Here is a 72,089-nt window from a genome sequence, read left to right on the forward strand (position 1 = left end):
TTATAGAAGAAGTGATGTATTTGTATGATTGGCTTCAGACATATTTATATGATTTAATGTACAGATGTATTCATTTATTCAAAGTTCTGTTATTTATAAGTAATATCTGTTGATGAAAGAGACATCACAGCCAATACAGACTGACGCAAAGACAACAGCACGAGTTTGTGTCTTCATTTATTAATTTCTATTTCCCCCTTTATCTGGGTGTAACAAATGCAGTTTTTGTAACATGGGAAATATGATTTTCAAAAGACAAATTGCTGTCTAATATAACACCCAGATTTCTGACTGTAGAGGAAGTAACAGTGCATCCGTCTAGTTGCAGATTGTAATCTACAAGATTCTGTGTACTGTTTTGGGTCCAATAATTAATATCTCTGTCTTATCCAAATTTAATTGGAGAAAATGATTGGTCATCCAATCTTTTACATTTTTAACACACTCTGTTAGCTTAGATAATTTAGAAATTTCATCTGGTCTCGTTGAGATATATACCTGAGTATCTTCAGCATAACAGTGGAAGCTAATTCTGTATTTTCTAATAATATTACCAAGGGGCAACATGTATATTGAAAATAGAAGGGGACCTAGGACGGATCCTTGTGGCACTCCATATTTTACTGATGATAAATGAGATGATTCCCCATTTAAGTAAACAAAGTGGTAGCAATCAGTCAGGTAGGATCTATACCATCTTAGAGTCTGCCCTTGAATACCTGTATAGTTTTGTAATCGATCTATGAGTATCAGTTACAATAAAGTCTCAAATCCAAAGAGATATTCTTTATCAAAGTTAAGACTCTAAAAACACCTGATTTAATCACGCCTCCACATCTCTACATCACTATGTGGGAATATTTGCATAATGCCACCCAAATGTTGACGCAAAGAAAGAAGGCGTGGTTTCAGTAACACGGTTAGTGTTGAAGCAGTCATGTCAGGAGATGTGTGTGTGTATCGAGGTGAAAGCAAAAGCACTTTATTTGTTCTCCCGAATATAGAAGCATTTAGGAAGCTTTAACAGCAACACATTTTATGGACAACCGTTTCGTGAACCTAGGAGAAGAGGTCATTCTGACTTTACTACGATAATCTGCCGCTTATGAATCAGCTACTGTAAGTATGTTATTAGTTTAATATTTGCTATTGACTGTTCAAATATGGTGTGTGTGTGTGCGTGTGTGTATGTGTGAGAGAGAGGGGGTCACACAGTGGAGTCAGCTGTTTTAACCGTCCGTGTCTTGTGTTTTGTAAACACATACAAGCTTCATCACTGAGTCTGTCACACCACTCTGTTTCTCTTTTAGACTTGAACTGATGATAAAACTAAGGGGCATAGAGGACCTTGTATTTGAAAAATAATGTGTTTTTTGAACATTAAAGGATTTCAACATATTATGTTACACCAAATACCCAAAATAATTATCTTTTAAAAAGCATAATATATCCCCTTTAACATCCGAAGTATTTACATTCTGTTTCTATGCCAGCAAATCGTTTGTTTTTTGCAGAATTGGGGCAGGACTTGCTGTTTTAATTGTAATCTCAAAAGCCATTGGTTACTTCCCCTTTTCTGGAAGTCAGCTGTGATTGGATGTCTGTGAAAAGGCGGTGTATAATTCACACATTTATCAAAGGATCAGATGCATGTAAGGTGTCATTTATTTTTATAAATATAACCTTGCTGTTTAAATGAAAAACATTGCATGTATTGTCAGTAGAATATCTCCTTAGCAGAAACATTATTAACATAAATTCTTCTGTTCACTAGTGATTGTAAGCAGCTTACTCTCTAGTGCACTTCTGGTTAGATGCTAACAGAATTTTGTTGTCCTTTACCTTACATGTGTAATAACAATAAAGTTTATGTTATCTAATGAAGTTAAAACACCACATAAACCATTTTTATAGATTGCAATGGCACGTTTCCATGGTTATTAGCATGGTAAATATACCAAATGTTTTACATTAGAATTTTTTTACAACTTCACATAAATAAATATAAATAAAATAAACTTGTTGCTATAACTCAAATGAGCTGTAATCGGCCACTATATTACCACTATATGCTTGTCCATTAAATAACTGTGTTATAATAATTACAAGTGGTTTACTGTCAAGGTGTGCATTGTAACAAGAAAGAAATGAAAAACACAAATTATCTGTAAATAAATGTATTTTATTTATTTATTAATTTTTTTGGCATTTTCTATATTCAAGTACATGGCCTGAAAATACAAACCAAATTGGGATTTTCAATTAGGATTTACCATGCGCATAAGCTAGTGCACTTGACTCTTTTTGAATTAGATCATTATGAATAAAATCATTTGTTTAATGCAAAGCATCAGGCCTTTCCATCAAGCAAAAAGATCAATGCGATACTAGTTTAGTGACTCATGCTGGCTTCTGTATAATGCTATACATAAAACTGAATGATAACGATTTCATACAATAAAATGTAGGCTACACAAACCTGTATTTTACTGAAAAGAAATTCATAAATTCAATGGCGCTTGAACTTCTTTCACCTGAAGTGGACGCAAAATATATAACTCAACCATTATGTTTTACCAACCTGATCTCAGGGCTATTCGTACATATTTTACAAGGTGGCTAATTTGTATTAATTAATACGACCTCATTCGTACTCATACAATTTGTGCTAAATCATACGAATGAATTTGTACGAATGTCCTACACCTAACCCCGCCCCTAAACCTACCCATCACTTGGGTCTAGACCGAGCGGCAACCTCTCTCTCTCTCTCTCTCTCTCTCTCTCTCTCTCTCTCTCTCTCTCTCTCTCTCTCTCTCTCTCTCTCGTGAAGCCAAGAAGGAAGAGACTAAAACTGTAATTCTTCGACTGGCCGCTTGAGGCTGGCTGCAGAAGAGAGTCAGTCCCATAGACTCCCCATGTTAAAATGCCCAACTTTACAGCAGGAAAAAAACGTTTACAGCCTGGTTCAAAAATTATTTTGGTCTAAATAGCTAATTTTGCCCTTCATGACAACTGTGAGGGGGTGAATATTTTAATAACTCATCCAATGAAATTATATTAAGCCTTAAAGTTCTGTATAATTAAGGGCGAAGCCACTTGAGGGACAGGTGGGCAGGTTTTTTTTTTTTTATGACTAGATGCCGACTATGAAAACAGTTGTTTTCGTTTTTTTTTTTTTTTTTTTTTTTTTTTTTTCAAGTCCAAAAAAATAGTATATGAGCAATGCAGTGCTAACTGACATAGCATTTTTTACAGTATATAAACTACTCTGCCTCATTATGTGATAATATATATATATATATATATATATATATATATATATATATGTGCGTGTGTGTGTCTGTGTATGTGTGTAATTTCTGTCCCCTCACTTTTGAGATCACCTCTCAAAAAAAATAATACAAAAGGTATGTATGTGAACAAAACGCACGTTTTGACCATTTGCACCCACGGCAATATTTTAATCATTAAACTGCCACAAACATTGTAAAAGCACTTAAAGTGCCTTATAGGCTATTTAAAACAACAATATTAAAAGATCAAATTCAGTCATCAATATATTAATGATGCATATTCAGTTATAGTTTAGTTTAAGGCAAGCAGATGAGGTCAGTGTTTTCCTTATGGTTTTCTATGGGAAAACATTTAACGTGAAACTTTAAACATTGTGTTTGTATTCTGGGTTTATATGCTTGCCTGTACAAAATATATCTCATCAATAAGGTGTTTACTGAATTTCACCTTTTAATATTTACGTTTCACGACATTACTAATTAATGCAAACGGCGTAAAAATAACTGGTAGTCAGAGCAGAGCTTCGCTTTTGCCTTCCAGGTGGGCGTTCCTGTGAGTGTGTGACGTATGTAAATGTATTGTTTGTTTATTGGTAACCATCTGTGGTGGAACATGAGCCGATTCATTGTTTTACATCTGTTATAAACACATGTTCCCGAGCTCTGGCCGATTCTGGGCGTTAAACACAGTGGCTAGTAGCAAAAGCACATGGTTAATTTGGGTCACCATGACTTAACGATAACCATGCATTTGGATGTTTATTATTATTATTATTATTATTATTATTAGCAGGGCTAATTTTCGCAAGGTATTTATATATTTTTGTTTGATCTCTCGACATTTTACAACAGTAGCCAGGTGGTGAAGACAAGAAAAAAGAAACTAAATTACAATGTCACTTGCAATCGCTACTTGCACTCTCCGCTACCTGTGACGTCACTTGCAATCAACACAAATCGTGCGTGTTGCCAATGGAGACAAGACTGTGGTGGTGATTAAACGATTAAAACTAAATCAGTAGGCCTACTACTATACACAAAGTCTTTCTTTAAGCGTTTTCCTCCTGTAGAAAAAAAACAAACACTTAATATGGCATAATGTATTAGGATACGTTAGGTTCAATTAAAAGACCAAATTCGATATAGTTATTATTTAATGTACTGCAAGGCAAGCAGATGGCTATGAACACAATGTGAACACTTAATGTGGCCTAATAACAGACTAAGATGATAAAGACAATTCAGTAGGCCTAGGCTATATCTTGTTGACTCAATGTATATACAGACCAGCAAATATGAACGTGCATTATGAAATGCATTAAGTGATTTTAAAAGGATCAGCTCCATACAGACAAGCAGACGAGTACAGAACGCAGTGCGTTAAATTGTATACATTAAATGTTTTCCTCCTATAGAAAATAATTATAAATAAAACACATAATGGAGCTTAATGGACAAAGACAGTGATATAAACGAAAAATGCTTAAAACGTTTATTCACCACCACAGCTTCTTGTCTCCATTGGCAACACGAGTGCAAGTGACACTGTAATTTAGTTTATTATTTCATTTTCTTCTACACCTGGCTACTGTTATAAAATGTTGGGAAATTCAAACAAAAAGTAGAAAAAAATAAATAAATAAATAAAGTCTGCAAGTGATGTCACTAGCGGAAGTGCGAGTGTCTGAGAATGCACGTGCAAGTCTGCAGCCAGACCCTCTTGCTCGAAGCTACAGACTTCATTCAAGTCACAAAAAGACAAACGTCTGCAATATACAATCTTCCAGCTTAGGGTAAGATTATGTAGATTTGTGACAATTATTATATTATTTAGTGGGCTTTGAAAGCAGCGGCGCTTCTAGTCCGGTGAACCTCGTCAGAAGCCCGTACCCGCGCAAACGGGTACCGGACCGCAGGATCCGGAAGAAATAAGCCCCGGTGGAGGGGGACACAGAGACTGAAATGACCCCCCAACACTTTCTGTTCAGTGTTCTCTGAACCTTCTGAAATTGGTAACATTGAAACACCAGATAAGATTTGGACGGTCATTTAGAGTCATTAAAGTGAACCTGCCAGAACACGATCTCTGTGAGCTGGGGTAACAGCAGTGCATATTCTTTCAAGTTTGAGAGGAATATAATTCTACCTTTTGAAAATCCTCTCAAGCCTCGACATAGACAGTGACACTGGATGCCTGGCGTGTCGGTTTTTAATTCGGCTCCCATGTTAACAGGTTAGAGCTTGCTGACTGCCTGCGTGAGACGCGTGGAAAACGCGTGCATGCTAGAAATAGAACCGACGCCTTTTTTTCACGCGAGACGCGCGCGCGTGTTGGAAGCGTTTCCAGGCAAAATAGAATATGAAAATATGTCTATATGTCCTTTTGTACACAAATACATATTAATCATGACATTTTGATGTTTCAAAAGTCGATTGACATATATTCAGATATAAATGTAATTAAAAAAATAATAATAATTATCGATTTTCAAATATTGCACCTGTCCAACATAGTCTATTTTGCCGTTAATACTGTTGGAGGTGTCCTTTATCAGCAGGCTTTATATTTATGCTCAACGTGAAGTATAGATACTGTTGTCGTGAAGACAAGACCCTGGTCTGTCGGCGGTCTCCCTCTATGTCCCCTACAGCAGCAGCAGCGCGCCGCACCGCACCGCGTCAAGCACGCTTCTGCTAAAGATACAGAAAACGCGACGCAGCCGCCACGCTCCTGACACGCAGCAGAAACGTCACGCTCACGCCACGCAGCCAGTGTGTCACCGGCTTTATGATCGAGGGGCGCGGGTGGGGTTGGCACGACACGTCACAGGTGGCAGCAACACTAATACTTATGTTTCATTTATGTTTTCCTTTTTATTCGAAAAAATCTTGAATCTCGGTTCTCAAATATGTAGATGCATTTTACATCTTTATAGATTATGTTGATCTAGTGTGCGATGGCAAGAAGTATAATAATGTATCTATGTGTATAAAGAGCTGTCTAGTCACTTAAGTAACCGATATCAGTGTCATGCCATAAAATATTTTTAGTACGAATGACTGTGTGTTTAATGTGAATTTAATAAAAAACACTGTAAGACAGGTTAAAATCATTGTACAGAAAGACAGCACATTTTAATAATCAAAAAACATTTTCACTGACTTCAGTTTAGAGTTCAAGCACTCTCAAAAACTCCCCTAAAAATCACTGAAGCCGTTTACACTGTGAAATGAGTGTCTTACTTACAAATTCGTACACGTTGATTCTGACCAGAAAGCGGGATGCAGTGAGCGAGCGCATTCAGAGGTGACTCACGTGCACGCCTCTGTGACGTGATCGACGCACTGAACCATATAATCACTATCGGATGTTAAAAAATAATATTCGGCTATTTTTGTCTTTTGGAAGCTTCACTCAAATTCCACTTGAGCCAAAATCTGAGGGAGCGCGTGCTCCATCACGTTGGGCTCGACGCAGAGGAATAATTATGATTATTTTCAGGACGGGAACAAAATGTTCTAAATAAATGTTGCACAACATAATAATTCACCCTCAGGCGCTCTTATAGTCAGCTATATAAAGAATTATTGTTATTATCATTATTATTATTTTATTTATTTATTTTTACAACAGTCTTTTTTTATTTGCTCATCCGCGATATGTCTATAGTACACTTTCTATCAGACAGATGTTAGCTACATAAGGAAAATGATTTTCACTGACAAATTTGCCCAATGCAAATGACAAGGTATTCGTATAAACTGGTTTACAGGGCGAGTTTCGAGGGAGGCGGGGTTGTGCGTGCGTGTGGGGATGGGGGGGGACTTTAACCCCATCGAGCACACGCACACGCACACGCACACGCACACACACACGCACACACACACACGCACACACACACACACACTTGTTCATATGTCTCTCTGATGGCGTTGGCTTTTTTCGTGCGGGTCTCGAGGCTCCTGATGGTCATGATCCTCTTGCAGGGTGTGTGTGTGATGTTTTATTACACACGCAACACACACTCATCCAGGTGAACATTTTCAATATTTCTGAATATCTTATTAATTATCTCGAATTGAAATCATGCTGAGGGTTTTATTTAAGTCGGACTGTTATAAAGTCTGAGACTGATATAAGGTTGTAGTTTCTAAGTGATTGTTTATTCACTATGTGCGGGTTGAGGACATTTCCCCTTTCAGTGTGAAGCGCTTTGAGTCCCCAGAAAATGTATTATTATTATTATTATTATTATTATCATTATTCACTATAGTGTGATTGCTGTCATTAAGTTTTTTAAAGAGGTAGCCTATATTGTGGTTTAAATGTTAAAATTTTTAGGTAGAAATTTAATTGTAATTTTAATCAGGAAAGACATTTTTTAGATTTGCCATGTAGTTTTGATTTGTCCCGGACTCGATCTAATTAAGCGACTGTCATAAAAGTGCACGCAAATAATTTTAATAGATATGCGTTCGCACATTCGAAAACAGACAACGCATCATGCAAATAAACTATAATGATTTGAATTAAGTGTAAAAACATGAATACATAATGTTAAGCTGTGAATGTGAATATAATACAGTGGGTGTGGCAACATGAGCTCGTATTATCTGGAAGTTATCTAGTTCTGAATATTTGTAAAATTAAACAAAAACACGAAATCATATTTCCGAATCCAGTTTGTGTGTGATAGATCCAGACTCCTTCAGTCTTTCAGTCCAGATAAAGTGCCACATCCTTCAACAAAGCCATTGCCATTGTTCTTATTGCTGTTCAGTTTGTAGAGAACTTGCTAAATTCAAAACACATTTTGTTTGAATATGTGTGTGTGTGTGTGTGTGTGTGTGTGTGTGTGTGTGTGTGTGTGTGTGTGTGTGTGTATATATATATATATATATATATATATATATATATATATATATATATATATATAAGAAAATTTCAAGAACATTCATAACTTCATCAGGAAATCAGAGCACTGCTATAATAATATCCCACTTCTGTTTGTAAATGACACTGGTGATGTGCATTTATAAGAAATATTCAGCAGCTGTGATCTTTCTGCAGTGAGTTAAACCTCATTATTGTAATTTACAAAAGGAAGTGTTCCTGAATCAACATTCATATCAAGGGATCAGTTTAATAAGAGATTAGTACTTGACTTCCCTGTGGTGGATCCTGTTACTCCAGACGCTCTGCTCACGATACAAACAGAAGGGATTTAGATTCTTATCCTTTGGGGAAACATTAGACCATTTTTTTATTAAAACCATTCGAATCTTATTAGTTGGTAAAGAAACTAGAAACATTTTTTTATGAACCTGTATATCAGGAACAACAGGTACAGCTAGAAATCTTAAAGGGATGGTTCACATTTAATTGCTTGTCCTCGTTTGATATCCATAGCACGGAAAAAAAAACAAGTTCAAGTTCTTCTGCATTCATTTACAGTAATTGTATTGGATGTTTCTTTAATGTTATATTCCACTCAGGATGTGTTTCCTTCATAATTTGCTGGTCAGTTATATTTCAATAGATAACATCATCAAAGAGCAAAACTTAGTTTTTGCTTTATTATTAAGCTTAGTCATATGTGGATTTGAGTCTCTATTAGTTAATTCTTGTGGTCCAATCAAACACCATTGAGTTCCTCATAGACGTGTGCAGATTCTCCGGAGCTCAGACAATATTTGCAGAGTCAAATAAGGGAATCTGAGCTTCCAGGTGAAGTACCTTGGAAGTAGCTCTGAAACCTGTGACGTCTGACATTTCCTTCTGTCTTTTGGGTACAATGTTAGAATCTGGGGTGATGGCTTTTCTTACAATTCTCTTGGTTAACAAGTTAAAACACTCCATCAATTTGAAGAAATGTTTACTTTGTGAACATCCGGTTTTCAACCTCTGGGTTGAATATTTTCCAAACACATTTTCTCCTTTAATTCAGTAATAGCTTGTGCATTAACAACATAACAAACTCTAACACAAAAGCCCGAGTATAAATATTACATCACAAAACTCTACCTCTGATTAATTATATTACTTGCCATTTGTTCAATATTTAAAAAAAATATGCCAGTAATTAAACCTTTGTATCCTGAGGAGTCCTTAAGAATTTATGTTTGAACTTATAATCTCCCATGCTAACAAATATCCATCCTTTAAGTCTTTTGTACTTTAAATTCAAAAATTCAGGTTATATTTACATAACATTTAATCATTTAGCAGATGCATTTACCCAACTTACAAACAAGAACAATAGAAGCAATCAGACCAACGAGTGAAAAACTACAGTAGTTTCAGTTTGTCTATCACAGAACCCCTAGCAAGGTTTTTTTTTCTTTTTAAGAATAGGATAGACAAGAAAAGGTAAGTGCTAGTATTAGTTGGTCAAGTGCTGCCGAAAATATGTTTTTTTGATAATGAGCAAAACGGGAGGTCATTCCACCAGCTGGGCACAGTCCAGGAAAAGTTAGGGTTAGGGTTAGGGTTAGCCACTGATTCATTAGTCATTTGGTAAGCAACATGACCTGTTATTCCAGCCTGGCCTCATTGTTTAAACGTATTGTTTAGAGGTGTTAGTCTGTAACACTTACAAGCACAAAACTTGCATTTTTGTCAAGTTACCTTTATACAATACCGATTGTGTCAAAGCAGCTTTACTGCATCAAACAGGAAAATAGTTTGTCAATGATGCGAGAAGACAAAAACTGAGCAATTTTTCAGATAAAGTCACTTTTCTTTAATGATTCAGTGATTTCATCATTCAGATCAGTTCTCTTCCAATAGTGTCTATGCAATCAGTCAACTAAGCAAGCCAAAGGAACCAAAACTCCTTCGGTGACAGAAATGGAGAGAAACCCTGGGAGAAACCAGGATAACATTAAAAATATATTTTATAGTTGCTAATCTCACTCCTACCTTTAAACCTAACCATTACTATTTCTTAATAGGTAAAAGTGAAAGTGATGTGACATACAGCCAAGTCTGGTGACCTATACTCAGAATTCATGTACACACACACACACACACACAGCAGTGAACACACACACACACACACACACACAGCAGTGAACACACACACACACACACACACAGCAGTGAACACACACACACAGCAGTGAACACACACACACACAGCAGTGAACACACACACACACAGCAGTGAACACACACACACACACAGCAGTGAACACACACACACACACACACAGCAGTGAACACACACACACAGCAGTGAACACACACAGCAGTGAACACACACACACACACACACACACACACACACACACAGCAGTGAACACACACACAGCAGTGAACACACACACACACACAGCAGTGAACACACACACACACACACACAGCAGTGAACACACACACACACACACAGCAGTGAACACACACATACATTTATGCTGCGGCGCCCGGGAGCAGTTGGGGGTTCAGTGCCTTGCTTGAGGGCAGCTCAATTGTGGTATTGCTGGCCCGAGACTCAAACCCACAACCTTAGGGTTAGGAATCAAACTCTCTAACCACTAGGCCATGACCCCAGCTTTCCCCAGCAACACACCTTGCCAGAACATGGCATGCCACAATCAGTGATGAAACAGCTAAGAACCAAATGGTTAGAGACATGGACTAGTCACCCAAAAGATCGCCTGTTCAAGTCTTGGTGCTGGTAGGAGTTGTAGGTGGTAGGGAGAGAATTAACAGCACTCTCTTCCTCACTCAATACCCATGGCTGAAGTGCCCTTGAGCAATGCACTGAACACCCAATTGCTCCCCGGGCACTGGATATAGCTGCCCACTGCTCCGGGTGTGTGTTCACTTCTTACTGCTGTGTGTGTGCACTTGGATGGGTAAACCGCACAATAGACTTTTCCTCTGCATTGGCAGGAGTATTCTCTTTTCCCAGTTGACCCAAAGAACCAACTGGCTGAGGTGTCTGAGCACCAGGTGCCTGTTTGCACACAACTGATTGCGAGACTGTGCAAGTATGAGCCAGTCATCGAAAGTTGAGAATGTGCCAGGATCAGAGAGGCCGTGCCAGAGGAAACAACAGAGCCACTGAAATACCCACGGTGTGGCAGCATTGTTGAACACAGGGACTCGAGGCCTTCTGTGACAGCCCAACCTCCACCGAGAAACCACTCTTCCAGCCTCAAAAGATCTGGACATGGTGGAGGATTCTACACAAGCCTGACATTCTCGGCATCTCAGGAAAGCATAGCCATCATCTCTGGGTCTGGTTCAGACAACGCAGTCACACCTGAAGTGGGCAACACAGCGGAGCTCACCACTACCTCTCAGCATCGAAGCGAAAGGATGAAAGCAGTGCACCTGCTGCCTCTTATACTCACGCTGTGATCAGCAACCGCTGGGTGCAATAATCGTATGCCAATGTGCATTGGCTCATTTAGTTTACACTCACAGTGGATCGGTCTCTCTGGCGAGATCCCAATTCATCGAATATCACTGACATGAAGAGTGACTGACTGAAATCGAACTATATATTCTTTTACTGTATCCTTATTCCTCAACCATATATATTATTTTACCATTAACACCGGTTAAATTTCCTTCTTGACAATGCTAAAATACTCTCCCATATTCTTCTCAGTATTTAATAGTTATTGAAATTCCAGTATTACCAGATAAATATCATAAAAAAAGTTGTTTTGTGATCTTTATTCACAATGTTTCATAATATGTTTCTGTTTCATTTTCTAAAATTACATTCTCGCACAATTAAATAATATTTCTTCTATATTTATGTTCCTCTTCAACTTGGCTACTCTAACCACTATTTATATGGTGTTTACTTAAAAAGTGATTCCAGTTCTTATCAAAATTGCTTAATTTGCTATCTTCAGTGTGAAGTCCAGTAAAGGCGACCAAGATTGCGAAATCCTCTAAAGTTTCTAGCAGCAGAACCACAAACACATAAACGCACTTTCTTGTGTTTGTACTGGAAGTTGTCCGCATTTAAAGGAAACAAAAATAAAAAAAAATAACATTGTAAGAAATTCAATATATTATTGCAATATGTCAAGTCAAGACAAGTCACATTTATTTATATAGCACTTTAAACAAAAAGGATTGCGTCAAAGCAAATGAAAAACATTAATTAGGAAAACAGTGTGTCAATAATGCAAAATGATAGTTAAAGGCAGTTCATCATTGAATTCAGTGATGTCATCATCTCAGTTCAGTTTAAATAGTATCATTTGCAAATCAAGTCAACGATATCACTTTAGATGAAGTGACCCCAACTAAGCAAGCCAGAGGTGACAGCGGCAAGGAACCGAAACTCCATCGGTGACAGAATGGAGAAGAAACCTTGGGAGAAATCTGGGCCTGTATCTGGGGCTCTAGTTGTCCTGGTCTCCGCTGTCTTTCAGGGATGTAGAGGTCCTTTCTAGGTGCTGATCCACCATCTGGTCTGGATACGTACTGGATCCGGGTGACTGCAGTGACCCTCTGATCTGGACACAGACTGGATCTGGTGGCTACGGTGACCTCGGAACAAGAGAGAAACAGACAAATATTAGCGTAGATGCCATTCTTCTAATGATGTAGCAAGTACATCGGGTGTTATGGGAAGTGTTCCCGGTTCCGGTTTACCTAATTAATGCAGCCTAAAAATCCTTTAACGGATTTGGATATTAAAAGCATATTAGTATGTTATGTGTATGCCAGGTTAAAGAGATGGGTCTTTAATCTAGATTTAAACTGCAAGAGTGTGTCTGCCTCCCGAACAATGTTAGGTAGGTTATTCCAGAGTTTAGGCGCCAAATAGGAAAAGGATCTGCCGCCCACAGTTTATTTTGATATTCTAGGTATTATCAAATTGCCTGAGTTTTGAGAACGTAGCAGACGTAGAGGAGTATAATGTAAAAGGAGCTCATTCAAATACTGAGGTGCTAAACCATTCAGGGCTTTATAAGTAATAAGCAATATTTTAAAATCTATACGATGTTTGATAGGGAGCCAGTGCAGTGTGGACAGGACCGGGCTAATATGGTCATACTTCCTGGTTCTAGTAAGAACTCTTGCTGCTGCATTTTGGACTAGCTGTAGTTTGTTTACCAAGCGTGCAGAACAACCACCCAATAAAGCATTACAGTAGTCTAACCTTGAAGTCATAAATGCATGGATTAACATTTCTGCATTTGACATTGTGAGCATAAGCCGTAATTTAGATATATTTTTCTGATGGAAAAATGCAGTTTTACAAATGCTAGAAACGTGGCTTTCTAAGGAAAGATTGCGATCAAATAGCACACCTAGGTTCCTAACTGATGACGAAGAATTGACAGAGCAACCATCAAGTCTTAGACAGTGTTCTAGGTTATTACAAGCAGAGTTTTTAGGTCCTATAATTAACACCTGTTTTTTTTTTCAGATTTTAGCAGTAAGAAATTACTTGTCTTCCAGTTTTTTCTTTTATATCGACTATAAATTCTGTTCACCAGGCTGTGAAGAAGTATAGAGCTAAGTATCATCAGCATAACAGTGAAAGCTAACACCATGTTTCCTGATGTTATCTCCTACGTGTAACATGTAAAATGTGAAGAGTGGCGGCCCTAGTACTGAGCCTTGAGGTACTCCATACTGCATCTTCATTCACTGCTACGAACTGATGGCGGTCATATAAGTACGATTTAAACCATGCTAATGCACTTCCACTGATGCCAACAAAGTGTTCAAGTCTATGCAAAAGAATGTTGTGGTCAATTGTGTCAAAAGCAGCACTAAGATCCAATAAAACTAATATAGAGATACACCCTCGATCAGATGATAAGAGCAGATCATTTGTAACTCTAAGGAGAGCAGTTTCAGTACTATGATACGGTCTAAATCCTGACTGGAAATCCTCACATATACCATTATTCTCTAAGAAGGAATATAATTGTGAGGATATGTGTAAAGGTATCTAAAATAAATAAACAAATAGCCAGGGTAATTGCTTTTCTTTCATATTATACTACAAATAGTTGAAAGATCTCATTTTTTGAAGTAGAAGTTTAATTAACTTTCAGACAAAAACTGAAACAAAAAAAAAAGTTTTGTTTCGTAACATTTCTGATAAATCAGGCATTTATGACTCACATAGACTGATAGAGTGGGACAATGAAAATAAAAACAGCTCAGGTTTAATCAGAGACACAAACTTAGCTAAGAGTAAGAAGCTCCAGCTAAAGTTACACTAAAAGATCTCTGACTGGATTAAAAAAACTCTAAACAGAAGGCATGCAGTAGATCAAGTGTGACAACAAAGTTTGATTATGTAGATAATTTAATTCCTTATAAATTAAATAAAATTGAAATATGATACAGTGGCTTTGAAATTGTTGTTCTTTCAGAGATGGGATGACGGACACTCTTCAGCAGATGCAGTGTGCTAAACTCAGACGCAAGTTTTCCATTATCAAACCGGCCAAAAGGTGCTTGAGAATCAAGATCAGAAGTGACGTTTCTATTTCAGAGATAACATCATTAAATGTCTTTTTCTTCTTCTCAGTATTAAAATGGAGAGTTTCACACGGGAGCTATCAGATTTCATGAGCTGCCCGTACAAATCCAACACAACTGAGCGCGAGGTCAACAGGTTTGTGTGTCTTTGTTGGTTTTGGCAGATGCTTTTGTCTAAACTGATGAAGTTGTTAAGTGTTGAAAGATGACGCACAAGAAGAACTTGATGCCTCACATTCCTGAGTCATTGTTATCTCTGAGTGCACTTGTGGAGCTTTTGAGCTACTTAAACTTTGAACTTAAGAGATCCACTCATGCATCTTCAGTTGATATTTTAATATTGAGTTTTCAAAAGAATCCTATTCTAAAGTTTTAATAATGGATTTTACTTTCTTTAATGCATCCATGACACATAACACTGCAGACGTTTCCTTACAAGCAGCATGAAAATATGTGCGTGGCTTTATCATTTCTATCTGATTGTGATATGTGTTTGATGTTTTAGATTCATGAGATTAATGTGCCAGCTTTTAAAAAAAAGAAGAAAAAAAAAACATGTGATTAATGTTCAGTGTGTTTAACAAGAGAGTTAAAACAATAAATCTTTGAATGCTGAGATCATTTTAACAGAGATTACACTTATAAAGCTTTTGAATGCTAATAAACTTTCTGTGTGTGTGTGTGTGTGTGTGTGTGTGTGTGTCTATGGCAGATTGAAGCTGCAGTTTTTCTGTAACGCCACAGGATCGTTATTCCTCACCAAACGAAACACAGCCGTCAATCAGACCATCCCATATGAAACAAGCAAAATAAAAACATACACAGTAAACGCAGCCATCCACAGCATGATGCCTGAGGTGTGTTATTAATATGCATTTACTCATTAAATTATTAAACTATATCTTTGTTTAAATGTTTCATTTTACATAGATTATGGCCAGATCTGTCCTCTGAATGTGACACAAACCTGTCAAACTTGTCAAGCCCTACAAGATGTATAGATTATAGATCCTCTTTCTCATGGACATGATTTCTAACTTGCCTAAACGACTGAAAAGTAGTTTGACTCATAGCATGTAGGCATTGTATATAATCAACCATGCGTGGCGTGCAACAAGGCGTGATCTACAGAGAACAGTCAAAGCAATGCAAATATGTGTAGGTACAGTATGATGTACGAGGACTCACACCCCAGACATGCTGATCATGTTTTGTTTTTACAGTTTTTGCCTGTTGCTTGAACACATTTTGCAAAACTTAAAGCAAACATGACACAACACTGGGAAATATACCATTCACCTCTGTGTCAAATTGAAGCTCTAATATCAAAACCTAACATTCCTTTGTCAAAATGTAACTCTGATGACAAAATGACACATACTTGCATCTTATACATACACTTTCAGATCAGGGGGAACACACTAGTCTACTTTATATAAAACACTAAAGTCTTTGAGTTTCACTGTTTATTCAGAAGACATATTTTCAGGAGGCACATTTTCAAAACAACCTAAAAAGCAAATAGGCCTGCTCAATATTGTACATTGTAGCACTGTACATTGCAGTAACATGAATTCAGATAAAGCAAAAAATAAAAATAATAATATAAAAAACCAGGGCTCAAGGAACGAAAACGAAAACCGGAAACAAACGATATTTTGACAGGAATAGAACCAGAAACAGAAACGAAATGAATTTAGTTTTTAGTTTTTCTAGGCGTTGGTGCATGTGCATTCCACACTCAAGTAGAGACCTGGGAGTACCGCGGGACCCAGCGCAACCGAGTGCGGATGCCGGATATTATTGTGTGCGGGTGGCGGGAAAATAAAGTTATTTGCGGGACTCCCGCAAAGTGGAAATATGTAGCAAAATAAAATTACTAAAAACAGATAAACCTTTATTTATAATAGACTAAAATAAAATAGACTTTGCGGTATGGGAGGATGCTGATGAAACCATGGACCTCATCAATGAACAACATGCTATTCCTGCACTGACTACATTAGTAGTCATAGTCTACAATTTTTTTTTTCATTCCATTTATTTGTAATTATTTATTTTGCTAAATATTTAAAATTGGTCTATTTTTTTATTAAGGAAAAAAATTTTTTGTTTGTTTAATGTTTGAGGAAAAGAAGGCATTATTAAGCAGTAGCTATAGGCTAATTTTCCTTTGAACATGAAATAAATCCAGGTTTTTTATTATTATATAATTCATTAGGCTATACTATAGCCTAATAGGTATATTTTTTATTTACATTTCTTACTTTTTTACTGTATTTATATGTTCTAAGTTCCATGTTCGTTCCTTTCATCCATTTAATTAAACGCAAATAAAACGAAACATTTGTTTCTTTTTTAAATTTATAATCAACAGGCGAGCAATTGAAAAAAATAACAGAGTAGCAGGCAGAATATGCAATGGATTTTTTTTAAAACTAAAAAAAAAAAACGTATACTTTACCCGCGCGATTTTGCAGGCGGTAGCGGGACGAAACTTGATAGTTCGAGCGCGGAAGCGGGAGAAAATAAGATATTTTTGCGGGAGCGGGATAAAATCTTGCGGGAGCGGGACAGAAAAATCCTTCCCGCGCAGGTCTCTACACTCAAGCGCAGCATGCTTAGCCTTTCCTGCCCAACCGAGGACCGCAGCTCTCCTTTGATTATTCCCAACTTTGAGAAGCGCCGCTCGCCAGATTCATTGGACATCATCATGCACAGATAGATCCGCTAAACAATTTCGACGGATGGAAACATCTGAGAAAGATTTAACGATGACAAAAGCTCTACTGATTCGTTCACAGTCACCGGTTTCTGAGTGCAGCAAACTAAGATCAGCTGATTTTGACCAATTAATAATCAGTTAAACGGTTTAAAAAGTCATTTATTTATTTTCAGTAAATTATCAAAATATTTTAAAAGGTTTTCATGCATGGTTAATATATATATATAGGCTATATATATATAGAGAGAGAGAGAGAGAGAATTTTGTATATAAGTTTTTTTAGAGAAAAAAAAATATTTCATTCAGAAATAGGCATAATGCAGACACAAAATGTTTACAAACATTAGGCTATTTTTTATAATCATTTGTTATTCAAATACATCACAAATACGGAAACTTTTATTTTATGTCGAAAGAGAAACCCAACGTTGGTTTCAGTTTCGTTTTAGTCTAAATTAGTTTCGGTTTTGTCGTTAATATTGCTATAGCTTCTTATATTTGTAATTCTTGTTTTTTTTTTTCTAAATACTGTTAATTGAAATTATTTTGTTGTGGAGTGAGGGAGTAATTTGGATAAATTTGGAGTCCGATTGTCACACGCATATACAGCATTACTTATTATACATTTACTAATTATTCTATATTCTTTATATTAAATAACATTTTAGCATCCAGATACATCGGGAACATGGAAACATTTGGATTCGTGCAGAATGAGAGAAGTAGGCGTCAGCCTCAGCTTACATTCATTTGTTTTTGGATTGAGGTTTTTATAGCCTAACATTTAGAGGGTTTGATTTGAAGAGAAACTAATAACTGTTTTTATAATGTTTTTAAACATTTAGCTTTAGACTACAGGCATTTAGTCTTCATTATTTCGGAAAGTTATAGGGCTCATAAAATGCAATGAGCAGCGACTTACGTTTTTTTGTTTTTTACTCTCAAAACGCAATCTGATACAAGTGGGGTTTTTTAACAATGCAGCAAACATTTTTAAATATCTTAAAAATACTTTTAAAGTGTTGATTATTTTTTTTATTTTATTTTTTTAAGTAGGCCTAGCTTACATTTGGACAAAATCTGGTGCAAGCTGTAAACTGTAAGTGTTAGATCTCTATTTTTTCCTCTTTTCTTTAGTAAGGAAAACGCTATACTTTATTATTATTATTAAATTATTATTATTAGGCAAAATATAGGCAAATAATAGCCTTTTGTTTTTAAAAAATAACATTATTAACCGGTATTTCTTCCTCCCGAACCGGTTTCAGTACGGTAATAATATCAGAGGAACGCAGAACAGAACCGTTAAAATATCGATTGGATGGCTTGCGATGTCGATGAGATACTGTGGCCAGGAATTCATGTTACTGTCGTTTTCGTTCCTTGAACCGGTTCAGAGCCCTGTTTTTTTATATTATTATTATTATTTTTTGCTTTATCTGAATTCATGTTACTGCAATGTACAGTGCTACAATGTACAATACTGAGCAGGCCTATTTGCTTTTGTGGTTGTTTGAAAATGTGTCTCCTGAAAATATGTCTTCTGAATAAACAGTGCAAATCAAAGACTTTAGTGTTTTATATAAAGTAGACTAGTGTGTTCCCCCTGATCTGAAAGTGTATGTATAAGATGCAAGTATGTGTCATTTTGTCATCAGAGTTACACTTTGACAAAGGAATGTTAGGTTTTGATAGTAGAGCTTCAATTTGACAGAATGGTATATCTCCCAGTGTTGTGTCATGTTTACTTTAAGTTTTGCAAAATGTGTTCAAGCAACAGGTAAAAACTGTAATGTTCTGAGTTTGACCTCAAGTACAGTATGCATCAGTCTATTGGAACACAAAGTTAGCAAACTAGAAACACTGGACACGTGACTTTCGGGAAAAAGAGCAGATGTTTTCACCTGTGTGTGTGTGTGTGTGTGTGTGTGTGTGCAGGATTTCCCCTGGAGTGGTCGTCGTCTGGGTCGGTGTGCTGTAGTTGGCAGTGGTGGGATCCTGAAGAACAGCAGCTGTGGACGTGAGATTGACAGCGCAGACTTCGTCATACGGTAAACACATCCCAGCATGCCTTGCCTCCCTCGACACATCCACCTGTAATCACTCACCCTTCCTGTTAACATGAAGTTTTCTCTCTCTGTTTCAGGTTTAACTTGGCGACGATTAATGACAGTGATGTTGGGCTGAAGACGGATCTGATAACCATCAACCCCAGTCAGATTCGGTCAGTATCCATAAACACCAGCTCAGTTCACATTTAAATAAGGACATTTAGATTTAGATTGAAAGATTTAAAGTTAAAGCTCTCGATTCTTGTTTTAAAAGAATCTAACTAAAGGTTTAGCCAAAAAAACACATTCATGAGCCATTACTGGCATCCCCATGTACTCCCTCTTCAAAATAAAGGAGCTTTAATGGTTCCATGAAGAACCTTTAACATACAGGGAATTATTCAGTTGCACAAAATATTGATTATATTTATACGTTGGAAATAGCACGTGAAGACATCTCGCTCAACAGAGTGAAGTGAGTCGATTTGATAACTTTGTGGTTTATTATTTTGAGTCGTATGGGATGCGGTAACACACGTCCCTCTCACAACATATTGCTTTACAGATCTATCGCTTCTGCCACTCAGAAATATTCATGCAATCACGCAATCACGCTCCGGCGCGGTTAGCGATCACACACTGATCTATGTATAACTGAACCGCGCTCTGGTCCACCTCTTCAACTGAACCAGGGACTGATAAACAGAGCCATCTCACCAGACAAAATCCCAGGATTTGGGGGTTAAGAGAATTATTCTCCTTAGTATTCTGATCACTGATTTATGAACTATGGTTATGATTTGCCTTGGTATCATTGAGAAACTGGTTTACTACAATCTTGTGTCTTCAAATGTGGTTTATTTTAGAATGCCTTATTTTCTTTATGCAAATTATAGCTCTCTGATTTTAGCTTTTCCAACTTTTGATGGACTCGCTCTTCTCACTTTTCTCAACACATATCATAGCAAGGCATTTACTTTCAATGAAGAAAAGTGGAAATAATGTGCATAACGAGTTTTAGCATTTTGTAAGACCATAGGTCTACCAAATAAACATTTCCAGCGGCAAACACGGTAATCAGTAGCGATTACGAGTGTTTATTTCGATCTGTGTGTCTGTAGATTCAACACCCTGGTGGAGCGGGTCAGTGTGTACGAAAACGCCTCTGTCGCGATTCCTGCCTTTGCCTACACATTCTGCACTGGAAAGGCCATCACAGCTCTCAAAATCCTCCATCCAATCAGACCCCAGCAGCCGGTGGTGTTCTTCAGCCCCATTTACCTGCGGACACTGGACCGTTTATGGAAAGGGCGTGGCCTGAAGTCAGTCCGCCTCTCTTCTGGGTTTTTGCTAATTAACACAGCGCTGGAACTGTGTGAGGACGTGCACGTGTACGGATTCTGGCCATTCGGCACCGATCTACAGGACAATCCCATTCCGTACCATTATTACGACCAGTTGCGTCCGCACCCCTACATGCACAAAATGCCGGAGGAGTTTGTGCGGCTTCTGCAGCTCCACAGCCAGGGGGCGCTGACACTGCACCTGCAGCCCTGCTCCTCAGAGACACACTGACATCTTATTTTTACTTTAATTTATTCATATGAGAGGACATGTTACATTATTAATTTGTGAATTAGTGCATATTGTATAATTTAGGGATGCACAATATTATCGGAGTCGGCCGATAATGGCTTTAAAGTGCCCCATTATGCCTTTTTGAATATAATTTTTCATGCAGTGTGTAATGTAGCTGTATGTTAACATAAATTATCTGCAAAGTTGTGAAGCTGACAGTGCACGACTCACAATCGCGAGATAGAGAGACTTATTCTTTGAGTTGTTCACAAAACAATAATTTTTTACCTCATTTAGAAATTAGGTAAAATTCAGTCTATTTTTTGAGAAAACAAATGTGTTTTCTTACCTTTCATGCAGGTAAACCTGTTTTAGGAGACTCATAAAAAAATATTAGCAACCTCAAAAAATTGCATAAAGTGGTCACTTTAAATGTAAATATCGGCCGATATGAAAAATTATGCCGATATGTCACTGATAAGAGGAATACTCACTTTTGTTCAGGGTCTGCTAGTGCTTAGATCATGTCAGCAATGAGGCTCATTCTTGAAGCATTTTTTTTCCTGAATGATGATTAGATTGACTGCTTAGATCTCTGCATTTAATCTGTGAAAGCACATACTGAATTACTCATTTGGTGTAAACAGTAATGGCACGTGCAGCGGCAGTGAACAGTGATGGCCTCCCCCAGGTCCTAAAGCCCGTTCAGTAAGGAGTTTGATTTCCGTGAAGGGGCACTGTTGTCCCATTTATAATTCAATTAAAAGTAAAATAACCTACACAAATAACATTCATTTCTGATTAAATAAAACAATGAATATGTTTTGATTTAAATGTCAGAAGCTATAGCTTTCATGAAAAAAATATCACAAACATGAGACTTGTAAATTAAAAAAAATTATATATACTGATTTATTCGTTAATTTGTAATATGTTTTATTTTTGAAAACCAATAATAAGCTTTAAAAGATTTTCAGAATTTTTACAACTCTTTTGCTTTAGGCCATCTACAAATGTTAAATCTTAAAATAAAATATCAGGGTTAACCTTGCATCTTTCTGGGGTGGAATGCAATGACTGATATATCGTTTATTTATAATTATTTTCAAAAGCTTTAATGTACTGTCAAAATACCTTTATTATTGTATATTTAATTGTAACAAATAAATTCTTGTTGAAAACTAACCAAAATTAAAAATATTTTGATTATAATTTCTGCTCAGGAGAGACTTGCTGTTGTTTCCAAACAAAAAAGGAAATACATCGTATCGAGTGAAAAATATCGGCATATCGGCAAAAATCCAATTTCATGAATCCCTAAAAATTACAATATTTTAAATAAATGTAAAGCCAAAAATCAAAGCATTATCTGTATTTATTAATAATTTTAGGCTGTCCGAAGGAGAATGTTTTGTTAGATGTAGTTCACTGGAGATGGTTTTGTTCCCAATCTGAAAAATGTATGAAATATTTATTTCCCCATGTGACTGTACTCAATTTTGGGATAAAATATGATATGGAATAATTTGTAAATGTTTCGTGTGTTTGATTATAGAAATGGTCAAACTGTTTACATAAAGCTTGAAGTTTGAGCTTCTCTGAACTCAAACTTCCTTGTGCATCACAGTCCCAGATAGCACAGGTACATCTGCAAGATATCTGTTAAAGATCTCTTCTTCTGTACAGCATCTGCTTTGTACAAATAACTGATAGACATCTTTAAGACGTCAGTTTTACTTCATAAACATCTTAAAAGGATAGGAAACGTCCTATTGATGCATTGCAGCTGTAAATGCAGACGTCAAATAGACGTCTCAGAGATGTAGGTGTGCTAGAGTGTTTGCTCATCTGCTATACGTCTATAGGAAATTTCTTATCATATATCAAATAGACATTTAGAAGATGTCTTTAAGATGTTAATGATTTGACATCTTAATCAGATGAGACGATCTTCTACGTGTTCTATCAGTGTTTATGTGGTTCACGGATCTTTCCTGAACTATTTATTAGTGTTTTTAGTGAAACAAGTTTCAATATTTCTGTAAACTGTGTAATACAGTGTTTTTTCAGGGTGTTTTCGGCGGACTTTAGAGCCATAAAGCAGGTGAATGATTAATTTGGCAGCAGAAATGAGACTTTATGCTTGATCGTGGTGAACGGCGGAGCAGCAAGTTTCACACAGTGACCGGATCTAATATTGGTCTAGATATAAAAATACAGTAAGTTATAACTCTTTAGCACCCTTAACTTGAGTGTTTTAGTGGTTTAAGTGGCTGCGAGGGAAAGTAAATGCGTCATATGTCCTTCTAATGCGTCATTTATAACTTGAATCCATCAGAACAGCACATCATTGGCCAGCGATGGAAGAAAGTAAGGTAAGAGTAACTCTCTTAATGATTAAAACAAATAAAACATGACATTTTTTTTACCGGGTTTCTCTCTATGTCAGACTGATCGTGTAACCCCGCCCACAACTCCAAACAAAGCCACGCCCTCTTCGCCAGTGTCCGCTGAAGGACCGAGTGAGTCAAAACGTCATTTTTTTTTATTATTATTATTTATTTTTTCTTGATTATGCAAGCATTAATGTCAACATTAAGAATAAATTTCCATTTTATTTCTATGAAAACATTTGTTTTGAAGTCGTGCCCTAGTGGTTAGCGAGTTTGACTCCTGGACGTAAGGTTGTGGGTTCGAGTCCCAGGTTGGCAATACCACGACACCGAGCCCCCGACTGCTCCCCGGGCTGTAGTTGTTGTTTGTTGATGCCGGGGTTCGTGTGCATTCAGTTGCATTGTGAGAATCGTTCTGTCTGTTTTTGTCCTGCAGTGGGTTTGGGCAGCCCTGAGTTACTAAGAGAACTGAAACAACCGCACGTGCTCAAACACGTCCCCGCGAACACGGGACTGAAAACTATGATCTATGGACGAGGACGACAGGTGAGACGCACACACTGTAGCCAATCTACTCCACTGAATAAATCAGTTCATTCAAAATGAATATGTTATTGTTTACCCAGGTATCATATAAAAGTACCACGTGATATGATATGATCTATAAAGCATGTTTTGTTGTAATTAACTGTTTTTAAATGCCACTAGGAAACGTTTTTACTCAGGACATTCTCTAAAGGATGTTTTAAAAAAATGTTTCACTAGAAATAATCTTACTTTTTGTAAATCAAAATTGAAATGGAAAAAATATGTATAATATTTGTTAAATTTGTTATTTTTGTTTGTTTGTTTGTTTTCATTACTAGCCTACTGCATGCTACTACTGTTTGTTTCCTTTAAAACACATTAATCTTGCCATTAAAATAGCCATACATTCATACATAATCACCATACCAGGGTATTTTTCATGGAATAAAACACATTTTATTTGTAAAGCAAACTTTACAATTGAAATGTATAAATAAAAAAAATAAATACAACTATTATTACAAAGATTACAATAAAAGTGTAAATTAATTTAAAAAAGAGAAGAGAAAATAACAGCGAAACATGAACTAAAATGAATAAAGAAAAAATCATGTTATTATTATATCAAAATCTTTGTGTGTATATATATATATATATATATATATATATATATATATATATATATATATATATATATATATATATATATATAATTTTTTATTATATTTTAACAAGGTCCTTATTTATAGTTTTATTAATCATGTTCAATTACATAATCCAAAAATACATATATTTCTATAATTTTGTAACATAAATTATACAATTTATATATATTTTATTAGTTTTTATCATAAAAATGTAATATATTTTTTTTAATTGTGTTTCAGAATCAGAAGGCAGAGAGTCAGTCGAAAACCCCGCACTGAAACTCCAGCATTCTCAGTGACTGTTCAGCTGTGATTAGTTGCTCTGTCACTGGCTGTTTGAGCTGTCAGTCACTGATAAGCCCCGCCCCCTGCCGTGATGTGGGCGGGTGGTTTGCTCTGGTTCTGAGGATCATTAGTGAATCTGTCATGTTTGGGTGCAAGTATGAAACCAGTATGTCAACCAGTAGCATAAATGATGTTTAAACAATGTATAAAATAAAAATCAAAATTGTACTGTCTGTGTGTGTGTGTGTGTGTGTGTGTGTGTGTGTGTGTGTGTGTGTCAGAATTGAAGTGGCCAAATGGAATTTTAAATGGAATTATGGGAAGAAGTTTTTAATGAATTGCAGGCCAGAGAGATTAAACACAGTCACACAGGAGGAATTTAATCAGTCCAACAGACTGCTGCTGTGAACTGTAAATGACAACCAATAAACTGCATCATAAATGTGTTTAAATAGATTACTTTATAAACATGACTCAGATTAATATATATATGTGTGTGTGTGTGTGTGTGTGTGTGTGTGTGTGTTTCCTTGTTCATCCTGTTCTCTGGAGCTCAAGGAACCAGGTGAGAATCATCAGACTGAAGGTGACGCTTTATTCCTTCACATCTCTGAGACTCACAGAAAATCACTTACTTCCTCATTGCAAAACAAGGTGGATATTATGTGTCCTAATGTATAATGTGTCCCAATTTGACTTGTTTATGAGTGTTTGATTAGGGTTGGTTAAACAAATGGTCATGGTTAAAAATCTAACTTTAGCAAGGGATTGCTCTTCTAGTCTTTCTGTCTGGTGTGAAAAGAGTCTGGTGAAAAAGGTGAAATGTTCTCGTCTTTTATTTGTACACTAGATGTCTCTGTGTTCCTAATTTGATTATTTATGAGCAGTTTTTCAGGGAAGTCAAATCTCAATAGATCTTTACACATTTGACGAATAAATCTGACATTCTGACGAACAAAGCCATATGTTTAGGACATCCCCAGTTTCTGTTGCTCAGGCGGTGTTAAAATACTCAAGTGAAACAATGTTACGGTTTCAGAGCTCAGAGACTCCCTGTTAATGTATCAACTTTGACTCAGATGTTTCTCTTAGGATAAAACACGCAATAGACACATTTGTGACATTATTCGAGTTATAAGAGTACAGAGCAATAAGAAGGATGTTTAGAGCAGCTCAGATCATTTGATGAGAAATGTCTGAGTTTATAGAGTCCTGGACAATCGGAGCAGAGTTTCTGGAACTGGCTTGTTTCTTTTATTGGGGTGTTTAATCACAGTGTTTCTCAACTGGTGGGTCACGACCCAATGCAAACAAGAACACACAACTAGCCGTGTATTGGTGAAGAGTTAAGATAGTAAAACAAATAGACTTATCAGGAAACACTTCCTGTATGTTTCATGGCCAGAGTCCAAGTTGTGTTTCCAGTCAAACGCTAGTGGTTCGGCTGTAGAAACCAGAAATTAGTTAAATCTGACGAAACCTTCCTTGAAATATATGTGTAATCTATAGTCATTGCTCCTTGAGATCTCTATGTAAATAAGATTCTGCAGACAAATATGTTTGTTAAACACAAAATGTTTTTATTTCCTGTTTCCACTTTTTCATTTATAATGATAATCATTTGTTTTTTGAATATAAGTTTCACAATTTTCATGTCAGGCAATATATAACAGTATATTCAGGATATTTAATAAGATACATCTAGTTTCTGAGCAGTGTTTTTACAGAGAGTGAAGAAAGAATAAGACAGCGTCTCACTATGAAGGACAGATGGATGAGTGTGAGCTATAGAAGTCATCCGAAGAGAACTCAAAGTGAAGAGTGTGTGGCGTTCTTGGTTTGGAGAGGAACACAGACGGGGACGAAGAGCTCAACGGTGCCATCCGTGAGTGTGTGTGTGAGTGTGTGTGTGTGTGTGTGAGTGTGTGTGTGTGTGTGTGTGTGTGTGTGTGTGTGTTTGTGTGTGTGTGTGTGTGTGTGTGGAAAGATCTCAAATGAGGGTAGCGCAGGTGTGTTTGTCGTTGTCACTGTTTGCGTAAGCATGTGTGTCATCGCTGATATTGTTGAAGCTGTAAAGGTGCTGTCATGTTTGTGAAATTTCGCAAGCAAAAAACCCCAAAGTCACTATCAAAGCAATCAGCTCTCCATGGAAGCCATTTCTTCCACATTAGAAAACTAATTATGCTTTAATCAGTCATAGTTATGAGATAAAAAGTCAATATTATGACATAAAGTCAGCTATGGCTTTAAAAGTCAAAACTGACATACTAATTCAGTTATGAGATAAGAGTCAGAATTATGACATACTGAGTCACGATTATGAGATAGAAATCTTACATTTATGACTTTATGAATTTAAATTATGACATAGTCATAATAATGACATAATTCCTAGTTATGAGATGTAAAGTCAAAATTTTGGCTTTAAATCTTAAAATGTGCATACTAAGTCACATTTATGAGACAAAAAGTTGAAATTATGACTTTAAAGGTGAAACACACAATAAATCAAATATAAGATAAAAAGTCGAAATTATTACATTCTAAGTCATAATTATGATTACAAATACAGAAAATAGTACTTTAAATGTTAAAATTCAAAAAAATATGAGATAAAAAAATTATGACACTAAATTGACTTAAAAGTTTATTAAATTGATACTAAATCCACTTAATAAAGTTCAAATTTATAATATTTATTTATATATTTTCTAATCTCATAATTTCAATTTAGTATGTCAATACTGGATTTTTATCTCATAATTTCGATTATATATTTTTTTCATAATTATGACTTTTGACTTTTTTCCTTCGTAATTAAAATTTTTAAAGTCATGATTGCAACAATAACGACATTTAAGGTCAAAGTATCGTTATCATTTCATCTCCCAATTCTGACTTTTAAAATCACTTAAACCTTTTTTTCTTAGGTGGTGGAAATAGGAGTCCGTAGCTTTTCGTTGGTCAGCATGGGAACGTTTTCACTCGATCGCACAGAAATTCACGCAAAGTAACGGTAACTGCGACCACGACCGTGATTTCATTCGCTGTTCAAATGGTGACGATGTCCCCGAATTTCCATCTAATGGAAATGAATAAACCGTATGAATGATGTGCGTGATCTACACTCGCGGTGTACGAACATTCTGTGCAGCGACGTGCTAATACGCATCGCTGCTGCATCTGAAGTTCAGAAGTCGGAAAGAATGTGCAATAATTCGATTTACCGTTTCTTAAAAACATATAAAATCTGTCCCATGATGTAGAGCAGTCAGGCAGCACACGTGAAGTAGATCTTAGTAAACGTATGGCAGGCAGCGTAAGTTTAGCACGTGGCTAATCTTGTTATTAGTCACTGCTCTGTGTAAACATTGAACACATCCCAACATCAGGCAGTAAGGATGGACTAGTGACCTTAATTTGAAAGTTTGGCCACATTTTGGCTCTTTTTTCCCACACTTTTCTAACACACACCCTCCAATGTTTCAAACGCACAACACTCTGGCAGTAACCCAGTAGAGCAGCACATTCACAAGTGGGGCCGAAAAGCAGGATTGTGTGAAACACGTAAGAAAACAAAACACTGGCAGGCTAGTGGTTCGCTAATATGCACTACGCTAAAGTCTCGCTCACAAATCAGGAGTCTGAATTGTCCGTTCGACTTGAACACCCAAATGTCAAATCACATGATAAAATCTAAGATTCCACCACAGCTAGGAATAAACGAACTAAAAATGTAAAAAAAAATCTATATATATGCAGCTAATGTTTGCGTCATATTTCCGCTGTGCTAACGAGCGCTAACCCATGATGTGCTCAACAACGAATGAAAAAAAAACTAAACTTTTTTGGGAAGAAAACACATTTGTTCATTCATCTACATTGATACGTATTGTATTGGCAAATTTTAATCTACATGTTTTCTTCACGTTCTACTCTTTTCTTTGAATACCTCCGATTTTTTATTATTTACAAGTCCAGAAGCTATTGCTGTGTGCACATTTAGAAAGATCGGTCATAACGATCTGGATGAAATTTAGTAATTATGCAAATTAACTGCAAATAAATGTCAAACTGATATGGCGCAGCTTGAAGCTGATTGGCTAATGTGTCAGTCATCGAGTGCGATCTGAGCATGTGCAGAACGTCAGCTAATTGTGTGTGTGGGGGGGGGGGGGGGGGGGGGGGTTCGTGAACGTTACAATGATACAAAAGTGTCTTCACAAACATCATATATATATACAAAATAAAAAACACAAATCAGAAAATAAATAAATAAATAACATTATAAATGTACCTTAATTCAGAAATAAATAAATGAACGAATGGATAAAACAGATATCAGGTTAAGAGAGCGATATGTGACAGATAATTCAAGTCTGTAATGATTTTATGCCTCTGTTTTGTTAATTCATCATATACAGATTCCCTAAACCAAATTTGACCTAATTCGTCATGTAAATGTATTATATAGACTAAACGAGTGAATCCAGGTCGCATTATAGCTCAACATCAGGAGAATGAGGTAAGAAATTATATTTTGCATACAGAAAATGAAGCCTATTTTATATTTTTCGCAACATGATGTTATTTTCCTACACTTGCGACAGAAGTTAAGCATGTTTTCTTCATCTGAAATATTATTTCTTGGCAGGTTTTGGTGATTGTGATGATTCACTGGATTGTTTGTAGAGATGATATTTTCCTGCTCTCTTGATTTCACTTTGGAACGATATCAGCTGGATATGACGACAGTCAAGAGTACTCAAAACACACACACACACACACACACACATGCACACAGAGACCGTCATGAAGACAGGAGAATGGAGACAGACGAATACATTGAACACTTTGAGATATGAATCTCCTGTGTGTGTGTGTGTGTGTGTGTGTGTGTGTGTGTGTGTGTGTGTGTGTGTGTGTGTGGCAGATGCAGTTGCTCTACTCTGTGTCGATGCGCAGCTTGAAGATCACGCGGCCGGCGAACTTGTCTCTTTCGCTGATCTTGAACTGAGTGTTGTTAGAGTTGGAGTTGATCGTACACTCCACATTGACGTCCGTGTTGAGAGTGATGTTCATGAACTTCACAGCCACCAGGGGCTGAGAATAATTCACCTACAACACACGCAGAGAGAGAGCTTACACACGTATGTAATCACACATCAGCGCGAGTGTGTGTGGTTCACAAAATGAAGAAAGCAGCTTATAAATCAGACAGAATGAAGTGTTTTGAGAATCTAATGCCTGTAGTTCAGTGTGAGGGGATAGTATATATGGTTACCTTTACGCCTATGGAATGAGTGTGTGTGTGTGTGTGTGTGTGTGTGTGTGTGTGTGTTCTTGCCTGTGCTCTCTTGCCGTAGTAGGGATAGTACATGAGGTTGAAGGATCCGTTTGGAGGGAAGTATGTGATTGGACCGATTTTGTCTGAATCTTCCTTCTACACACAAGAAGAGAGAAATCTCAGCACAGTTCTCAAGCAGAGGACCTCAAGATGACTTCAAATGAGCATTAAAATATGCTAAAAGCAACTAAAAAATAATAATAAACGAGGAAGCCTCATTTTAACCACATTAAGCCTGACATATGAAACCGAATGCATGAGAGATTAGCACTAGTTAGGGCCTGTACTCTTCTAGTCTAAGTTTAGGGAGGCTAAGTGTGCAGACTAGTCTGTTTCTTACCCACTCATCTCCATCTTTAAACCTCTGAGTATAAGGGATGCAGTGAACACACATTACAGATGTAATTCAAGCTTGGCTGGCCGTTATTGATGAAGGCTGGCTGAAGTCAGGTAGATCTTACTCACCCTTGCTCGACAGGTGACGTACGGAGACCTTCCCTTCTCACCTGGCCTCAGCCCAATCACCTGCAGGAGTGAACCGAGCACATTCAGCGTTAACAGATGACTGATCTGATCTGGTGATGATTTCTGATGCTATTAGTAACACACAACATTTTAATTACATTTCGCTAAAATGAACGAAATGACTCAAAAAAAGAATGAAATTCAAAGGACAGAGTCAGTAAAATGATCTGAACATCCCATCACTACAAGACGTAAACTCAGAAATGTCGGGAAAAAATCCGAGTTGTGAGATATTTATACTGAATTTTGAGAAAAATCTGAATTTGAATTTTAAAAGCTGAATTATGAGATATAGATACTAAATTAGGAAGTGGAAAAAAAATCATAATTATGAGATATAAATGCCGAATTGTAAGAAAAAAATTAATTGTGAAATATAAATGCTGAATTTTGAGAAAAATCTGAAATGTGATATATAATTGCGGAATTATGATATATAAATGCAGAATTGTATGAAAAAAGATTGAATTGTGTATGTAAATGCCGACGTAAATGCCGAATTATAAGGAAAAGGTCTGAATTATGAGATAAATGAAGAATTGTGATAATAATTCTGAATTATGAGATATAAATGCAGAATAATGAGGAAAATCTGAAATGTGAGATAAATGCCGAATTATGAGATATAAATGTAGAATTAGAAAAATTAATCTGAAGTATGAGATAAATGAAGAATGATGAGATATAAGTGCTGAATTATGAGAGGAAAAGTCAGAATTATGAGATATAAATGCCAATTTATGAGATAAATGCAAAATTGTGAGGGAAAAAGTCAGAATTTATAAGATAAATGCTAAATTGTGAAAAAAATTCTGAGTTATGAGATACAAATGCAGAGTTATGAGGACAAAAGTCAGAATTATGAGATATAAATGATGAATTATGAGGAAAATCTGAAATGTGAGATAAATGCCGAATTATGAGATATACATTTAAAAATTATGAGATATAAATATTAAATTAGGAGAAAATAATCTGAATTATGAGATGAATGCAGAATTATGAGATATAAATGCTGAATTAGGAGAAAATAATCAGAATTATGAGATAAATGCTGAATTATGGGATATACATTTAAAAATTATGAGATATAAATATTAAATTAGGAGAAAATAATCTGAATTATGAGATAAATGCTGAATTATGGGATATAAATGCTGAATTATGAGGGGAAAAGTCAGAATTATGAGATAAATGCAGAATTATGAGATATAAATGTAGAATTAGGAGAAAATAATCTGAATTAGGAGATAAATGATGAATTATGAGAAAAATCTGAGTTATGAGATACAAATGCAGAATTATGAGGATAAAAGTCAGAATTATGAGATAAATGCTGAATTGTAAGAAAAATTCTGAGTTATGAGATATAGATGCAGAATTATGAGGAAAATCTGAAATGTAATGTATAAATAACAAATGATGAGATTAAAGGCAGAATCACGAGGACAGAAGTCTGAATTATGAGATAGTGATTGGCCAGTTACCCGGTTGAGTTTGATGAGCACGCAGGGTTTTCCGTCCTGGTATCCGTACGTGTGGTCCCTGAGTCCGGAACATTCTTCCAGCATGGTGCGGTTGAACTGGCAGGAGCGTTTGGGGTTGTTGCGCACCTCTCCGCTGTCCTCCTGGATGAAGTAGTCATCGGGGACGCAGGCGTCGTTCTTCATCACCTGCTGAGAGTCGTTATAAGCTGCAGACAAACACAGAGCAAACATTCTTTCTTTATGAGTTTCCTGTAGATCAGAGTTATGATCGCTCACTAAAACTGACACCATTATAAACTGTTTTTGTAAATTGAAAGAAAGCTGAAATAGATTAAAAAATAATTATTAGATGAACAACTTCAACTTAATGATAATCAGTGTTACTTTAGTATCATTGAGATCCTGTTAGAATTTCTGGTAATATTTGAAATTGATTTTATTTTGTATAGTTTGTGTTTTCATATTAATATCAGTTAAAGTTTTAATAATTTAGTTGTTTTTGTCATTTTTATACTTTTTATTTCAGTTTAAACTAAATGAAAATATAAATGTTCTCTCAGAAACTAGATGAAATTTTATATCAGTTAATATTTATTTTATTTTATTTATTTATTTGAAGTAACACAAATGTATTTTTATAGTTTTAATTTTAGATTTAGTAAACTATATTAACCCTATGGAAAATAAGAAAAGTTGCCTTGGCAACCAGGCTATTTTAAAAAAAAAATATTCTAAATGTATAAAGATTATTGGAATACATTTGACAAGAAGAAATAGTTTTTCAATCTTTGTACTTCAATATAATTTCTACTTAATGTTTCATTCAATTATTTGCAGGGGCGGATCTAGAAAAATATTGATGGGGTGGCGAGAAGGGGGCAGGAATTTTTGAGGGGTGGCAACATATGGCAGATGTGTATATACTGAATTTAGTCACAGTTATCACAGTTTGATGATAAATATATGTGCACACTACAAAAGGAGTCGGACACAGCTATCATTTACAAACTTAATCTCATGCAATCAATGTCTTGCATCTGAAACAGTTCATATAAGGAATAAATGACCATACCCCATAAGCACCACACACTCACTAATGCATACAGTATATTAATACTTCTTTGTAAATTATTATTTGAAGTAACAAAACCGTGGCTAATTTGCAGTTACCATTGCTACAAGAGCGATGATTTGTGGTGTTATTGTTAAAACCATGGGTAATTGTCGTAAGGGAACCTGAAAAAAAAAAACTTTCACAGGAATGTGCCTGAAAGTGATAAACGCGCCTCGTTTTTACCTAAATGATTTATACTTTATTTTAATATATATTAAAAATGTATAAGGTGTGCATTGTAGCTGAAACCTAAATGAACACATTAGAATAGTTTTATGACTGCAAGTCTTTCTCCTCAAATGCTCTTGAGCTTCAAATTTGCGTTTGAGCCCATGTGAAAGAGTTGCATAATTTACATATGATTTACAGTTTATTTTAATAAATATAAAACATTTAATTTAATTGTGAATTATAGCTGACACCTACATGAACAATTACAGTTGTTTTTATGACTATAAGTCATTCTCCTTAAATGCTGACGTTAGAAAAGTGTATAACATTATCGCATGTAACTTTAGAGACGGTCCCTAAATTTGAGACTCGTCCAACGTAAAGCCAACTTTATGCCTGTTTTTTTTTTTTACTTTTAGTTTTCCTTTCTCTTCGCTGGATTGCTGATGTACTCTACCCGGGCATAGATGTTCATCCATCAATTATGAACATTCAGACGCAAACAGGAGGTGCGAGCGCGGATGGGAGTTTTTTTTTTGGAGCAACTGGGATGGTGCCCCATAGACAGTAGATAGTGCCCCCTCTGGGAGTTGGTGCCCTACGCAGATTGCGTACTCTGCGTTTAAGGAGCGACGGTACTGAACACCTTTAATATTGCAGGCACCAGTCCATATCGAGATTTGATTAAATGCTCTACTTTTGATTTATTCATTCAAAAATGGCCGAATTCCGTGACGTTCTGCTTTATACAGCAAGTTCCATTTCCGCGATTCAATCCCTGTCTCTTTTCAAACACAAACGTGAATTTATGAATGAAAGTGTGAAAGTTAGTTCTGACACAAAACGAAGTTGTTACGTATCCTCACGCTTTTTAAAAGTGGGTAACGTATCAAGAAGTAGACTACACCACTGTAACGTTAGTTATTTATCATCTCAAAGTCTGTGCTTTCATTAAAGCTTCATTTATTGATAGGTAATACATTTTTACCCAGCTTTTTCCTCCTGAGTCTCAGGCCGGTGACACACTGCGTGTCGTGAGCGTGACGCTTCTGCTGCGTGGCGGCTGCTTCGCGTTTTCTGTGTTTTTATACAGTCTATGGTCTTTACACACCAGAATCACTGCTGCTGCTGTAGGGGACATAGAGGGAGACCACCGACAGACCAGGGTCTTGTCTTCACGACAACAATATCTATACTTCACGTTGAGCATAAATATAAAGCCTACTGATAAAGGACACCATCACCAGTGACTGCAAAAATAGACTATGTTTGACAGGTGCAATATTTGAAAATCGAAAATTATTAATTTATTTTTTAAATTACATTTATATCTGAATATATGTCAGAGTTCGTAGCGGGTTCGCGAATCATTTGAATCAGTTCGGGAGTTCGTAGCGGGATCGCAAATCATTTGAATCAGTTCGGGAGTTCGTAACCGGATCGCGAATCATTTGAGTCAGTTTGGGGATCGCAAATCATTTGAATCAGTTTGGGAGTTCGGAGCGGTTATCGCGAATCATTTGAGTCAGTTTGGGGATCGCGAATCATTTGAATCAGTTCGGGAGTTCGTAACCGGATCGCGAATCATTTGAGTCAGTTTGGGGATCGCAAATCATTTGAGTCAGTTCGGGAGTTCAAAGAGGGTTCGCGAATCATTTGAGTCAGTTCGGGAGTTCAAAGCGGGTTTCGCGAATCATTTGAGCCAGTTTGGGGATCGCAAATCATTTGAGTCAGTTCGGGAGTTCGTAAACCGGATCGCGAATCATTTGAGTCAGTTCGGGAGTTCAAAGCGGGTTCGCGAATCATTTGAGTCAGTTTGAATCAGAAAGATTCCCGCTTGTAAATTTTCTAATTGGCCATAACCTTTAATTCGATAGATCCGCCCCTGATTACCATTTCTGTGATTTTATTTGTGAAATTTAATAGCAATTTTTGAGTAATTATTTTTTTTTTCTGTGTAACTGACATTACTACCTGGAAATAAATAAAAACTAAAACTTAAAACTAAAAAAAAAAATGCTCAAAAGCACAGAGGAAAATTACAAATAATTAAACTGAAATTAAGATGAAATCTGAAAATATAAAAATTAAAATCTCATATAAAATATGAATATAATTATAATAAATAGTACTAAAATAACACTTGTCTGTTGAATTATACACTGTTATAATACTTGTATGGTGATTTTTGTCCTTTTAGATCTAAACAGATGATAAGAAGATTCTCCGCAAATTGACATTTTCATTCCATGGATGAAGGAAAGTTATGAGAAAGTCATAAAACGTCATGAGGGTGAATGAATCAAAGTTTATTCCTAAAACACAGATACTTGACATTGTAATTGTGACAAATTGCAGATTAACAAATTGATATTTCTCTTTATGCATTTGGTAACTTACATCGTATTAAAGGTGTTTTTGTTTTTATCAGTTCATGAATTCATCGGGAATCGAACTCATGACCTTGTTGTTGCGAGCGCCATGATCTAGTTTTCCAGATGAAAATGCACACATGGACTGTGATTGTGAGTCAGAAAATGTAACTATTTACTGCCTGGACATCATTGCATGTTGTTACATGTACCATTTAGTACAAATCTGTGTTTCTATTTACTCACGTGCAAGGAAGTTATCCAGAGCCTGAACATATGTGTCCCAGCTCTCCGTGTTCTTCATATTATACACGATTTCTAGAAGATCACCTTTCGGCCGAATCATCATACCTGGAGAAACACACAGAGTGTGTGAGTGTGAGTGTGAGTGTGTGTGTGTGTGTGTGTGTGTGAGTGTGTGTGTGTGTGTGTCTGTGTGAGTGTGTGTGTGTGTGTGTGTGTGTGTGTGTGTGTGTGTGTGTGTGTGTGTGTACCTGGTGTAGCCAGACGGTCCTGCCAAGTGGGCTTGTAATCATCTAGCGTCAGTAGCATCACATACATGGTGAGACAGAACATGCCAGCCAGAAATGTGTAGAAGATCAGATAGAACAACAGGATCAGACCTGCAGAACACACACACACACACACACACACACACAAGAGCATTAGTTTCACCAGCTACAGTATATGAAGATCATTGTCTGTGATAACCTACCACTGTTGAGGACAGGACCTTAAAGGGACCACAAATGAACATTAACTGAAAATGTGTTCACCCTCAGCTCATCCCAGATTAGGATGAGTTTGTTTCTTCATCAAGTTTGTAGAAATGTAGCACTGCATCAGTGTAGATGGTCGCTCTGAACAACTCTGTGGCTGGAAGTGTTATTATGGATTATTTGAGTTAAAATCATCTTAATGCTGGATGTGTTTCAGGTTTTGTCTTCTCCAGATGTTCTCTGATGGACTGGAGTGCTGTGGATTATTGGGATGTTTTTATCAGACTCTCATTCTGACGGCACCCATTCACTGCAGAGCATCCATTGATGAGACACTGATGCAGTGCTACATTTCTACAAACCTGATGAAGACACACACTCATCCTGATCTGGGATGACCTAAGGGTGAACACATTTTTTTAGTAAATGTTGATTTGTCTATGAACTGTTCCTTTAACACTGCAGCCTTACAAATTAATACAATTACTAAAATGTAATATACAATTTTGTTAAATGTATTATTTAGTTTTTAATGTTTCATTTTGTTAGATGAAAACAGAATGTTGTTTTGTAGACTGAAACTGAATATAAAATGTAATTTTACAACATTAAAAGATTGTTTTATGGCTGTAAAGACTCATCCAGCATCATCCAGCATCATCATCATCACTAACCACAAACAAACACAGTGCCGTGGCCAATCAGAATCGAGTATTCGGTGTAATAGTTGAGAGGAAGTGTCTGTGTGTGATATTGTAGCAGTGTACGTGACCCAGATTTCACTCCATCTTCATGTCATGTGTGTTTGTCATTCGTCCATCACTGAGCAAATGTCAGGACAGACGGAGGAGTAAATCCTCTTACACTAAAACCACTGCCTCGTCCAGCTCTCTCTCTCTCTCTCGCTCTCTCTCTCTCTCTCTCTCTCTCTCTCTCTCTCTCTCTCTCTCGCTCTCTCTCTATGTATCTCTCTCTTTCTCTCTCACACACACACACACACACACACATTCTCTCTCTCTCTCTGATGGGTGCAGTGGGGGATGGGAGTCAGATTAGTCTCTCCTCCTCCCATTCGCTGCAAGCCGCTGATGTCATCGATGCTCTCAGCCAATCAGAAGCAGCAACACATATGAAAAGCGTCCAGTGAACTCATTTGACATAGTGTGACACACATACTGTCTCTGACTCTGATTCGGTCTGTGTGTATTAGCAGAATTTGACTGGATCGTCAAATTAAACATTTGTACTGAATTAAATTCAGGGTTCAGTTATGATTTTAAGCATTACATTTGAAATGTGAGCAAATCTGATGTTTAAAACTGATGATACTGTAAACTGTAAACATACTGACAATTGAAATATTTGGTCTATATTATTGTAAGGAATATGATTGTGATGAATATTGGAGCCTAGAGATTATATCTAGATCAAAAAGAATGTGATGACAAATTTAATTTAATGTGTAGTAGAATTATGATTTTAAAATAAACATTAAATAATTTGTGTGTGTGTGTGTGTGTGTGTGTGTGTTCCATCAAAGTACACTGAAATGTGAGCAAATCTGACATTAAAAAAAAATACTATAAACTGATTATATTTGTTTCATTTTGGTCAATGTTACTGGAATCAATATTACATCTCATATCTTTATAATCAGTCTTTTGCATTTAGGGGTTTTTCTTTATCTGGAAGAACAATATATTCTACTCTCATTTTAGACATTTTAGAATCAGACTGAAGAGAAATTAAAATATTAAATAAGAATTGAATTTCTGTCCACCCTTTCCAGCATGAAACACATCAGGTCACACACACACACACACAGAGAGAGAGAGACACACACACACACACACACACAGAGAGACACACATACACACACACACAGACAGAAACACACACACACACTGTATTAAAGTCGGTGACTCAGCTAAAAGTAATTTACAAGAACACAAAGCTGCATCATTACCAGGACATAGACGGACACACACACACACACACACACACACACATTAAATAACATAAACATAAAATCCGAGCTTGTGTCAGAAACTGTAAATCGATGCGAAGATTGACAGCTAGACATATATCTGTGTGTGCGTGTGTGTGTGTGTGTGTGTGGTTATATAACTGCTGATGGATGATGCTGCTCCGGATATGAGCGAAATCACATCACGTGAGCGCGCGCGAGCGGAGGACACTCGCCGAATAACCTTGCGCGCGCACCGTGCTCTCAATCCGCCGCCGATCGATGAGTGATCGGAATGATCGGGCACGCGCGCGATGACCTCAACGAGGGCGATCCTCGCGGACACCGACACTCCTCACTGAGACACATTATCACATGCAGCTCTTTGAACCCGTTCACCGCAGCAGCATCGTCAGAGTGTCCTTTAACACATTAGGGCCTGATCTCTTCGCACGCGCGCGCACACGCATTGCGCAACGCGTCCCGCTTAAAATGAGTGAAATAGCGGAACTGCGCGGCGCGCGCATCACCGGAATAACGCGACGCACGGTAAATCGAGTGCCTTATATATAACACACAAACCGGCGAACACTCACCCCAGCTGCTCGCCGTTCTACCGAGCAGCTCGTGCGTCCGCGGGTTCCAGAAGAATTCCTTCCATTCCCCGGTTTCCTTCTTCTCGTCGTCTTTGGCCATGTCTCCGGTGCGCGCCGCTTTTATAACCGCGTTAAATAAGCGCAGTGAAACGGCTCGTGCTGGTGGATGCGAGCCGACGCGTCTTCACTGCCCGGTGGGTCGGATGTTCTCGTTCTTCCCGTTTGAGAACCGAGCGGAGTGCTGCAGCGCGCGCACTAATCCAGAGATACTGCGGTAAAAGCGCGCTGAGCGCACGCGCACCTGATAATACCCCCCCCCCCCCCCCCCCATCTTCTTCAGAAGAACAGAAGCTTCGAAATCCTCCTCCCTCCCCCACCACACACACACACACACACACACACGCCATCAGCAGCTCTCCAGCCAATCGCATCTCTCTCCTCTCTTCAGGCCACGCCCCCTGTGGTCCAGAGTGTCTGCGTGACGCTCAGGTGATGCTCGAGTCGGTTTGTTCGAGACTGCTGTCATTCTGAATATAACACCACCTCATACCTGTCTGAAACACCACAAACAGCAGCTCATTTACAGTGTTACACAAACTGAAACATTACTAAATGATTGTCAATCTGGTTTCGATGTCTAGTATGATAGTCTAAATGTTGGCTGTTCATCTGCACTAGTGTTATGTGCTACTGTTCTGACAGAGGTGATAACATTTCTGACAGACAATATCCTGATGTGGTTTTTAGTTTTTTTTTTGTTTTTTTTCATTTCCCCTTCTGAATGTGGTATCCTGTCACAATAACACGTGGGCTCTTTTGCTAACTATCAGTTTAAGTCGTGCCAATAACATTCAGAAGAGCACTAACCAAAGTTATTATCTATATAGCAAAGGTTAAAAACTAGATATGCCTATGTATTGTTGAATGAATCGTAATAAGATGATTATAATGGGAAACTCAGCAGCTGATGCTCTAATCAAACCGGCGTGATGGTATCAAATATATATATATAAAACATATCATTTGGGTATTTTTAGTATTTTGTAAGCTTTATCCAAATCCACTTGGCTCAGAAATCTGACTTTGTTTAGAAGTTGCTGTGTTCATGTGTATTTAGTTGTGTTGATTCTTTCACAATTAATAATGCACTTTTGTCTTACTATATGGAAGTCAGTTTCCGCCACTGAATAAAAAATAAAACAAGGTAATAATGACTTTTTATATGACAATTGTGACTTTTATTACTTTTATTACTTATATTACACACAAAAAAGTCAGAATTGTGAGATAAAAATATCCAATTATCTTATTGTTTTAGTGGCGGAAACAGGCTTCTATTTAACTACCATTGTTCATTGATGTAAAAAAGAAATGAAGCTGTTATTTGGTGTGCTCTTGGGGGCCCTCTGGTGGCCACAGGGGCCTTGAGCAGCCACTTAGTTCACTTATGCCTCAGGACCAGCTCTGGAAAGACAGACAGATAATATCAGTAACTTTAGATGATATCAGTAACATTTCCCTCGCTACAGTCTCTGTCGGTGTCTCTGTAGGGAATGAGGATCTGATGAACTTACCACAGTATCTTCTGTCCACTGTTGAAGTGTTACATTTTAACCCTAGTTTGAGCACAACTGTCAGAGTTGGGACACATTGTTGCAGCCATTCCAACTTACCACAACACTGATGTAAAAGCTTGCAACATTGTAATTTAATGGATTAATAAAGAACCCCTTTCAATAGCCAGGTCTTCTTTTTTCTTCTAATTTCTTTCCCTCTCTGTCACACACACACACTTATAAAGTCAGTTACATAAAATGGTAGATTTGTCTAACTTGAATTTGAAAAGTAAGACTGATTACCTGGTTAACTCTTAACTAGTTCTTAAGTCACTGTCTATGCAGCTTTCCTCCGTTGAGTAAACTTTCACAGTTAACAGAAGCAGGCTACTATTAAAATTCTTTATTTTGATTAAATTCATGTTTTGTAGTTTTTTTTTTTTTTCATTTACTTTTCTTTTTTTATATAGCTCGTTGAAGACCCTGTTTATTTATAAATAAAATCTCTATTCATCCTATGTGTCGCCGAATTGAAAGTGTAGAAAATATACAAATAAAATAAAATAAAAAATAAGTGTATAGAATCCTGCATGTTTAACGAAGTCTATATGTGTAATGTGTGTGTGTGTGATTGTTTGTGTGTGTGTGTTAGCAAAATAAATGTGTTTTATATATATATATATAAGTGGATGTGTTTAATACTTATGTTTACACACGCAAATAACTAAAAATGTTTATTTATTTTAAATTATCAAAATGTACTCATTTGAAAAAGTCGCTAGATGGCAGTGTGAACTCGCATCTCTAACTTGATTTCGTTTTATTTTGCTCATCGGTTCAAATGTAGTATTGAACCTGATATGAATAAGCTGCAGTTTGATTTTGTTAAGTCTAAATGTCTGTGCTTCGGTTAATCTCTTAATTTATAAGTACAATTTTACAAAATTACGAATCGTACTAAAGCGAAGGGTGGCCTCATGAATATTAATTGCGTCCATTCGTCATGGATTGGCTGCGTCCGGCCTGATTAATATTCATGATCCCTTCACAATAGTAGGATTCAGTCGCAGGAACGGAGGTGGAACTTCCGGGGGATGGAAAGTTGTCAACAGTTTGGCAAGAGGAGAAGTAATCTGTAAATCTGAGTTCATTACTGTCGCTTTAAATAAAAAAAGCGTCCAGCCAGAAACACCGCCGCGAGAGAAGCGAAGCGACCGTAGCCACGGATCCGCTGTGCTTTATCTGATGCGAACTGATGGAGAATAAACTCACTTCTCGGGTGTGGATGATCAATCTCAAATCGGTGTGCTGGAATCTAAAGGGGGTTTAATGTCTGTTTTTCAGTTTAAGGGAATGTTCTCTCTCCCCAGGGGTTCGAGGTGTGGACGCAACATGTGAACGGAGTCTTTAGTGTGTTAAAGTTCACAAAAATGGCATTACAGACTGAACTTTGGGTTTAATTCGCATTTTTGTGGAGTGTTAGGGGCGGACTCAGGCTCAACCCAGATCCAGAATCTGTTCTGCACAGGTTTCCCTGCTTGTGTCGGTTCTTTGAGATTGAACTGCTATGATTCCTGTCATCTGCTGACCTGGTGAGGGTGAATTTGCTGTAAGTAACGTTAAATGTCATGTTTCGGTGTTGTGTTGTGCAACGCTTCTGAGTATTTGCTTTAAGCAATATAGAGCAGCGCGCATGCGCGAACTAGTGATGCTGCGCGTGTGCGATTCTGCTCGGAATCAGGGAAATCAAATCTGATTACGGTTTCAATTCTAATTTAAATTTAATTAAAAATCCACAATTACAGCCATATGTTAAATATGCATCCATAATTGAACTTTTTACACCTAACTTTTAACTTGCTCTAGTTTTATTTAAAGTTTAAAGTGTAATAGTTTAAAATTTGATTCAAATATGATGCCAGAACTGTATCATTTAAACGTTTTACTCTGAAAAGTTGCTTTGTGTTTTTTAGCTCTCTCATAAAATGCCTGAACCATTTTAAAACTGTAACATTTAAAGTTTTCTAATCAGGTTCCACTCTTCAAGTTGCTGACTATATTTGAGCTTTTTTTTTTTCATTTGCTCTCTGAAGGTAAATGCATGATCTGGTTTTAATTTGAATCAATTGAGCAATACAAGTTTTACTCAGTAAGTTTTTAGCTTTTGCACAGAATTGCTGAACTGTTTCTCCAGCTTCAGTTTTAATTTGAGGTTAAAAGAATGTTCATTTTGCAAAACTGTAACATTTAGTTGAATTCTATTAAGGTTTTCCTCTTGAAGTTGTTTGAGCATTGAGAGTTTTAATCGAAGTTAAATGCTTTTAATTTGACTGTGACTCCAGGCGTTGAGATTGTGTTTGATTCTTTCCAGGTTCTGCTCTTAAAGTTGTCGAGATTCACATCACCATTTGGTTTTTTAACGTATAGCTCTCTGCTTCAGAGGCTAAAGGAACGTTGACAGAAACAGAACTTCTTGTTTTTGTAGTTACCAAACTTGTCCTGCAGCCCTGAAATGATGTCCTGACACGTTCAGGCCTTGAGCTGCAGCAAGAACCCATGTAAATGCCCTAATTATGGTGGTTTTTTCTTAACATCTCTTGGATTGGCTGTTTGATCTTGAAAGAATCAGATCTGTGCATGCATGGCGATCGTGAGTCTCTGTATTGTGTCCTGAGCTGTGAACACACATACTGCACGACTGCCAGAGGAAACAGCCATCAGAGCCGAGCCTTGCGCAACCGCTGGGCAGAGAACTGCTCTTATTACTGTACTGGCTGCAGTTACACTCGAAACAGCCGCAGGGAGGAGGAGGACACAGCCAAGTGCAATGGAATAAATTTGTGTAAGTTTTAGATTTTTACAGATTTTTACATGCAAGTTCACCTGAGGACGAAGAATATGATTGATCTAATCCAGATTGACGCGAGAGACTGAGCGGAAGACGACCAGTCTCGCTTTCAAATGCTTAGGATATTAGTTTCTTAAAGCTTTTTGCTGTTTGGTTTCTACTGCAAAATAATGAACAAAGATCGAGTTTGGAGCACCCAGGGATAAACTCATACCGCTCAGACACACTCGGTCCAGAATGAGTGGCGGAAAGAAACGAAGTGGTTTTCAAATCACCAGCGTCACGTCGGACTACAATCAGGGTTCTGGAGAACACCATTCGGAGGAGCTGGGAACTCAAAGAGCCACGCCCCCTTCCGTCAGAAACCCCGCCCATGGGAGGAGCACCAGAAGCCAGACTGCATCACCCACTCAAATCCTATCCAATGGGCTGTCCCTGCGCCAAAACCCCGCCCTCCAGATGCTACAGAGCTCCAGTCACCCGAACACGCCCGTCATGGCTAGGAAGCAGAATTCGCTGGACGCCACCGGGGCGTCACGTTTCCGCGTCGTGCGTTTGGATCAAGGACCGGGCGAGCCGTATAAACGCGGCCGTTGGACATGTGTCGATGTGATGGAGAGGGAAACTGAGGAGCGGGGTCTCCGCCACGTGATTGACAGCATGAGACACGCCCACTCTTTGGAGTCTTTAGAGATGGTCGGGCTGGGCGGAGCCGAAGGAGCGGTAGGCGGAGCCAGACTTAAACCGTTGGCTGTGCACTTAGGTCACTTGGTACACTCACAGGGCACCACCCACCTACTGACAGACTCCGCCCACATTGGTCCGCCCTCACCCACACACGACCAGTGTGACTCACAGCCAATCATTTCGCCGAACACGCCCCGGACACGCAACATACCCGCCCCGCTGCGGCTCGACATGGATGCCGTTGGAAAGGTGAGAATCTCACACTCATCTGTTTCACTCATCCATTTCTTACTCAAAGTCTTGCACACACTTTCTCTTCGTAGCTTCGGACCACACGCTCACAGCCGGTGTCTCCCAGAGCGCACCTGGGTCGGGAAAGTGCCTTCCATCCCGCTCTGACGCCCATCCAGACGCCATCCGCCCTCGCGCTGGCACAGTCCATGTTCGGAATGGGACAAGCGTTTGAGTTCATGGGAGACGACGGGTGAGACCAGTCTTAAGAATGAGAACTATAATGATAAGTGTATATTTGAATATCGTTATAGTTATCTTAATAGCTATTGTCTGTTGGTGTGGATGGTAATATAGTTTTCTTTATGAGTCCCCTTTATTTGTATAGCGCTTTATACAGTACTGATTGTGTTAAAGCAGCTTTATAGTGTTAAACAGGAAAAATGTGTGCTGATAATGCAGGAGGACGATAGAAAACAGTCAGTTTACCAGTTAAAGTCAGTTCAATGATGATTCAGTGATGTCATCATCCAGCTCAGTTCTAATCTAAGTGCCCCTATTATACTATTTCAAAGGTTCATAATTTGGTTTTGGAAAGTCCCCAGCAACTGGTCAATATGCATGCAAGGTCAACAAACACTTTCATTTTCTTAAAATATGCATTTCTTTTTACATTGTTTCTCAAGGACTCTCAAACGATTCGTTCGAAGATTCATCTTTCCAAACCCCTCCTTTGCGTGATGCTACTCTGCTCTGATTGGTCCGATGACCCAGACTGTTGTGATTGGTCAACTGCGTCCTATTATAATAATAATGGTGCTCCATTCTGTTCTAAAAATAAAGAATCAGAGAGGAAAAAGTTGTTTTACACTTATGTTAGCGAACCTATGGAAGCCCGTTTCTGCCACTAAATAAAAAAAAAGTAGGTAATTGCGAAAAAAAAAAAAATCTTCGCAGAATTGTGTGATAAACACGCAATTCTGACTTTTATTAATTGCGAGTTATAAAGTCAAAGAAAAAAATCTGAATTGCGAGACATGAACTCACATTTGCGAGAAAAAAAACTCACAATTGCGACTTTTTCAGACATTTCAGAATTACCATGTTTTTTTTTATTTAGTAGTGGAAACATTGTTGTAAAGACCCAAACAATGATTCAGTTCAATTCAATTTTTTTTGTATAGCGCGTTTTACGATACAAATCGTTGTAAAGCAACTCTACGACTTAACAGAAAATTACGTTTCTACAATATTTAGTAGTAGCTTGTAAGTGATGACTGTCAGTTTATGTGCATATGATAGAAATGTACGGAAAAATCATTTAAAGACGTAATCAAACAGATGATAAACACTATTAACAGCAATTATTATGATGCAATCACACTTATAGCTAATTGTTTTAGTTCTGTATGTAGTTTGAGGGTTAGCATCATCTGAGGGGTTATAGATTATATTAATAGTGAATGTGTTTTGTTCTTATTGTTCTGCTGTGCGTCAACTGATGTTACCTGTTCCTGATTTGGGGTTTAAAGTTCCGGTTTCTCAGACGTTAGTTTGACTCTCTGTCTCACACATCAGCTAGTTGTTACTCGTCTATATTTAGGGGTGAGTCGAGTGCACTTGTATTTTTAGAGAGTTGAGTGGTTGGAAAGGTGATGCTCTCGGTTTCTCGAGGCCCTGACGAGCGTTCTCACACCGCAGTGCTTACTGTCACAGAGCGGGAGGAAATACCTCAGTCTCGCACACACACACACACGCACACACACACACACACAACACGAGCTCATCAAGGCAGACGCAGATATTTTCTGAGTGTGTGTGTATCTTGCAGTGTGTTGGTCAGACGGCTGGAGTGTGTACTTGTGTAAAGCATGTTTCTGGGCTTCGTGTTTATTTTCCCCTTCGTTCTGTCGCTCTCTCTCAGCTTAAAGCTGCATTAGTGCAGGAATAGAGGCACCTTTCATGAAGGAGGAAAGTTAGAAAGAAAGTGGAACTGCAGAGAAAAGTGTGTTTCTAACTGTTGTGTCATGATGATCAGATGGCTGATCTCACACACACACACACGCAAACACTCACAAACACAAACTCACACACACATACAATCTCACACAAATACACACAAACTCACGCAAACACACACACACACATAAACACAAACTCACGCAAACACACACACACAAACAAACACAGTGACACACGCACACACACACACACACATACATACATACATACAAACTCACGCACACACACACAAACTCACATAGACACACAGACACAATCTCACACACACACACTTTCTGTTGTTTCTTGCTGAGGTGAAATGAGAGACTCTGGAGCAGATCATGACATGAGGATCTGTGGTGTGTGTGTGTGTGTGTGCGCTGATATCTGATTCTACAGTCAATATTGACTGTATTTCCCGTGCTCCGGTTCATGTACAGTGCACACGGTGTTCATATGCAGCGTCAGTTCATCTGTTGCACACCAGAAATCAGAAGTGTTGTCCAAGGCTTTGTTTCTTCTCAGGAACACAACAGAAGATGCTTTGAGAAGTGCCTCAGTGTCTTCTGTCCAAGAGATGACCGTTCTTCAGAATATCTTCTCTGTGCTCAACACAAGAAAGAAACAACCTGAAGCGTATGACGGCAGCCATGCACTTCCACAGTATGGAGGAATATTAGGGAAGTCTGTGGTTAGCTTTAAATGTTTGAGCAACGCTCTTCAGAAGAACTTGTGTGTGTCTTCAGCAGATAAAAACATGATTGATAAATGCTCACAGAATGATAATTTCTTTGATTTACATTATGAATTATGTTATTTATGACTTCAGATAAGTATAGCATTCAGTGTATAAGTTGCACTTTATTATTACATTCAGAAATAATGCTAAATACCGCTATATAAAATGAAAAGTTTATAAAAACTTGTATTCCAGTTCCCTTCACAACAAATCCTTTACATGTAATCATATTCAAAACAGAACAGAAATGCAAAAAAAACCTAATTGCACAAAATGTATTCTGAAGGTCAAGTCTAAACCTATTTATTTCAAGTGGAACGTAGGTTTGGCGTTTAGAATCAGTGCCAGTGTGATTTATATGGTGTTCTGATTCTGAAGGATCTGCTGTGTGTAAATGAACACACACACTCAGGCTCACACTCCTCTCATTCAGTGCCAGTGTAAATCTGTTCGCATGCTGATTACATCATATAAATAGCTTTGGAGATAAATCATAACAGATTTTAGATTAAACAAAACCGTATATACGAGTATGCAGTCTGTGTTAGTGTGATATCAGATGAAGTGGGTGGAGTGTGGAATGCTGGGATCTGTGTGGGCGGGCCGAGAATCCCAGCGTGAGCCGTGATTGGCTGCAGGGAACAGTGGGCGGAGAACTGAATCAAAGAGTGCAGTGTTGTGTGTGTGTCTGACTCTACGTGTTTACACATGTTCTCTGTGTTGTGTGTCAAACGGGAACACACACACACACACACACACGTACAGACGTATCCCGAGGCAGGAGAGATCTGGAGAGCTCAGACAGGTGGACTTTCTCCCCAGATTACTCGAATCCGTCCAGGATCGGTCAGTTTGGGATGTGATGAAGGCTCTCTCCAGGATCACACTCATCCTCAGGACGCTCGTAACTTGACTGCATTTTTTACTGAAATTAACGGTTATTGTCTGTTTTTTTTTTTTTTTTTGTCAAACATTTGAGTAAAAAATTAGTATACTATTATAGATTTATTCATATTTTAAATTACGTTTAATTTTTCTTATATTTTAATAATAGTTAAATTTTAAGTAATTTTATTTGCTTTTTTATATAACTAAATAAGTTTAACACTTTATTCATTTTCCAGTAAATAATAAACTTATTTCAACTAAAATTAAAATTTCTCCATCTAATTTTTATATTTTATGTAATTCAAGCTTTTGTTAATTTTAGTTAATTATAATAAACCTGAGTGCATCTGTTTCCGCTTTATTTAATGCATGAAATGTGAAGTTTAATCACCGCCCTGATTGTTTTTAATATTAATATTTATTAATATTTATTTATTTATTTATTTCCAGTTAGTAATTTTAGTGTTTAAACTTAATTTATTTAGTTGCCAAGAAAACATTTGAAAGTTTACAAATAAGTGCATTACTATTTTTATTTTAGTTTTATTACTTGTATGTATGTTTTTCCAATCCCTATTTAAATTAGTATTTAATTATTTTCATGTTTAGATGCAGTAATTAATTTTAGCCTCAACTTCGACTATTTATTTAAGTTATTTCCCAAGGCAACATTTCTAATTTAAGTTTAAGTTTTTCCATCTTAAATTTATATTTAATATAATTTCAGCTTATTTCAAATAACAAAAGTTTTTATTCAGCTTTAGTTTTAGTTAATAACGTTTGATTTTAGCTAATATTGTTTTTTAACTTGAATGTAGTGTACAGTTTAATGCACCACATATTGTAAAAGATACTGCTCCCTTTAATAGCTTCTCGTTAGTATTAGTGAGTAGCTTGTAGTGTAGTTAACTTTAGTTGAACAGCGTTCGATGACGAGGGTCCAGCGTCTGTAAATGACTGGCTCTTGTTCTGCTGATGTGCAGCGGCATTTGTGACTGTTTCATGGCGATGAATGAGTCAGATCCTGCCCGGATGTTTCTGAAAGGAGTCAGAGGAAACAATTACATGATGTCTCTTCCTCACGTGCACCATTGAGCTTCCTTTCCACATGTGTTTTTAGTTTTTTTGGCTTGCTGATTATCCACCATGTTTATCAACGTACGCAAGATGGTGTCCATTTTTGAAAGCAAAAAACAGCCTCGTCCGTTATCACTCCCTCCACGTGAACAAACACAAAGAGAGGATGAGAATACAGCACAGGACAGAGCTTCTCCTGCCTCTGAGCCACACCCCTCCTCGCTGGGCCCCGCCCCTTCCGCTGTGATTCACAGGCCACGCCTCCCAGCAGGAGAACGAGTGAGAGACGCCGGTGGAGTTCGAAGGGTTCGTGATTCCTGGCCAATGGGGAAGCTCGATTACCACCCAAGGGCTGGTCGTTTGGCAGTTTCCATGGAAACCAAGGAGCCAATCAGCAGCAAGCACTTACAACACACAATGTCCAAAAACACACTTTCTGCCCTCAGAACGCCGTCCATCCCGAAACAAGACCGAATGTGTTCATCCAAACCCATTTTAAGCTCAAAGACGCTCTCCTGGACAGAAACGCATACAGCGCCACCTGCTGGTCAGACTCTAACACCGAGCTCGTGTTGTGTTAGCGATCAGAAATCTCAGAATCCTGCGAATTCCTCTGTGAAAGTGGAAAGGGGTGGGGCTTATGTTCACAAACCGAGGCCCCGCCCATCTGACTCCACCCTCCTTTCTCTTCTGCTGTTCTTCCACAGGTAACTGGCTCAGTGTGGGTCTACAGTGTGTTTGTGTTCACTTTCTTCGGCTGGTGTATGATGTGTTTGTGGGCACTGAGAGCGTCTCATGAGGGTTTCTGTTACGAGAACACACTCAGAACAATAGCATCAGTGTTGCACACATCCTCCGGTCCTCGTGAAGATCTGTGTGTGCTGTAATGCTGTTTAACTCAAGTAGCATGTTTGCTAGAGCTAAGCAGAGTCAAGAAAGCACCGCTTATAATTTCTGTTCGTTTCTATTTCAGCGGAACTAACAGCAGCATGATCGCCATCGACAACAAGATCGAGCAAGCCATGGTGAGATCGCTCACAATCATAACAGTATTCATACAAATACAGATATCGTCTTTGTCTAGCCAAACTTTATTGTGTTGTCAAATATTTTGGATATATTTTAAGTTTGAAGACTTTTTTTATGTGACTGCTGAAATGTATTCCACCACTAAATAAAAAATAAAACGAGGTAATTGCGTCTTTTTATCTTGCACTTTTGACTTTGACTCGCAATTGCAAGTTTAGATAGTGTTCCTATAGCTCAAGTGGTAGAGTGTTGCGTTAGCAAGCAAAAGCTAGCGCAAAGTTGTGGGTTCGATTCCCAGGGAACACATGATAGGTAAAAATTGATAGCCTGAATGCACTGGAAGTCACTTTGGATAAAAGCGTCTGCTAAATGCATTAATTTAATTTATATAAGAACAAAAGTCATAATTGCGACATAAACTGGCAATTGCGAGAAAAAAACTCTATATTGCAACTTTATTTATTGTGACTTTTTTTCTCAAAATTGCGAGTTATAAAGTCAGAAAAAGTCGCAATTACCTTGTTTCATTTTTTTTCAGTGACAGAAACTTAAGCAGTAGATCACAGGGTCACAGGTTCGAGTCCCAGTGAACGCACGCGCTGATGAGATGTGAATGTGTTTCTGCAGGACCTGGTGAAGTCGCACCTGATGCTGGCGGTTCGGGAGGAGGTGGAGGTGCTGAGAGAGCAGATCAAAGAGCTGTCGGAGAGAAACGCTCAGCTAGAGAGAGAGAACTACATCCTGCGAGCCCTCAGGGACAGAGACTGAGCCAGTCACATGACACTCACACCAGTGCATCATGGGAGATGTAGTTCAGTAGTTGACCGATTAAGTGCCTTAATGACTGATAGCGCTGCTCGCATACTCTAATTAAGAGATCATTCTTCAATTATGATTTTTATGACTCCCTAAACATTGCCTATTTATTACTGTCTCTGTGTGTGTGTGTGTGTGTGTGTGTGTGTGTGTGTGTGTGTTTGAAAGAACTGCTCACAACTAGGTTAGTAAGTCTCTGTATGTTGGCATGGTTCGAACCAGCACTGGTTGAGATTTAGTTGAGTTAACTCACCCTCCCTCTCTCATAGTTGAATAATAATTGATCTGTAATGCATCAATGACTGCTCTAATAAATAACTCTCACTACACCGGCTTTGTGCTGAATTTAATGCAGAAATAATACTAATATACAAACATCCTCAAAACAAGAATACGATTTGTTCTTTTGAAAATATGTTTGAATTAAGTTGAGGTTTAACTGGTTTTGACTGGAAACCACGAAAGCTGTATCCACTAAAAAATAAAGAAGTTGATCTTGAATTTTTTTTCTTGAAGTTAAGAGTTTTTATTGCACAACTGCAAGTTTACATTATTATTATTTATTTTTTTTAAAGGCAGAAAGTTTTGATGTTATAATTCTGAAAAGACGCAATTACCTTTATTTTTATTTTGTGGCGAAAAAGCTAACAAAACAGAATTGGCATATATAAAGAATTCTTAAATTTTCACGAAAAGATAACAATTAGGAAATTAAAAAATCACAATTAACTTTTTTATTTTGTATTATGTGGTGGAAAAGAATTTTGAAAAGAATTCATGTTTTATAACAAAAAAAAATTCTTAGAATTTTGACGATTTTTTTTATTTTTTATTCTGTGGTGGGAAAATTTGTGTGGGAAAAACTGAATTTCAAAAAGTAAACTCAGAAATTCTGAGGAAAAAATTTCAGAATTGTGAGAAAAGGAGTCAAAGATTGTTCTGGATCTTTCAGGGTGTTCAGTGGCGCTCAGCGGGTGTTGCATGCATCAGTCCAAAAGAAGTTAAATAAAAAGCACCCATCCATTATATAAAGTGTCTCATACGGCTCCGGGGGTGAACAAAGGCCTCCTGTAGCGAATCCATGCGTTTGGTAAGAAAAATAACAATATTTGAAAGGAATAATGACTTGAATCTAGCTTGCGTTCACTGTTGTACACACAGCGGATGCATGAGGACGGTGCTCAGAAGTGATGAACACAGAAGCACAGCCGAGAGATCAAAACTAAACAACGGTCACTGATTAGAAGTACAGAACCAGGATTTATACAGAAGCATGTCACGAGGAGACTACCTCGCTAAAGTAAGGAAACTTTGCTTCTTTTGATCCTGTAAACAAACGTTGTTTGTTTGTGAACTTTGTGTTTGTTTGTGGTATTTTCTGAAGCACCTCACTATAAACGCTATGGTAAATAAAAAAGCAATTGGTGTAATTTGTGTGTGTGTGTATACAGTATACACACACACACGTTTAAATACACTACTAGTCTTCAGTGTCACATGATCTTCAGAAATCAGAATAATATGAAATTGTGTTAAAATCTAAATAGGCATTGAGATATATTTAATACATTTTGAACAGTCACTTTTAATGTACAGTGGCATGCAAAAGTTTGTGAACCCCTTTACATTTGGAATGATTTTAACAAAATAAACGAGATCATACAAAATGCACATTTTTTTTATTTAGTACTGTCTTGAGTAAGATATTGTACATAAAAATGTTTACGCATTAAGAGCCGGGGGGTGAAAACTTTTGAACTGGATGAAGATGTCCAAATTTTTCTGTGGAAACCCTGTTGATTTACTTCATTGTGTCATGAAAATAACCAAACAGTCGTAATGTTCCTAGAATAATGAGGTTGAACTTGTACATTATCTGTAGGTGTGTCAGCAAAATGAGATCATTTATGAAAAGCACATTGAATCTGGAGATGATTCATTTCTGCGTGTTCTGTCATGAATCAGCAACACACATAGGTTTGTTATTCAGGTCATGGGTTTGATAACGCAAGGGTTCTGGTGAAGAACGAGAGCTGATAGCGTTTGACGCATTATATTTCACATTTACATTATTTTTATCAAATAATTGCGTCTCTGATGAGCATTAGAAACTTCTTTGAAAAACATTAATTCTTACAGACACCGAACTTTTGAACAACATTATGTATATTATTTATTTACCTGTTTCTTTAAAATCTTTTAAGCTCAACTGTTTATGCCTGGTATATTAATATAGAATTGAGTTGTTGCTTCAGGTCAGCAGGCAGTATACTGTGACTACTGAATAGAATTGTGTGAAGCAGGTCTGATGTGTTTATTATGGTGTGTGTGTGTGTGTGTGTGTGTGTGTGTGTAGTTCCTGTCTCTGCCACTAGAGGCTTCTACAGTCCTGACAAGATGCTCAGAGAGACTCCGCTGTTGCCAGGCGACCGCATCACTATGCCCCGCCCACAGCCTGTGCCTAGACCCGCCCACAAAACCTTTCACCTACATCATCAGCTCAAACTCTGGGAGTCATGAAGTGTGTGTGTGTGTGTGTGTGTGTGTGTGTGTAAGAGAGAATGTCTGCTTTGATTGGTTGATGACTGTCTGTGTGTCATTCATATTTAAAGATGTATATTATGAATGAATTGTTTTTAGCTTAATGTGAATTAATGTAATAGCAATAAATAGGTGATTATTTAAATACTATATTGGCACTGATTGAATGTAGAAACACTGTTGCTTGAGGAAATCTGCACAGCAGCTGAACGTTCAGCGGGGTTACTCATTAAAACAATCAATCCACAGATTAATTAGTGTGAGTCAACAATAGCTGGTCAGTTTCTCTGCTCGGCTGTGTGTTAAACGTCTAAAAGTGGGAATCGAAGAAACTAATCTGCCATAATTCACCCTAAAATCAAGAAAATAAATGATATTTCACATGAAGAAATTTCAGCATCATTACAAATTTTTGCAATGTGACTATTTTCAACATTTATCTCATTAGCACCTCAAATTCTCTAAGGTATTAATTATACCTTGTAATAATGCACCTTATAATGCATTGTATGAAAAAGTGTAACTAGTTATTATAATACTTATCTTTACCATTTTAGATAGTATAATTTATTAAAACATGACAGATAACCAATTAGAGATGCAATAATAAGGAACCTGATGCACAGTTATTTATATATATTAAAAAAGGTATTCTGAATATTTTTATTATGCATTATACATAAAGGCTTTAAATAAAGTGTTAATTATAACATAAGTTAAATTTAGTACTACAAATAGTAGTATAGATCACATGCAAATTTAAAAGTTTTAATGAAAACAATGCAAAAAAAATCTATATGTCATCAGGTAGGTTTCATTTCATGCTACATACACTCTTTATATTTTTGGTAACAATTGCATTAGTTTACGTTAGTTAATGCATTAACTAACAATGAGAAGTACATTTGTTACAGTATTTTTATTAATGTTAGTTTGTGTTAGCTCAGGTTAATGTTTGTTACACAACAACAAAAGATGCAACTGTAGATTATAATAATGTGTTAGTAAATGTTGAAAAAATAATACATGATTTAAAAAAAAAAATTTTTTTTTTAGGTAGTTCATATAAACTTATTATACAGTGCTACATACAGTATTGTTCAAAATAATAGCAGTACAATGTGACTAACCAGAATAATCAAGGTTTTTAGTATATTTTTTATTGCTACGTGGCAAACAAGTTACCAGTAGGTTCAGTAGATTGTCAGAAAACAAACAAGACCCAGCATTCATGATATGCACGCTCTTAAGGATGTGCAATTGGGCAATTAGTTGAAAGGGGTGTGTTCAAAAAAATAGCAGCGTCTACCTTTGACTGTACAAACTCAAAACTATTTTGTACAAACTTTTTTTTTTTCTGGGATTTAGCAATCCTGTGAATCACTAAACTAATATTTAGTTGTATGACCACAGTTTTTTAAAACTGCTTGACATCTGTGTGGCATGGAGTCAACCAACTTGTGGCACCTCTCAGCTGTTATTCCACTCCATGATTCTTTAACAACATTCCACAATTCATTCACATTTCTTGGTTTTGCTTCAGAAACAGCATTTTTGATATCACCCCACAAGTTCTCAATTGGATTAAGGTCTGGAGATTGGGCTGGCCACTCCATAACATTAATTTTGTTGGTTTGGAACCAAGACTTTGCCCGTTTACTAGTGTGTTTTGGGTCATTGTCTTGTTGAAACAACCATTTCAAGGGCATGTCCTCTTCAGCATAGGGCAACATGACCTCTTCAAGTATTTTAACATATGCAAACTGATCCATGATCCCTGGTATGCGATAAATAGGCCCAACACCATAGTAGGAGAAACATGCCCATATCATGATGCTTGCACCTCCATGCTTCACTGTCTTCACTGTGTACTGTGGCTTGAATTCAGAGTTTGGGGTCGTCTCACAAACTGCCTGTGGCCCTTGGACCCAAAAAGAACAATTTTACTCTCATCAGTCCACAAAATGTTCCTCCATTTCTCTTTAGGCCAGTTGATGTGTTCTTTGGCAAATTGTAACCTCTTCTGCACATGCCTTTTTTTTAACAGAGGGACTTTGCGGGGGATTCTTGAAAATAGATTAGCTTCACACAGACGTCTTCTTACTGTCACAGTACTTACAGGTAACTCCAGACTGTCTTTGATCATCCTGGAGGTGATCATTGGCTGAGCCTTTGCCATTCTGGTTATTCTTCTATCCATTTTGATGGTTGTCTTCCGTTTTCTTCCACGTCTCACTGGTTTTGCTCTCCATTTTAAGGCACTGGAGATCATTTTAGCTGAACAGCCTATCATTTTTTGCACCTCTTTATAGGTTTTCCCCTCTCTAATCAACTTTTTAATCAAAGTACGCTGTTCTTCTGAACAATGTCTTGAACGACCCATTTTCCTCAGCTTTCAAATGCATGTTCAACAAGTGTTGGCTTCATCCTTAAATAGGGGCCACCTGATTCACACCGGTTTCTTCACAAAATTGATGACCTCAGTGATTGAATGCCACACTGCTATTTTTTTGAACACACCCCTTTCAACTAATTCAACTAATTGCCCAATTGCACAGCCTTAAGAGCGTGCATATCATGAATGCTGGGTCTCATTTGTTTTCTGACAATCTACTGAACCTACTGGTAACTTGTTTGCCACGTAGCAATAAAAAAATATACGAAAAACCTTGATTATTCTGGTTAGTCACATTGTACTGCTATTATTTTGAACAATACTGTATATTAGTATAGTGTACTTTACATGCATATTGACACAAATTACTTAAAAAATGTATGGCATTACTGTAATAAAAGTCTTTTTCATTAATTATAAGGGGTTTGATAGTTCACAAAAGTTGTACATTTTTAATATTTTGTTGAAGTGTTTCACATCATACTATAAACTATAGTGATACAGAAGCACTACTATAGTTCATACGCACTGTACTTTACATCTAAATGTACACTATTCAAATAATTGATCATGAAATATTTAATTATGTTAATTTCTTTTTGGTAACGATCCCATCAGTTAATGCATTAACTAACAAGCAGCAGTACATTTGTGACAGTGTTTAATCATTTTGATTAATGTTAGTCTGTGTTTCCATTTCACAACTTAGTTAGTAAATGTTGCAAATATCATTCACTAACAATGAGACATGAATTAGAAGTAGTTACATATGAACTAATGTAGTTCCTAATCTTCAGAGTGTTTCATGTGTTTGATCTCGAGCTGAGTCTGTGTGTGTGTGATGGAGAGATCGGCGTGTTCCTCCTGTGTTCCTCTCAGTGTGATCGAGTGGATTCGATCAGTTCCTGTGCTGCTGGAGGTGGCACTGATGTCCAGCGGTGGGCGGCACAGAACAGGAGCACATTCAATAACCGTCCTGCAGCTCTGAGCCGTGTAGAGCGTGGTGAAGATGAAGGAGCCGTGGCGGCTCTGAGCTCTCCTCCCGAGAGAGATGGACGTGCTGGAGGCTTCCGGAGCTGGTTCTGGAGCTGGTTCTGGATCTGGTTCTGGATCTGGTTGGTGTGGGAGCTGTGGGAACCGATCAGACTGGGAGGAATGGGAGGACCAGTCGCTCTTCACCGACACTGAGCTGGCGGTGTTAACGACGCTGTGTGTGCCGCTGCTGCTGCTCGGCCTGCTGGGAAACGCCCTGACCATTCTGGTGGTGTGGCGACGCCCACAAATGAGAAGCACCACCTACCTGTACCTGAGCAGCATGGCCATATCAGACATCCTCATTCTGCTGCTGATGCCTCTGGATCTCTATAAGGTAATCGAGGTTTGACGTGCTGTTAAAAAGCTTGCATGACGCCAACTGTATCATGTGACAGATCACCTTTGGTTGCCACTGCAGCTTGTTTCTGGTCATTTGCATATCATTAAGTTCTGTCGTATTTCCATTAGAAAAATTTTCTGCTAATCTGTACGTGTGTGGGCATGTATTATTAGTTTTATTATTTTCTATCGCAATTTTACGTTTCTATCTCACAATTCAGACTTTTTCTTGCAACTCTTGAGGGGAAAAAAGTCAGAATTGCAACATTGTCTCACAATCGTGAAAAGAAAGTCAGAATTGAAACATTGTCGCATAATCGTGAAAAGAAAGTCAGAATTGAAACATTGTCGCATAATCGTGAAAAGAAAGTCAGAATTGCGAGAAAAAGTTGCAAGCACATTTTTTATTCTGTGGTGGATGTAAGATATAAACTCAAAGTTAAAACTCAAAATTGCAGAAAAATTCAGAATTGAGACGTTGAACTCATATTTGGGTTGAGTTTATATCTCACCGTTTTCATTTAATATATCTCATAATTCTGAATTTTCTATCTCAGAATTGTGACTTTATATCTCATTGCTCTGATTAAAAAAAGTCAGAACTGCACGAAAAATTCTGAATTGTGAGATTAAAAAGTTGCTAGTACCATGCATTTTTATTCTGTGGCAGAAACAAAAACACAACAGAATGAAACTTTTTTATTGTGAGAGCAAAATTGAGAATTAAATTCTGACTTTAAAATTTCATAATCTGATTTTTTTCCCTCTCAAATTTTGTTTATAACTCACAGTTCTGACTTTTTATTTTTATATAGCATAAAAAACATCTGAATTTTGAATTACAACTTTTTTCTTTATTTACGATATTCACAAACTTGTAAATGTTATGAAACAAGTCATAATTATGATATAAATTCAAAACTGTGAGATATTTTCACAATTATGAGCAATTCTGACTTTTTTCCCCAGAATTATCTTTATATCTGTTCTGTTGTTTCCATGTAACTGCAACTTTATATCTCACAATTCTAACTTTACAAGTTTATATATTGCATTTCTGAATTTTACATCTTTCAACTCTGAATTTGTTTCCACCACGGAAGTAAAAAACTAAACAATAAAAGCTTATTGTGACTTTTGTTTCCCAATTCTAATTTCTCATATAAAGTTCCAAATAATATAAACTCGCAAATCTCAGAAAAAAGTATATTGTGATAAAAATATTCTTGCAATTGTGAGTTTTTTTCCCTCAAAATTCTAAAATTACTTCTCACAATTCAGCTTGTTTCTACCAACACTTCAAACTTTTCGTATCAGAAATGCTGATTTGCCTCTCACAATTCTGACTTTGTTCACTGCACGGGATAAAAAACTAAAAGTAGTTGCAACTTTTTCTCAATTGTGATTTTTTCATATAAGGTCAAAATCACAAGATATAAATTTTCAATTCTTAGGAAAAAAGGTCAGAATTGTAGTTCAGAATAGTTAGAATATTGCAATTATGATTATGAGATTATAATTATGAGATTATAAGTCGCAATTCTGTTTTTTTTTGTAATTGCGACTTTTTATATGAAAGTTTTTAGTTGCGAACTTATTTGAACTTAGTAGTTAAAATAAGTTGCGAATTTGTCTCTCACAATTCTATCTTTTTTCGCAGAAATGCTAATTTATATCTTTCACTCCAATCAAAATTCTGAGTTTACGTCTCGCAATTCTGACCTTTTCCCACCATGAAATAAAATAACATAATTGCAAATTTTTATCTTATTTTTTTTCTAATGAGTTTACAACCCAAGATATAATTTAGCAAAAAATTAAAAGTCAGAATTGGGAGATAGGAAGTTGCAACTACTTTCATAATTAAATTTTATTCCCATGGTAGAAACAAGCTTCCACCTCAATCAAGTGTGAAATTCGTCAAAGCTTCTGTAGCTACACGGAATGTGTCTCGCAAGTGATGATCTGATTTGTCATGAAAGGCAATGCGCTTCTGTCTTGTATTATGTATTAAACATTGCTAGCCTAACATGTATTAACGTATGTTTGCTCTTGTAGCTATGGCGGTTTCGTCCGTGGTTGCTAGGCGACGCCGTGTGCAAGCTGTCGATGTTCGTGGGAGAGTGTTGCACGTTCTCGTCCATCCTGCACATGACCGCGCTGGGGGCGGAGCGATACCTGGCCGTGTGCTTTCCCCTCCGCGCGCGCCTGCTGGTCACCAGGGGGCGTGTCCGAGCGCTGATCGCGGGGCTGTGGGGCGTGGCCATGCTCAGCGCGGGGCCGGTGTTTGCGCTGGTGGGGGTGGAGCAGTTTGAGGGCGGAGCCAGCGAGTGCCGCTGCACACAGTACGCACTGACCTCCGGCCTTCTGAAAGCCATGCTGTGGCTCTCCAATCTCTACTTCATCTGTCCGCTCACCATCCTGTCGCTCCTGTACGGCCTGATCGCCCGCCGCCTGCACCTGCGCGCGCACACACACCGAGACAAAACACACCGCCAGACCCTCCGCATGATGGGTGAGCATTAAACAGAATAATACAAGTAGTTTTGAGATCCTTAAAAGAGTAGTTTGAAATTATTTACTCAGTCTTGTTTTATTATCGAGAATATTATTTTACATTTATATTTGTATTTTTTGTTTTACATTTTTAGAAGCTTAGTTTTTTGGTTTTTCCTATTTATTATTTTTGTTTTACATATAAATATATATAAATTAAATTTAAATTTATGCATTTAGCAGACGCTTTTTTTCAAAAGCGACAGTGCATTAAGGCTAACCGTTCTTACCTAACATGTGTTCCCTGGGAATTGAACCCACAACCTTGTGCTGCTAACGCAATGCTCTACCATATCAAATATATCTATATAGTTTTATACATTTTTTGCACTTTAGTTTTTTATTTTAGTACATCAAGTTAAACTAAATAAAAAAGTAGTTGCTTTGGCAACTAGCTGAAATAATACAAAAAAGGTTATATTTGATTTAATTTCATTTTACGTTTGTTTGAGATTTCTTTTCAAGTTATTGTTTTAAACTAAATGAAATTAGTTGCTTTATTTTACTTCAGTTTACATTTTATACCAAGTAACAAAAACATTATTTTTTTAAATATGTCTAAGATTTTGTTTATTTATTGTTATTTTGGTACATTAAGTTAAGCTAAAGTTTAGCTCTACGTATATATTAATGTTTTTTTTTTTCAAGTAACATTTTTATTTTTACTTTTTTATTTTAGCTACAGTATTTTATTTATTTATTTTTTCTATATGGTTAAACATTTTCTTGTTTTAGTTAAACTAGTTTATATTTATTTCAATTGGTTTTTATGGCTTTGGTTTTAGTTAAGTATGCAGCAAACCAATATGATGTTGTGTAGTAAATGAAGCCCCTGAAGTGCTTCTGAATGTTGTGTTGTTTTGTCGCAGTGGTCATTGTGCTGGTGTTCATCTTGTGCTGGCTGCCCTTCCACGTGAGCCGGACGCTGTTTTCGGTCTCAGACTCCAGTGATCAGCTGTATTACATCAGTCAGTATTTCAATCTGGTGTCTTTAGTGCTGTTTTACGTCAGTGCCGCTGTGAATCCTCTGCTGTATAACATCATGTCTGCTCGCTACCGTGCTAACGTCCTCGCCATGCTGCGGCTAACAGTGGGCTCCACGGACGAGCTGCGCCACAGGGCCCGCACCTCCCCACTCACTGCCTCTCACTCCAGCACACACTTCTGACCACGTGTGTGTGTGTGTGTGTGTGTGTGTGTGAGGCTTGACACAAACTACAGGACTCTGGAGGAAACTACTGAGGTTTGTTAAAGCCACAAGAATGCACTAATTGTGTAACTGTAGGATCTGGCCAAGCATGTTTATGTTCACTTTTTGCATTAATTCATGTATTTAGAGTCAGCACTGTCCCTCGTGTGCGCTGCATATCAACAACAGCACATCTACAAATGGACAGCGTCACTGAGCTTTTCAGCAACACTATATATAACGTGTCTGTGTGTGTTTTTATTGTATTGTGTTGGATGGGGCTTATTTCATAGATATTGAATAAAAGGCTGTTCTTTGTGACACTGTGATGTTTTATGAAAGCAATAGTGTTTGAGGGATGAAGATGCTGCTGCTTTTATGGATCTGCACATACATGTTAATATCAGGTAAATGATTTTATGATTTCTAATTTTAACTAGTTTACGTGCTCTGTATTTATTTCTAAGGTATTTTTATTTATTCCAATGTGGGTATACTGTACTGACAGCATATTATAACATTAATATTCATTCAAATAAGAGTTTGTGTTTTTATATTTTATTGTAAATTTGCAAACAAAGCAAAAATGTAATCTAGAGTTAATGTAACTTAAGAGTGGTTTAAAAATGGTAAAACTAAAAAATATATATGAAATAAATGTTTTAGAAATAAAATTAAGACATATAAATAAACTTAAATTGAACCAGAAACCAGTGAGAAACCAAATAGAATAGAAATCATAAAAATTAATTTAAGTGAATATTTTGTTTCTGTAATAGCATAATCATTTATTTTTGGAAACTGCCATTTTCAAATTACAATACTTAATTAGAAAATAAAGCTAATCAGCGGCCTGGAGGTGAATCAGAATTACTTAATGAGAACTGAAATTAAAAACTGATTATTTTGAGAACTATGAAAGACATGTTCAGGGTTGAAAAACGACATGAGGGTGAGGAAATGAAGACAGGATTATTATTATTTTTTAGGTGAACTGTCTAAAACTGTACAAGAGGACATTTCTATTTAATGACTATTATTATATCTGCCCACAAAAAACTTAAACTCAAAACTATGAAATATCAAACTTTTAAAAAGCAGAGAAAATTTGCATAAATCCACAAATCGCTTTTGTACCTCAGAATTCCTTTTTTGTTTAACATTTTTCGTTGAGACGAAATGCTTCCTTTCAGAAAGCGCGGCTATTTTACTGCGCACGCGCAGAGATTGTTTATTTTTGCTATAATGCTACCAACTATAAGCTTGATTGATTTTCGCACAATTTAAAATAAATTCCTCACAGAAATTGCTATTTTAAGTTTTATGGACGCCATCAGTCACATAAAATATTTGTAATATTATTAACATTAATTATTACTGAAGTGATTGTGCTTTCACACAAGATGCGTTTGCAGTCCGCTGCTGATCCGCAGCTGTTTAGTCCACAAACACGATAATTGTCCATTATTTGTATTTCAAATCAAATAATGTAAAAAAAAAAAAAACATATTGAACCCTATTTCGACATTTATTTTAAGCGTTTCTGTCGGACGCGCCCGATGGAGCTACTGCGCATGCGTGATTCAGCGTGAAGCAGACTGACTCAAAGCTCGTCTGAACCGAACTGATTGTTTGGTGATTGATTCTGAACTGATTATGTGCTAATATAAGCGCAGCTAAACCGAAGGCTTGGATGAAGGGCAGTCATCGCCAATGACTTACATCGAGCGCAAAAGAACCGGTGAACCGTTTTTTTTTTCAACTGGTTTTATTTGATCGAACTGTCCGAAAGAACCGGTTCACTTGAGCACCTGCTCCTTTGCCCCTTAGTGCCCTTGTGTCAAAGCAAAATTTCCTCGATTTTTTTTTTTGTAATAACATTCCCTTTTGTGAATGCCTGCCCACGCCCAATAATAATATTAGTACAATGTATTAATAATAATTTAGCAGTAAATAAAATGACCCACATGATGACCTTTCACCTGACGACGACCTCCTCACCTCACCAGGAAGATACCTCACGCGCATTACTTGCTAGAGGATATTTTCAACACCGCGGCAGCTGGTGAGTGTTTCATTCTCAGCGAAGTGATTTTGATGTTTATTTACTTATTATTATTTTACAAGAACGATGTGATGTGAGAACATGCAGATACGTTGCTGTGTGTAGCCTGTAGTGTAGAAGTAACACTAGCGTGCTGCTGTTTGAGGGAGAAAAGTTTCACAGGCATCGAAGGTTCTGGTCTTTTTTATGTTATTTTACTAAACTATTATATTACATTACTTATTTATTTTTTAACACATAAGAGTGCCTTAAAAATAATTATCACAACACTGGTAAGGCTTATTCAGATTCTCTGAATTATCATTATAAAAATAAAAACAATTCAGAAATGAATTAAAATATAATTATATTTTAAATGTGACGCAAATATATATTTTCTTTTCTACAATAGCAACAGTGTTTACAACAGCAAGACCACTTTAGCCTGTAAATAAATAATGTCAACAATAAAATGCATAATATACCTGACATCAAAGTGCAGTGTGAAGGATATGAATAACAAATGTCATTTGTTTACATTGCAAAGGTGTCCGATTTTAGACTACAACAGTAATAATAATATTAATCACTATCCCAGTGTATCAGTTTTGTTATGTTTTGTATCAATATTTAAGGTGGACTTATTGATTAGGTGCAAGAGTAGAAGTGATGGTTAAAATAATAGATTGATGATGAAATAGTAAATTGAGCCTTGTTCCTAGATGGACAGAGAGTGGAAATTAATCAGATGAGGAGATGGAGATATATGGAGCTAATATTATGACAAAATGGTTTGAATTTGAATTGTGTAAATTTTAATTATTTGCAAGTGTAATCTAACAAAATTGAATTTTAGGTGGTAGTTTAAATAGTTCTGAATTTTTTTTTTTTTTTAAATGAATATTTAACATTTGAAATTTAACAAACTGAAATGTTTTTATGGCTGAATTTTATAGACGTGTATTTTCAAACAGCTAGTTTTTTTGTTCTGAATTCTTATACTGCAAATATTCAGTTTAAAAACATTCAGATTCAAGTTTTCAAGATGAAGAAATTCGGAACTTCAAATTCAGTTTTCTAAAATTCAGTGTCAAAAATTCAGATCTTACAGAAAGTAGGTCACAGGTCATCCTCAGGGAAGAGTACATGATCTCAGAAAATTCAAACAGAACATTTTGGCAAATTGGGGACTGCGGAAGTTTTCCAGCGCGAACGTGGTGTGACTCTGATCATGAATCGCCCGGTGTTGTGTTATATTCGGTTCCCATGGAAAACTGTTCCAGTGGGTGGAGTTAACATGAATATTCATTAGTTCCCTTATTATGGGCGTGTCTTTGAAACAACGACATGCAAACGAATGGACGTGAAAATATCGGTGCACGCTCGTCAAATGTCTATTGATTTAATGGATTATTTTGAACAGGTAACGAAGTGTCAGTGTTAAGCGTTAGTTAGCATTAACTGCAACAGTGGCAAAACAATGGATAGTTTGTGTAATATGATAAATCGTCTTTCATGTTTTGCTTGATTGATTACAGGCACACAGAAAACAATCAATAAGCTAATTTAACCTGTCTTACCTAATATAGTTTTTACTGTTAATAAAATTACTTTATTTTTAATAGTTTGCTTTGATTAGACTACCTAGTCGTCATTGGAGAGAGACTATTTGTGTACCATATTTTCCTCACTATAAGGCGCACCTTTAATGAATGTCCTATTTTAGAACTGTTTTCGTATATAGGGCGCACCGGATTATAAGTAGGGATGAATATCATTAAGGTTTTAACGGTATTACTACTCTTACCAATACTGCTTAACGGTCCGGTACTTTAACGGTATTCTTATCGGTACTTTGTGTTGTGTTACTTTGTGTTGTGTTAGACAGTCGAAAACTTTGCATTTCTCTGTATTTATTATTATAAATGCACATTTACTTCTGTCACATATTTTATCCTATTACTAAGATTTTGAAAGTATCTTCTACAGACTGAGTCATGCAACATTGAAACAACATGCGAGTTAATTTTAACAGTCTTTTTAAAATGGACACATATTTCTTTATTGCATTGAGTTAAGTCAAAAACAGAGCTTAACAGTTTAGACAATCTGAGAAAGAACTACTAATAATAAATATAATAATAATGAATATCTTAAGCATACATTGTGTCTGTTCTTTGACCACCATAGGCACTGAAAAACAACCTCATCATGTCATGTTTAAGAATAGTGAATAGTGATCCATTGTGTAAATAATGTTTATTATTTGAAAATCTTATTCAAAATGGTTTTTCACATTTTACAACTATTACATACAATGAAACCCAAATGTTTCTTTGTCAGCCAAACTCTGTTCTCCTGTCGCTTACCGAAATTAATATCCTCTGAGATATATTAAAGTTAATATTTCAATAATTTAACAACACTCTTTAATGTTGACAGTTCTCTGATGTGTATTAATAGTACCATGGCATGCAGGTTAACAAATAAAATGTTATCTTTAAGTATGTTTACTGTTTAAAATTATACTCAAATGATATTGTAGATCACATAAATATTACATTCATTAAATGTTACTCTGACAAGTACAGAAGTAATTGCTTTATTAATATAACTCAAATAGAAAAGACAAGGAAAGTTGTGTGAAAGTAAGCATGGAATGAAGCAATGCAAAATGAGGTGAGTGTCTGAGATATTTATTGTCTCTCGTTGAGAACAGCTTCCATGTATGTCCAGTTCATACAGTGATCAGCTACTGTACCAGTGACTTCAGCTCTCTCGTCCAGTCTGAAACAGACAGGGACTTTACATGAGGATCAATATATGTGGGAACATCACAAAAGCAAATCAAAGCCATATTATAACATTGGTGATGATGAGACACATGATTTATCATCCAAATGTAAAAATAATATTCTTGGAGTAGCTGCTGACCTATGTCCAAGAAGACTGCATCAGAACAATATAATCAATTACAAATTATATTGATTGCAATATTAATATTTTCACTGCAAGAAAATTGTTTACAGTAGCCTATGTATGTGACTTATTTGGGTAACAGAAACACTGGCTACATACAAACTAAACCTTTTATAAATGACACAGGATAGCTAGCCTATAGCTATATTTATTAGGCGGCAGATATATTTGTTTCAAGCATTGTCATGAATACACTGCAGTAATCGTCACCAGTAGCCTAACTTAGCTAATCGTACTATTCAAACAGCAATTAATGCCCCACAAATGAAGTGTATAACAACCTAAACACATAAAACACATAAAACAATATGGTTAAGAAACTATGTATCCCAAAGTTAGCATAGGTTATTCGCTTATTGTTTTTCTGTGTGCCTGCAATCAATCAATCAAACAAATCAGCTTACAGACGATTAATATTACACAAACTGCATTGTTTTGAACTGCACTGTTACAATACTTAAGTGCTAAACATAGACACTTCGTTACCTTTTAAAAATAATCCAAGTAATGAGCGTGCACTGATTAGGGAACTAATGAATATTCATGTTAACTCCACCCACTGGAACAGGTTTCCATGGGAACCGAATATAACACAACACCTGGCGATTCATGATCAGAGTCACACCACGATCACGCTGGAAAACTTCCGCAGTCCCCAATTTGCCAAAATGCTCTGTTCGTCTTTTCTGAGATCATCTACTCTTCCCTGAGGATGACGTGTGACCTACTTTCTGTAAGATCTGAATTTTTGAGTTTTAATTTTTGACATTGAATTTTAGAAAACTGAATGTGAAGTTCCGAATTTCTTCATCTTGAAAACTTGAATCTGAATTTTTTTAAACTGAATATTTGCAGTATAAGAATTCAGAACAAAAAAACTGTTTGAAAATACATGTCTATAAAATTCAGCCTTAAAAACATTTCAATTTGTTAAATTTCAAATGTTAAATATTCGTTTAAAAAAAATCTAATTCAGAACTATTTAAACTACCACCTAAAATTCAATTTTGTTAGATTACACTTGCAAATAATTCAAATTTACACAATTCAAATTCAAATCATTTTATCATAATATTAGCTCCATAGAGATAGAGGAAGAAAAAGAGGGAAATGTAGAGGCACAAGTGACTGAAAGAGAGCAGGTAACAGCAAGCCAGGAGACAGAGGCTGGTGAGAAAGAGGCACAAGTGTTTTCTATAGTTTTTACTATAACAGCTGTTCTTAATTATTCTATAGAACAGGGAAGAAAAAGACATCAGGTTGGGACAATTTAAGACTTTTCAGTTTCTAATCCCAGAGCTACCCAGACACATGTATATTCAAAAAATATACAAAGGCCAAACTGAAAAAACACAAAACGACACTTGACTTGAGTTTGAAGAATTTTAATGAAATGTTATGAAACAGCCCCGAAAGAATGAATTTATACAGTAGAAATCAATTCAAACATGTCCATAAATCTATATTCATAAATAAAGTCACATCAGCGGTACTAAAGTCAGTGGAAATATGAACAAAAACAGAAGTTCATGCAAACGATAAACACCAGCAAGCAAAGACATGCTGAAGAATCTCATGTAAATATAAGCGTGCATATCAGCAATCCGTACAGAGAATAAATTACACATTTCATCAAGCATTCTTAAATATATTCGCACCAGCTCTTTATATTGTACAGTATTTACAGACTAATGCATACAGGTCTGAATCGGACAGAACTGACAGTAATTTAGTTAGAAACACCTCAAGGCACATTCAATAATATCCATCAAACAGACTCAAGAAAATCCTATAAACTGATTGTGAAATAAAACATTTATATCTTTATTCTGTGGCAGAAACTAGCTTCTGAGCCTTGGATCTATGGAAGAGGATTATGTCCAAGCAACAATAAAAATATTAAAACATCTAGAGATTAAAGTTATTATGACGCGAGATTAAACTCGTTAAATTTCATGAAAAAATGTCTAAATAAAATGTTGAGAATTCATCAAATTACAAGATAAAAGTCTGTTTCAAGAAAAAAATTAATTGTGAGAAAAACTCAAACTTCGAGTAAAAAAAAGTCAAAGAAATTAAGTGAAATTAGTCAAAAATAAGCGCAAATAGTCATAGATGCTATTTACACGTAATATTTTTTGCGATGTGCTTTTACACGAAGTGAAAATAGCTTTTCTTTTATGCTGTGGAAAAGAAGATCTTTAAGTCTAAATAGTAATTAGATGCTATTTATATCTATATTTACAATGGCAATACTATTTGCACCTCAGTACTGTTGTATATTAACAGGATGCAGTAATAATATAAAGTGTAAATTTATTTGATTAAAATTACTAAATAGAAGCTGCCTTACTAGTACCTAACCCTAAACCTAGCCAATTAATACGTCATTATTAAAAACTCGTTAGGCAATTGATTTCCACTTTTATATGGATATGTGATGGGAAAAAAATGAACAGTAAGTTTTTTTTTTGTTTTTTTTTAAGTAAGAATGAGTTTTTTTTACGCAAAATTTCACACGTTATTTTCATGAAACGCAATTTTCTCAAAATTTTATGATTTTATTCTCAACATTTTATTTTGAATTTTTTCCTGAAATGTAATTAATCTCTCATTATATTGACTTTAATGTTGATGATTTAATTTTTTATTATTGTTTGGCCCTAATCGTCTTCTGTAGAGAAACATTATTTAGAGAGAGAACTGCTTTTGTGAAAGAGAGGAAAACAATAAGGGATTAAAAATAAAATATAAAAAATTACGAGAATTTTTTTGAAGAGAGAAAAAAGTTTTTTTTTTTAGCAGAGAAAAATAAAAGACAACAGAAAAAAGGTTTTAGAGATGGTAAAAATCCTAAATGAATTATCTCAGGATGTAAGACATGTTTGGTATTTGTTGTTCAGGTTTGTTCAGGTTTGATAACATGTTTGTTTCTCTGAAACTTTTGACTTGTCTTTACAAACAACGAATCAAAATGATTTTATATGACAGATGCTGCTGAAAGAGCTCAACATTTGATTTATATGCTGGACTGAGGTTATAGTCATTATATTTAATGAAGATAAACGGTAATAATATTAGATTCACAATCGTGTTCTGCCATGTGTTTCCATTCAACCACAATTTAAGACTTTGGATACGGCCACGACCTTCGTTCGCTCGTTCTGTCATTTATAAAATATATCTCCGTGAGATCAATAAATAAGTTCATATTAACACGATCAGCTGTGTGTGTCTGATCATACAGTATATGTGAGAGTAGATGCTGTTTACATTGATATAGAGATCCATTAATACACAAAAACATTCCCAACATTCAGGAAAACTGAACATCAAAGTAGTGTTTCAGCGACGACGGGAAAGAAGAAGCCAAAGAGAAACCTGTGTGTGTGTGTGTGTGTAAGTGGTCAGGTGGTCAGTCCTTTGTGCTCCAGCTCTTTACTCTGCTTCAGCTCCTTAATCCTGCAAACACACAAAATTATCATATTTAATTTATCTGAACTAATTTGCATTAGGGATGCACGATAATATCGGCACAACATCGGTATCGGCCGATAAAAGCTTAAAATGACCATTATCGGTATCGGCCGATATGAATATTTCTGCCGATGAGCCAAACCGATATTCTCCAAGTGAATTAATTGACCTGTTTTTCAGGTGTGAATGTCTGTCTACATTTGTAAAATAATACATTTATGGTAGAATCAGTACAGAAGAGATACATGGATTTCTCTTCAGTAAAATAAAAGTTTAAATATATCAGGCGAAAATGTTTATATATATCGGTATCGGCATCGGCCAAAAATTATTTTGAAAATATCGGCATATCGAATATCGGCCAAAATCCAATATCGTGCATCCCTAATTTGCATGCATTTTCAGCAAATACATCTGAAGATTGAAAAAAGCCAGGTTCAAAACTGTAGTTTGATTTTATCATATTAGAGCTAAAGGTTTTTACTGAGAGGATTTTGGATTTCTGTTTTTATCACTCCATAAATCAGAAAAACACATTTCACCATGTTTTTAGGAGTAAAACGTTGCATAAATCAGTGAGAATGAAATATGAACAAACCCCACGGTAAAAACCTTCAGAATGTATAAATAGAAATGTATTCAGAATAAAGTTTGTGTGTGTAAGTGCTGCTGAAGTGGAGATATAACCTAATTTTGAGTCATTGAAATCTACAAATGCAAATAGATGAAGTGCAACAATAAAATCAGTGTAAAAATTAAAAGAAATTAATTTTCAAAAAGAAAATAAAAAAGGTAGAACAATAAAATAGGTAATTGTGACTTTACCTCACAATTTATACCCGTTTCTTACAATTCTCAGTTTATATTTCAAAATTTTGACTTTTGTTCTTAGAATTGATTGATTTAAAAAAAAAAATCTAAATTTTGAGACACAAACTCATTTAAAGTTGCTGAACGTAATAATTACTTTTTCAGTTGTTTATGATTTACTGGATACGAATTTTAAAAATCCTTATATCTTTACTCTTAATACTGCAACAAAAATCAGTTTTTAAAGTTTTAAATAAAAACTTTTCTAAGTGTTAAATAAAACTAACATTACTGTAGTACATTTTACGAGAAAATACTATTTCAGTCTTTGTACTTCAAAATCTCATGTTTACCTTAAACCCTGTTGCTCTTCAGTAATTTGGACAAAAGAAATTGTACGTTTAGAATTATTTTCTTTTACTTCATCTAAATGATACAAAACATGGTAAAGTTTTTAGCCCCTGCTACATGAACAGAAAAAACACAACTTGTTTAGATTTAATTCTTTGATTTTCTGTCACATTTTAAGAGTAAAACATGTTTCATATAAAATTTGAAAATATATATTTCATATAAAATAAATAGTAAATGTATGTTCCTTCTATAAATGCCCAAGTGATTTTAAGATTTGATACGTTTTTAAGTTGCTCAGGATTTAATGGATAAGAATAAGATACGGATAAAAAAATGCACAAATTAATAATATAAAATACATTATATTATTTAACTAGTAAAATGAAAATACATTAGATAAATGCCCCGTGATTTTTTTTTTTTTATTACTAATTTCCATGACTTTTTCGGTCATTCATGATTTACTAGATAAGAATGCAAGATAATGATAAAAAAAAAATTGTTTTGTAATACAAATAATACAAGTTATTAACTAGTTAATTGTACACTCATGTATAAATGTCCATGTTGCTTTAAGATTTGTTTAATTTTCATGAGGTCTAGAAATCACTTCTTCAATGAGGCTTCCCCATAAAGCCATGTTCTCCAGGACTGTGTGAATCCTGGTTCTTCAACTAAATGATAGTTATCTCCAGGTTCTGGATGAACTGTACCTGTGTCTGCAGCGTCTGAGGAAGCGCATGATCTTCCGCGCGGCCTGATCCTGTTTCTTGGTCAGGAACGAGCCTCTGAGATGAACAAGGAGAGTTTGAGCATTGCATCACAGAGTGTATTGATATATGAACATCTGTGCGTCTCACTTGAGCTTGGTGCTGAGGGCCCCGGGGCCGCGCGGGCCCTGCTTGACGCGCTCGTACTCTTTATAGCTGCGGTAATACTGCTGGATGAGGACGGCCGCTCGCCGAGACTGCTGGAACTTCTTCTGCTCGTAATAACTGCGGAACTTACTCTGGATCAGTATCGCCGCCTGCGTCATCTTCTTATAGAGAGCGTACTGGAGGAGGAACACACACACCAATACATAAATACTACAACACAACACACACACATGGACACACACCGCACAGCGGAAACGGTGTAAGCAGTTTAATACGACATTACCTTCAGTGCTATCCATGTTAGCTAGCATGAAATTAAACGAGAAACAGGAGGAAGATCAGGG

The 72,089-nt window shown here is 36.6% G+C and overlaps 5 protein-coding genes across 7 annotated transcripts in view; 3 read left to right on the forward strand and 2 right to left on the reverse strand.

Moving 5' to 3' along the window:
* The first annotated feature begins 7,157 nt into the window (after positions 1 to 7,157).
* Positions 7,158 to 21,876, forward strand: LOC113065766 (alpha-2,8-sialyltransferase 8E-like). The gene is made up of 7 exons (XM_026237276.1): positions 7,158 to 7,330; positions 14,664 to 14,744; positions 14,822 to 14,908; positions 15,485 to 15,629; positions 19,436 to 19,548; positions 19,644 to 19,721; positions 20,670 to 21,876. The coding sequence occupies exons 1-7, from the start codon at positions 7,224 to 7,226 to the stop codon at positions 21,121 to 21,123; spliced, it is 1,065 nt and encodes a 354-aa protein (XP_026093061.1). The 5' UTR covers positions 7,158 to 7,223; the 3' UTR covers positions 21,124 to 21,876.
* Positions 21,877 to 29,631: 7,755 nt separating this feature from the next.
* Positions 29,632 to 39,576, reverse strand: LOC113065768 (sodium/potassium-transporting ATPase subunit beta-2). The gene is made up of 7 exons (XM_026237279.1): positions 39,277 to 39,576; positions 36,490 to 36,618; positions 36,242 to 36,346; positions 32,339 to 32,544; positions 30,792 to 30,851; positions 30,327 to 30,422; positions 29,632 to 30,097 (listed from the first exon to the last, which is right to left on the reverse strand). Exons 1-7 carry the CDS (start codon positions 39,374 to 39,376, stop codon positions 29,924 to 29,926), a joined length of 870 nt encoding a protein of 289 aa, XP_026093064.1. The 5' UTR covers positions 39,377 to 39,576; the 3' UTR covers positions 29,632 to 29,923.
* Positions 39,577 to 41,972: 2,396 nt separating this feature from the next.
* LOC113065769 (TSC22 domain family protein 4-like) lies at positions 41,973 to 51,477 on the forward strand. Of its 2 annotated transcripts, none has more exons than XM_026237281.1 (5): positions 41,973 to 42,441; positions 43,204 to 44,616; positions 44,691 to 44,851; positions 50,277 to 50,328; positions 50,960 to 51,477. In XM_026237281.1, the coding sequence occupies exons 2-5, from the start codon at positions 43,918 to 43,920 to the stop codon at positions 51,098 to 51,100; spliced, it is 1,053 nt and encodes a 350-aa protein (XP_026093066.1). In that variant the 5' UTR covers positions 41,973 to 42,441; positions 43,204 to 43,917; the 3' UTR covers positions 51,101 to 51,477. The 2 variants fall into 2 exon arrangements, with proteins under 2 accessions (XP_026093066.1, XP_026093065.1); XM_026237280.1 differs by having other exon boundaries at positions 41,973 to 42,424; positions 50,960 to 51,219.
* Positions 51,478 to 56,837: 5,360 nt separating this feature from the next.
* Positions 56,838 to 61,524, forward strand: LOC113065771 (growth hormone secretagogue receptor type 1-like). The gene is made up of 3 exons (XM_026237284.1): positions 56,838 to 57,453; positions 59,517 to 59,973; positions 60,884 to 61,524. Exons 1-3 carry the CDS (start codon positions 57,136 to 57,138, stop codon positions 61,180 to 61,182), a joined length of 1,074 nt encoding a protein of 357 aa, XP_026093069.1. The 5' UTR covers positions 56,838 to 57,135; the 3' UTR covers positions 61,183 to 61,524.
* A 6,071-nt stretch (positions 61,525 to 67,595) lies between these two features.
* Positions 67,596 to 72,089, reverse strand: part of LOC113065770 (calmodulin-binding transcription activator 2-like) — a 26,872-nt gene continuing 22,378 nt past the window's right edge. The window contains exons 20-23 of one of the 2 annotated variants that reach the window (XM_026237282.1): positions 72,029 to 72,049; positions 71,728 to 71,921; positions 71,581 to 71,655; positions 67,596 to 69,688 (exon numbers count right to left, since the gene is read on the reverse strand). In XM_026237282.1, the coding sequence (XP_026093067.1) occupies positions 69,634 to 69,688; positions 71,581 to 71,655; positions 71,728 to 71,921; positions 72,029 to 72,049 (345 nt within the window). In that variant the 3' untranslated portion in view covers positions 67,596 to 69,633. The remainder of the gene's footprint in view (positions 69,689 to 71,580; positions 71,656 to 71,727; positions 71,922 to 72,028; positions 72,050 to 72,089) is intronic. The other variant, XM_026237283.1, reaches the window with a different exon arrangement.

The sequence above is a fragment of the Carassius auratus genome, chromosome 48 (assembly GCF_003368295.1).
Source record: "Carassius auratus strain Wakin chromosome 48, ASM336829v1, whole genome shotgun sequence".
In the NCBI taxonomy this organism is placed as follows: domain Eukaryota; kingdom Metazoa; phylum Chordata; class Actinopteri; order Cypriniformes; family Cyprinidae; genus Carassius; species Carassius auratus.

Bases quoted from the DNA above. Each gene is read 5' to 3' on its own strand.
- LOC113065766 (XM_026237276.1), top strand. From the start codon at position 7,224: ATGGCGTTGGCTTTTTTCGTGCGGGTCTCGAGGCTCCTGATGGTCATG. The intron at 15,630-19,435 runs GTGTGTTATTAA...GTGTGTGTGCAG, and splicing joins TCCACAGCATGATGCCTGAG to GATTTCCCCTGGAGTGGTCG. The intron at 19,549-19,643 runs GTAAACACATCC...TCTCTGTTTCAG, and splicing joins AGCGCAGACTTCGTCATACG to GTTTAACTTGGCGACGATTA.
- LOC113065768 (XM_026237279.1), bottom strand. From the start codon at position 39,376: ATGGCCAAAGACGACGAGAAGAAGGAAACCGGGGAATGGAAGGAATTC. The intron at 36,619-39,276 runs GTGAGTGTTCGC...TGTGTTCTGCAG, and splicing joins TAGAACGGCGAGCAGCTGGG to GTCTGATCCTGTTGTTCTAT. The intron at 30,423-30,791 runs GTGAGTAAGATC...TCTTGTGTGTAG, and splicing joins ACGTCACCTGTCGAGCAAGG to AAGGAAGATTCAGACAAAAT.
- LOC113065769 (XM_026237281.1), top strand. From the start codon at position 43,918: ATGAGTGGCGGAAAGAAACGAAGTGGTTTTCAAATCACCAGCGTCACG. The intron at 44,617-44,690 runs GTGAGAATCTCA...TTCTCTTCGTAG, and splicing joins ACATGGATGCCGTTGGAAAG to CTTCGGACCACACGCTCACA. The intron at 44,852-50,276 runs GTGAGACCAGTC...TTTCTATTTCAG, and splicing joins GAGTTCATGGGAGACGACGG to CGGAACTAACAGCAGCATGA.
- LOC113065771 (XM_026237284.1), top strand. From the start codon at position 57,136: ATGGACGTGCTGGAGGCTTCCGGAGCTGGTTCTGGAGCTGGTTCTGGA. The intron at 57,454-59,516 runs GTAATCGAGGTT...TTGCTCTTGTAG, and splicing joins TGCCTCTGGATCTCTATAAG to CTATGGCGGTTTCGTCCGTG. The intron at 59,974-60,883 runs GTGAGCATTAAA...GTTTTGTCGCAG, and splicing joins CCAGACCCTCCGCATGATGG to TGGTCATTGTGCTGGTGTTC.